Below are 72,089 nucleotides of genomic sequence, written 5' to 3' on the forward strand. Positions count from 1 at the left end.
CAAGGATGAGCGTCTGATACCATGTAAGATGAGAGAGAGAGGATGATTTACTGCACACCGATTCTCATTGACATACCATAGTATTTATACATGTACAAAGGGAAGGATAAGCTGCACTAACTGCCCTGATAGACCCGAGCTAGAAGGAGGGGAGTGGCGAGTGCTACAGCTAATCCCGCGCATGCGATAACAACCGGCGACATGGCTCGGTCATGGAGGAGATGCGCGCGCATGCATGCAGGCCGTTGGAGTACTGGTCACGCATGCATGCAGGTCGTGGAGATGCTGTTCAAGAGCTACTACTAGCGATAAAGCAAAGCATCTCCAAGCACAAAATAATTAAAGACAACCCTATGGCTCATGTCGGTTGATGTAGCTTCGACGTGCAAGTCGACATTTAACTATTACAACATGATGATCTCATACATCCAATATATCATATCATGTCTTCGCCATATCATATCACATGCATATCCTGCAAAAACAAGTTAGACATCCTCTAATTTGTTGCTGCAAATTGTACGTGGCTGCTATGGGTATCTAGTATGATCGCCTCTTACTTACGCAAAGCCACAACGATGATATTTAAATTTCTATTTAACCTTCTCCAAGGACCGCCTTGATCAAATCCGATTCAACTAAACTTGAAGAAACAGACACCCGCCAGTCATCTTTATGCAACAAGTTGCATGTTAGTCGATGAAACCGGTCTCTCGTAAGCGTACGAGTAATGTTGCACTACTGGAATTCCTATATTTGCCATCTGCCAAATCTTTGCCATCAGCCAGCAGACGGCGAAGAACCTCTTTACCGTGTGTTGGCAAAAAACAGACGGTAAAGAGGAGGCTGATGGAAAAATACATATTTGCCATCAGCCACCTCTTTGCCGTCTGTCAACAGACGGCAAAGGTAGGGATGGCAGACGTCAAAGCTATCCCACCCCACCCCTCCTCTCTCCCCATCCCACCCGGCCCCACCCACCCCTTTGCCGTCTGCCAGACTAGCTTTGCCGTCTTTGGCTAACGGCAAAGGGGATGGACCCCCCAAACGTTAACGGTCGCCGCGCGCCCCACCTCTCTCCTCTCTCCCACGCACTCTCTCTCACTGCTCTCCCCTCAGCACCGCCGCAGCCCCTCAGCACCGCCGCAACAGCCCCCGGCCCCCTGCGCCGCCGCCGCCCCACCGTCGCCACCGCCCCACCGCCGCCGACGACGACGCCACCCCCACCCCACCGCCGCCCTGCGCCCCCCCCCCCTGCGGCCCTCCTCCTCCTCCCTGCGCCCCTGCCGCCGCCGCCACCCCCACCCCACCTCCCCACCCCACCCCACCGCCGCCCTGCACCCTCCTCCACCGCCGCCCTCCTCCCCCAACGGCCCTCCTCCCCCTGGTAAGTTTCTGTTTCTTCTTTTTTTAATAGTTTTTGTTTAATTAGTTCTTACTTTTAGTTTAGTTTTAGTTTTAGTTTTAGTTTAGGTTTAGTTAGGTTAGTTTCAGTTTTAGTTTAGTTAGTTTCAGTTTTAGTTAGGTTAGTTTCAGATTTAGTTAGGTTAGTTTCAGTTTTAGTTAGGTTAGTTTCAGTTTTAGTTTAGTTTTAGTTTTAGTTTCAGTTTTAGTTTACGTTTAGTTAGTTTAGGTTTAGAAGAAGAAGAAGAAGGAGAAAGGAGATGAAGAAGAAGGAGAAAGGAGAAGAAAAAAATAAGAAGAAGAAGGAAAAGAAGAAGAAGGAAAAGGAAGGGAAGGAGGAGAACCAAGAAGAAGAAGAAGAAGAAAAATAGGAGAGGAAGAGAAGAATAAGAGGAAAAAGAAAATAAGAAGAAGAAGAAGAAGAAGAAGAAGAAGAAGAAGAGAAGAAGAAAACAAGAAGAAGGAGAAGAAGAATAAGAGGAAAACATAAAAAATAAAATAAGAAGAAGAAGAATAAGAAGAAGAATAAGAATAAGAAGAAGAAGAAGAAGAAGAGAAGAAGAAAACAAGAAGAAGGAGAAGAAGAATAAGAGGAAAAAAGAAAAAATAAAATAAGAAGAAGAAGAAGAAGAATAAATTAGTAGATTTAGTAGGTAGTTTCTGTTAGTTAATTAGTAGATTTAGTAGGTAGTTTAGTGGTAGATTAGTAGTTAATTAGTAGTTTTAGTGGTAGATTCTGTTAGTTAATTAGTAGATTTAGTAGAAGAAAAGAAGAAGAGAAGAAGAAGAGAAGAAGAGAAGAAATAGGCAAAATGGGCTAATTAACCCAACAATGACATAACCTGAAAAGTAGTATAGGTAACCTGGAAAGTCCTCTAGACCAAAAGGGCAACTTCTGGACCTGCTTAATAGAAAGAATAGGAAGAAGAAGAAGAGGAGGAGGAGGAGAAGAGGAGAAGAGGAGGAGGACAAGAAGAAGAAGAGGAGGAGGAGGAGGAGAAGACAAAAATAAGAAGGAGAAGAAGAAAAGAAGTAGTATAGGACAATGACATAACCCAGCTCATTAATATTATATACTTAGCTTGTTTTCCTCTAAAATGGGATAATTAGCCCATTTAGCTCAAAAAGACATAATTAGGTAATTTAGCTCCAACTTAATTAGGTAATTGTTGTACGAGCTCCGCCCCTGCATTCGTGGGTCAGTACAAATTTCATCTCCTCCCCGCCCCTTCATTTACTCTGGCTCGGTTTCCGGATGCAACTTTCTAGATTTAGGTAATTCAATTAATTTATCAGTATGCGTGACCAGTATGCTTCTCCCGTTCGAAAGGGCGACATCTATAAATATGCATGTCTTTGCATATTTATAACCGCCATCCTTTCGAATTGTCCAACATTATCCATGGACAGCCCGAGTATGTGTAGATTGGGTTCGTTTTCCCGTATGCTGTGCTCTGGATCCGATGCGGAATTTCGTCAGTGCCTCCCTGTTGTTCTCCGGATGCACATCCTCTCTGTTTATTGCGGAGACGTGTATCAGGAGAACAGCGGGGAGGTGCTGCCGAAATTTTGCGTTGGATCCGGAGCAGAGCATGGGAAAACGAACCCAATCTACACATACTCGGGTGGGATTAGGACCTATCTTTACCTATTAGCGTGTAGGTTGCCTGGACGTAATAAAAATGGCGAAAGATGAATATAAATGCTAAATTATATATAAATATATTTCTTCTGTCTTTAGTAGCTACGCAAGATGAGTGATCGTGCGTGGATGTATACCGGTCACCCTAGTCAGAAAGAGATGACGAAAGAATGGTTTTCAAAAACAAAGGAATTTGTGAAAGCCGCATTCGCAAATGGCCAGGAAAGAAACTATTGCCCCTGTCCTGGATGCGACAACTATAAAAAGACGACAGAGGCTGTAATGATTAAACACCTGCAGAGGAGGGGTTTTAAGCCTAATTATACGGTGTGGACATTTCATGGTGAGTCTATACAACGCACAAGAGCTGAGGTGGTCCGTCATCGCACGGACGAGCATGGTACTGGGATCGAAGACATGGTGCAAGACTTTGATGATGCTCGGGATTCAGAAGATGAGATGGAGGAATCTGCAAAGGCCTTTTATGAAATGTTGGAGTCTTCAAAACGTCCTCTCCATGAGCACACCGAGCTCTGTCAGCTGGATGCAATTGCACAAGTAATGGCTCTGAAGGCTCAGCTCAACTTGGGAAGAGAATGCTACGACGCGATGATGACACTATTTGGACGTTTCCTACCCAAAGGCCATGTCATGCCTGCAAACCTGTACCAGTCGGACAAAATACTTCGTGTACTTAAGATGCCCTATGAGAAGATAGATGCATGTGAGAAAGGATGTGTCTTATTTAGGAAGGAGTATGCACACTTGGACTATTGTCCCAATTGCGAGTCTTACAGGTATCTTGTGGTAGACAACGGTATGGGTGAGAAGAGGCAGACCAAAATCGCAGTTAGTGTTCTTCGGTATATGCCAATCGTACAAAGACTTCAACGTATTTTCATGGTCGAAGAGACAACCAGACAGATGACATGGCACAAATTGGGCAAAAGAACCGAATTAGATGCGGATGGGAATAAGATGATGGTACACACATCGGATGGGGAAGCGTGGAAACATTTCGATGGATTGCATCAGGATAAAGCGGAAGATCCAAGGAATCCTCGAGTCTGCGCCGCCACGGATGGTTTTAATCCCTTCGGCATGACGACAACCCAATACAGTTGTTGGCCTGTATTTGTCATTCCACTGAATCTCCCCCCCCCCCGGGCAGATTATGCAAAGAAAGAACATATTTCTGACGTTGATAATTCTAGGGCCCAATTATCCGGGGAAGAATATGAATGTGTACCTGCAACCGCTTAAGGATGAATTGGAAGAAGCTTGGGAAAATGGGGTCAAGACATACGATGCAGCTAGAAAAGAAAACTTCAAAATGCATGTGTGGTACATGTACTCTATGCATGACTTGCCAGCGTATGCGCTATTCTCTGGATGGTGTGTGCATGGAAGGTTCCCGTGCCCCCAATGCAAGGCAGCTCTTCAGTTTCATTGGTTGAAGGAGGGTCGGAAGTATTCTTGCTTTGACTTGCATAGACAGTTCCTGGATCCTGACCATCAGTTCAGAAAAGACAACAAGAACTTTACCAAAGGTAAAGTTGTCAAAAACTTGGCACCACATGCGTTCACAGGCCAACAGATCCTGGATCAGTTAAACGCCCTCGAGCCTGATCCAGAGCGTCTAGGGTATTTCAAGGGGTATAATTCAAAACATGCCTGGACTCACAAGCCATGCTTCTGGGATCTGCCTTACTTCAAAGACCTCCTTCTTCCACACAATATCGACATGATGCACACTGAAAAGAATATCAGAGAGGCTATTTTTGGTACATTGTTCGACATAGATGGGAAGACAAAGGATAATATTAAGGCTAGAGTCGATCAAGAGACACTATGTCATAGACCATTACAAAACATGCGAGAAGGCAAAGGAAAGCAAAAGTGGTCGAAGCCAAAGGCCTGGTTCAATCTTGGAAGGCCAGCTATGAGGGAAATTATCTTGTGGGTCAAAATGCACTTGATGTTCCCCGATGGGTATGCAGCGAATCTAAAGAGGGGAGCGAGTCTTGAAAAATTAAAAATCTTTGGTCTCAAGAGTCATGATTGGCACATATGGCTAGAGCGGGTAATGCCGGTGATGTTACGTGGCTTTATTCCTGAGGATGAATGGCTAGTACTGGCGGAGCTGAGCTATTTCTTCCGTGTTCTTTGTGCGAAAGAATTGTCGCCTGGCGTGGTAGAAGACATGGAGGAGTTTGCACCGAAGTTGTTGTGCAAGTTAGAGAAGATCTTTCCACTGGGCTTCTTTAATCCAATGCAGCATTTGATTTTACATCTACCGACCGAGGCAAGATTGGGTGGGCCCGTGCAAAATCATTGGTGCTTTGCAACTGAGAGGATGCAGAAGACCCTTCAAGCTAAATGTAAAAATAAGCGTAGAATTGAAGCATCGATGGCTGAGGCATTCATTACTGAGGAGGTGGCAAACTTTGTGACAGCACACTACGAAGCCAAAAATCATCATTTGCATAATCCCAAGCCTCGGCACAATGATGGAGACCCTAAAAAAGGTGGGTCCAACCTCAGCCTATTCAAAGGGAATCTCGCACCAGCCGGTGCTTCGAAACCAATAGTGTTGGATATCGAAGAATGGCGGAACATTTCGTTGTATATCTTCAACAACCAAACAGAAGTGCGGCCGTACATCGAGTGAGTTCTCGGCACATTTTCCCGTAACTTCTAATTCATTTGAACTGCTCTTATTCCCGGATATTTCAAACAGCCGTTACGTCGTCAAATTCTCGGATGGAGCGGTGATCGAAAATGATTCCGTCGAAGAGTATGAGCTTCTGTCAAAGACAGGAGGCGGCTATCCCGGTTTCATCTCTTGGTTCAAACAAACGGTAATTATCAATAATGGACCATTTCATTCTTGGTCTAACTTGCGGCTAATGCAACAACCGTTTCGTATTAAAATTGTAGGCTAATTCAGAGTCTATGGACGCCGAATTGAGACAAGTCGCTAATGGTTTTGACTATAAGGTCCGTTCATTTGAGAAATACAACATCAACGGGTATCTCTTTCGTACCTTTGGCAAAGAGCTATCTATGCCCGACAGGAAATCTACAAATTGTGGTGTCTCTGCTATCGGCGAAGGTGTTATCGAGTATTATGGAAGAGTTGAAGCAATTTATGAACTTCAATTCTATGGTGAAAACCCACCGAACGTCGTAGTCTTCAAATGTTATTGGTTCCAGCCGAAGGAGACTAGAAGGACTCATGAACATATAGGACTAGTCGAAATCAATCCAAACACCCATTTAGATGTTCCCGATGTCTATATTACGGCTCAACAGGCGACCCAAGTTTTCTACCTACCGTGGGCATGCCAAACGGATAAGAATCTGGAAGGTTGGTATGTTGTTTATGAAGTGCCGCCACATGTCAGACCACCTTTCCCAAATGAACAGGATTATGAACCTCACATTAACCCAGACACATATGATGGAGAATTCTTCCAAGAAACACGTCTTTCCAAGAAACGTTTCAAAAACCGCCGTGCTTCATCCAAGAACATGGAAGTAGACAGCGACAATGAATCCGACTCTAGCCCTGAGCCGGAACCAGAAGACCTGGAACTCGTAGAGGTTACTGATGCGGATGACCTGTCAATGCTTCAACGATTAAAGGAAGGCATTTCACAACTTCACGCCGTTGAACCCGATGAGCACGTCATTCATGAAGACATGCGTGATAGTGATGATGATGATGCATTTATTGATGATGATTATTAGTTTGTAAGATTCACAACTTAAATTATATATATTTTTAATATTTATTATTCATGTACATATTATTATTCATGTCAGTCATTCAATTTTTTTATGTTGTACTAATTTCTTTTAATCTTTATCATGGCAGGTGTTGAAAGATGGTGGGCGCGGGTCCAGATCGCTCGACGGGTTCTTCCCAGGCGCCCCGCACAAGGGGTGGTACTTCCATTCCACCCCTATCTCTCCGTAGAGCCTTGGCAGACAGTCTTTCGACACCAGCCGTGGGTTCTTCTTCGTCGGTGGCATTGCCCGCTGGGAGAGGTGCTGGTCGGGTAGGGAAGAAGGGGAAGGGTACAAGGAGAGGTGGTGGCCGCGGAAGATCCAGGAGGACTGTTGAGCCGTCCTCGCCACCACCACCAGCTCATTCTCCCGAGCATAGGACTAGTATGGTCGACCCGTTTGCGGAGGAGGCTACGGGGACTCCGATCCAGGAGCCTGGTGTTCACGGGCATTCTTCCCATGAGACTCCGGTCCAGGAGCAGCCTCGGGTCGAGGTGCACTCGGCCCAGGAGCAGCCGGAGGAGACTACGGTTCCGGAGGCTTCACCCGACGTGGAGAGGTCCGGATGGGAGCCTTGGCCGGATCGTACCGAGTTGCCGGATTGGACCGAGGGTCCGGGTGGCTCAGGGGGCGGGGATGGCGGGGATGAGCTTACGGATAGCGAGGGCGATGTGTAGGTGGACGGGGCCCCGGCTACCGTGTACAAGCATGGTAGTACACGTCTCCCGGTCGCCCCGGCTACCCGCGAGCCGAGGCCGGTGATTAAACCTGAAGGAGATAGGTAAGTACATTTACCCTTTTTTTAGCTTTTGCCTTCAAGTTTGTTCAAATATCTAATGCGCTGACCTTATCATACTGCAGGGGATGGGTACAACCTCTTGGAGTCTGCAGGCCGAACTCCGTCCTTGGTGTGCTTTGCCGGACAAATTTCCCGGGGTTTGTCACGTTGCCTGGTGAGGGTCAGGTTCCTACACTAGCATTTACCTGGGAGCACTACCAGGCTGCGCAGGCCCCGCCAGAGGAGATTATAGATGGTGTCTTGTGCCACACGAGGGCCGAGATGGTGATCAAGAGCTTTTGGGTAAATTATCCTTTTACATAATCTAAAATTAACAATATAGCTAATTATGGTACTAATCGGTGTTTTCACGTTTGATTGCAGACCTTCTATAGGTGTGAGGATGGATATGAGGAGGCGGCGGCCAGGGTTCTCGAGGTCGAGTGTAGGCGGTTACTACAGAACTTGCGCCACGAGGCTCGGCCGCAGGCTATTCGAGATTACTACGCCACGCGTGGTATTAAGAAGCAGAAGAAGGATTGCCGCGGAAAGTTTCTGAAGAAGGAGCAATACATGAAGGTAATTACCTATTCTTAAGTCCTTCTACGTAGTTTTCTTGATTTCATTCATAGGCGTAGCGCTGAAAATTCTTTCTAATAACTTACAGGTGCCCCCGAGATGGTGTGTGGATAAGATGGATTGTTGGGAGGCATTGGTTGATGAGTGATGCACAGGCAGCTGGCGAGCCGTCCACGATAATGTGAAGGATCGGCGTAGACAAATGGTTGGTGTGCCACACCATCAAGGCAGCGCCAACTTACTTCAGTTTGGACGAAACTGGGTATGTGATTTGCTTCATGATTCATGCAATTCATTCTTATGCTAATATTTTGTTCCTCTCTTTTAGGCGCATCACAATAAGACTGAGATGCCACACTTGTACGACCTTTATGGCATGACCCATACTACCTCGTACAAGAAGACGAAGGCATTCTCTGAGTTTGACCTGGATGATCCGAGTAACTTCACCAACATATCATCCCACCAGAAGCTTGTGGCATACAGGGACGCGGGGAAGGCTACGAAAGGGGATGACTTTAACCCTAGCCAGGAACCTTTGGATCTAGAGCTGGTGATGATATCTGGTGGCGGGAGGCCCCATGGCTCGATAGCCATTGGAGATGGGATAATACGTTGTCCACTCACTCTTCCGGAGATCAAGGCGCGCCAGTCGAGCAACTGTCCTGAGATAACGCGTCGTCCACGGCCAGTCGAACTTGCCATCGAGGTTAGTTGTACGGACTAAGAACACTTTCATCCATTTCATTATGTGTGTCACCATAGATCATTACTGTGGTAACGAGGAATGGTTTTTCAGGCTGCTCTTCAGAAAGAGAGAGCGGCAAACCAGGCTGCTCTTGAGAAAGAGAGATTGGCAAGCCAGGCTGCTCTTGATGAGAGGGACCAGGGCACGACACGATTGCTTGAGGAGGAGAGGGCCCGGAATGAGGCGGGTCAACGGGCCCTGTACGAGCTTTTTGTGGTATGTTTTTTTTCACATTAGCCAAATGATGTGTGTAATGTCTGTTTCAATACTAACTAATACGACCCACTCTTCAGGGTCTGTGCGAGAAGAGCGGTCAAGTCCCTCCGCCGATGCCCGTCTTCTCTTCGATTGGCACGGTGAGTTTCATTATAAACTAGTATTAATAATTGAGTGTCATCATGCTAACTGAGGCATTGTAAAATATCTTTTTTGCAGAATAACTCCCGAGCGGCATCGCACGACCCTTCTCCAGGGCAACCGTCTCCAAACGAAGCCAGCGCGAGCAACCGTGGTGTTTCTCCTCCTTGATGACCACTACGGTAAGTTTCTCCTCCAAACTTAGCTTGTTTTCCTCTAAAACGAGATAATTAGCCAATTTAGCTCCAAGAAGACATAATTAGGTAATTTAGCTCAAAAAAGACATAATTAGGTAATTTAGCTCAAAAAAGACATAAAGAGGAGGAGGAGGAGGAGGAGGAGGAGAAGGCCAAGGACCTTCTATCCTTCTCCTCCTCCTCCTTCTCCTCCTCCTCCTCCTTCCACTTGATTTCTTCTTCTTCTCCTCCTCCTCCTCTTTCTTCTCCTCTTTCATATTATCCTTGCTTTAATTAACCCAACAATGACATAATTAGCCCATTTAGCTCCAAAATACCATAATAAGCTCAAAATGGCACAAGAACCTTGGTTAGCTCATGAATATTATATACTTAGCTTGTTTTTCTCTAAAATGACATAATTAGCCCATTTAGCTCAAAAATGACATAATTAGGTAATTTAGCTCCAACAAGAGGAGAAGAGGAGAAGAAATAGGCAAAATGAAAAGAAAGAAGAAGAAGAAGAGATGAAGAAGAAGTGAAGAAGGAGGAGGCGGAGGAGGAGGAGGAGGAGGAGAAGACCAAGGACCTTCTATCCTTCTCCTCCTCCTCCTTCTCCTCCTCCTCCTACTTCTTCTTGATTTCTTCTTATTCTCCTCCTCCTCCTCTTTCTTCTCCTCTTTCATATTATCCTTGCTTTAATTAACCCAACAATGACATAATTAGCCCATTTAGCTCCAAAATACCATAATAAGCTCAAAATGGCATAAGAACCTTGGTTAGCTCATGAATATTATATACTTAGCTTGTTTTCCTCTAAAATGACATAATTGGAATATTTAGCTCAAAAAAGACATAATTAGGTAATTTAGCTCCAACAAGAGGAGAAGAGGAGAAGAAATAGGCAAAATGAAAAGAAAGAAGAAGAAGAGATGAAGAAGAAGAGAAGGAGGAGGAGGAGGAGAAGGCCAAGGACCTTCTATCCTTCTCCTCCTCCTCCTTCTCCTCCTCCTCCTCCTTCTTCTTCATTTCTTCTTCTTCTCCTCCTCCTCCTCTTTCTTCTCCTCTTTCATATTATCCTTGCTTTAATTAACCCAACAATGACATAATTAGCCCATTTAGCTCCAAAATACCATAATAAGCTCAAAATGGCATAAGAACCTTGGTTAGCTCATGAATATTATATACTTAGCTTGTTTTCCTATAAAATGACATAATTGGAATATTTAGCTCAAAAAAGACATAATTAGGTAATTTAGCTCCAACAAGAGGAGAAGAGGAGAAGAAATAGGCAAAATGAAAAGAAAGAAGAAGAAGAGATGAAGAAGAAGAGAAGGAGGAGGAGGAGGAGGAGGAGAAGGCCAAGGACCTTCTATCCTTCTCCTCCTCCTCCTTCTCCTCCTCCTCCTCCTTCTTCTTGATTTCTTCTTATTCTCCTCCTCCTCCTCTTTCTTCTCCTCTTTCATATTATCCTTGCTTTAATTAACCCAACAATGACATAATTAGCCCATTTAGCTCCAAAATACCATAATAAGCTCAAAATGGCATAAGAACCTTGGTTAGCTCATGAATATTATATACTTAGCTTGTTTTTCTCTAAAATGACATAATTAGCCCCTTTAGCTCAAAAAAGACATAATTAGGTAATTTAGCTCCAACAAGAGGAGAAGAGGAGAAGAAATAGGAAAATTGAAAAGAAAGAAGAAGAAGAGATGAAGAAGAAGAGAAGGAGGAGGAGGAACAGGAGGAGAAGGCCAAGGACCTTCTATCCTTCTACTCCTCCTCCTTCTCCTCCTCCTCCTCCTTCTTCTTGATTTCTTCTTCTTCTCCTCCTCCTCCTCTTTCTTCTCCTCTTTCATATTATCCTAGCTTTAATTAACCCAACAATGACATAATTAGCCCATTTAGCTCCAAAATACCATAATAAGCTCAAAATGGCACAAGAACCTTGGTTAGCTCATGAATATTATATACTTGGCTTGTTTTTCTCTAAAATGACATAATTAGCCCATTTAGCTCAAAAAAGACATAATTAGGTAATTTAGCTCCAACAAGAGGAGAAGAGGAGAAGAAATAGGCAAAATGAAAAGAAAGAAGAAGAAGAGATGAAGAAGAAGAGAAGAAGAAGGAGGAGGAGGAGGAGGAGGAGGAGGAGGAGAAGGCCAAGGACCTTCTATCCTTCTCCTCCTCCTCCTTCTCCTCCTCCTCCTCCTACTTCTTGATTTCTTCTTCTTCTCCTCCTCCTCCTCTTTCTTCTCCTCTTTCATATTATCCTTGCTTTAATTAACCCAACAATGACATAATTAGCCCATTTAGCTCCAAAATACCATAATAAGCTCAAAATGGCATAAGAACCTTGGTTAGCTCATGAATATTATATACTTAGCTTGTTTTCCTATAAAATGACATAATTGGAATATTTAGCTCAAAAAAGAGATAATTAGGTAATTTAGCTCCAACAAGAGGAGAAGAGGAGAAGAAATAGGCAAAATTAAAATAAATAAGAAGAAGAGATGAAGAAGAAGAGAAGAAGGAGGAGGAGGAGGAGGAGGAGGAGGAGGAGAAGGCCAAGGACCTTCTATCCTTCTCCTCCTCCTCCTTCTCCTCCTCCTCCTCCTTCTTCTTGATTTCTTCTTATTCTCCTCCTCCTCCTCTTTCTTCTCCTCTTTCATATTATCCTTGCTTTAATTAACCCAACAATGACATAATTAGCCCATTTAGCTCCAAAATACCATAATAAGCTCAAAATGGCATAAGAACCTTGGTTAGCTCATGAATATTATATACTTAGCTTGTTTTTCTCTAAAATGACATAATTAGCCCCTTTAGCTCAAAAAAGACATAATTAGGTAATTTAGCTCCAACAAGAGGAGAAGAGGAGAAGAAATAGGAAAATTGAAAAGAAAGAAGAAGAAGAGATGAAGAAGAAGAGAAGGAGGAGGAGGAACAGGAGGAGAAGGCCAAGGACCTTCTATCCTTCTACTCCTCCTCCTTCTCCTCCTCCTCCTCCTTATTCTTGATTTCTTCTTCTTCTTCTTCTCCTCCTCCTCCTCTTTATTCTCCTCTTTCATATTATCCTAGCTTTAATTAACCCAACAATGACATAATTAGCCCATTTAGCTCCAAAATACCATAATAAGCTCAAAATGGCACAAGAACCTTGGTTAGCTCATGAATATTATATACTTGGCTTGTTTTTCTCTAAAATGACATAATTAGCCCATTTAGCTCAAAAAAGACATAATTAGGTAATTTAGCTCCAACAAGAGGAGAAGAGGAGAAGAAATAGGCAAAATGAAAAGAAAGAAGAAGAAGAGATGAAGAAGAAGAGAAGAAGAAGGAGGAGGAGGAGGAGGAGGAGGAGGAGGAGAAGGCCAAGGACCTTCTATCCTTCTCCTCCTCCTCCTTCTCCTCCTCCTCCTCCTTCTTCTTGATTTCTTCTTCTTCTCCTCCTCCTCCTCTTTCTTCTCCTCTTTCATATTATCCTTGCTTTAATTAACCCAACAATGACATAATTAGCCCATTTAGCTCCAAAATACCATAATAAGCTCAAAATGGCATAAGAACCTTGGTTAGCTCATGAATATTATATACTTAGCTTGTTTTCCTCTAAAATGACATAATTGGAATATTTAGCTCAAAAAAGACATAATTAGGTAATTTAGCTCCAACAAGAGGAGAAGAGGAGAAGAAATAGGCAAAATAAAAAGAAAGAAGAAGAAGAGATGAAGAAGAAGAGAAGAAGGAGGAGGAGGAGGAGGAGGAGGAGGAGGAGAAGGCCAAGGACCTTCTATCCTTCTCCTCCTCCTCCTTCTCCTCCTTCTCCTCTTTCTTCTCCTCTTTCATATTATCCTTGCTTTAATTAACCCAACAATGACATAATTAGCCCATTTAGCTCCAAAATACCATAATAAGCTCAAAATGGCATAAGAACCTTGGTTAGCTCATGAATATTATATACTTAGCTTGTTTTTCTCTAAAATGACATAATTAGCCCATTTAGCTCAAAAAAGACATAATTAGGTAATTTAGCTCTAACAAGAGGAGAATAGGAGAAGAAATAGGCAAAATGAAAAGAAAGAAGAAGAAGAGATGAAGAAGAAGAGAAGAAGGAGGAGGAGGTGGAGGAGGAGGAGGAGAAGGCCAAGGACCTTCTATCCTTCTCGTCCTCCTCCTTCTCCTCCTCCTCCTCCTTCTTCTTGATTTCTTCTTATTCTCCTCCTTCTCCTCTTTCTTCTCCTCTTTAATATTATCCTTGCTTTAATTAACCCAACAATGACATAATTAGCCCATTTAGCTCCAAAATACCATAATAATCTCAAAATGGCACAAGAACCTTGGTTAGCTCATGAATATTATATACTTAGCTTGTTTTTCTCTAAAATGACATAATTAGCCCATTTAGCTCAAAAAAGACATAATTAGGTAATTTAGCTCCAACAAGAGGAGAAGAAATAGGGAAAATGAAAAGAAAGAAGAAGAAGAGATGAAGAAGAAGAGAAGAAGGAGGAGGAGGAGGAGGAGGAGAAGGCCAAGGACCTTCTATCCTTCTCCTCCTCCTCCTTCTTCTTGATTTCTTCTTCTTCTACTGCTCCTCCTCTTTCTTCTCCTCTTTCATATTATCCTTGCTTTAATTAACCCAACAATGACATAATTAGCCCATTTAGCTCCAAAATACCATAATAAGCTCAAAATGGCATAAGAACCTTGGTTAGCTCATGATTATTATATACTTAGCTTGTTTTCCTCTAAAATGACATAATTGGAATATTTAGCTCAAAAAGAAGGAGAAGGAAGAAGAAGAAGAAGAAGAAGAGAACAAGAATAGAAGGAGAAGGAGAAGAATAAGGAGGAGGAGGAGAATAAGAAGAAGGAGGAGGAGAAGAAGAGAAGAAGAAGGAGAAGAAGGAGGGCTCCTTCTCCTTCTCCTTCTTCTTCTCCTCCTTCTCCTTCTTCTTCTCTCCTTCTTCTCCTCCTTCTTCTCCTTCTTCTTCTCTTCTTTTTTCTTCTTCTCCTCCTCCTTCTCCTTCTCCTTCCCCTTCCCCTCCTTCTCCTCCTCCTTCTTGTTTTTCTTCTCCTTGTTCTCTTATTGCTTCTTCTCTTTCTTCCTCAATTTAGCTTATTTGTCATATATATGTTGTTGTTCTTCTTCTACTTACTTTCTTATTCCCATTTTGTAGATTGGATGTACTACATGCATGGAAGCTAACGTTGGAGTGCTTTAGTTTACGTTTTTATTTGAGTTGATGAACAATGTGTTGGTTCTTTGTATGTGTTGATGAACAATGTGTTGATGAACAATATATGTGCAACTATATGTATGTATATATGGATGAAACTTCGTATGTGTTGGTTCTTTTGATATATGGGATGTACGTTGATGAACAAATGGCATTGATGAGCTTTATATGTATATCATATATGTGTTGTGATCTATTTATGATATATGTGCTCTGAATTATATGTATATGTGATGTGAAATAGAAAAAATAAATAAAAATGGGACAATATAGGATCTTTGTCGTCTGCCAGCTGATGGCAAAGGCCTTTGCCATCAGCCAGCAGACGACAAAGGTGCCACGTGGCGCCCAGCTGTGCAACCTGGGCAGTAGCAGCTGGCCATATACTCTCTTTGCCGTCTGCCTGCTGGGTGGGCAGACGGCAAAGAAGAGGGCACAGATGAGGGGGCAGAAGACAAAAGTGGAGAGAGGGGAGAGGGGAGGACACGGCAGACGGGAAATATAGTCAAGGGGGCAGACGGCAAAGATGGAGGGGGGGAGGGGAGGGGAGGAGAAGGCGGACGGCAAAGCTTGACCGGGAGGCAGACGACAAAGATTGCCGAGGAGGCAGACGACAAAGGCTCCGTTAACCCCATAACGGAGGCAACGCCTCTCGGGTGCCGTCCCAAACTCTTTGCCGACTGCTCCTCAGGAAAGCTGACGGCAAAGAGCTTTGCCATCCGCTTTAGGGGGGCAGACGGCAAAGAAGGTCCTATGCCGTCGTAGGCTGACGCAGAAAATTTGCCGGCCGTGACAATCTTTGAAGTCTGTGGTACTGTCTTTGCCGTCCGAGTATTTGTCTTTGCCGTCTGTGATGGATGACGGCAAAGAAGGTGATTCCTGTAGTGTTGGTATGGGCCTCTTCAATCCAACAATACCGTCAAATCAACAAAAGACTAAGGAGGGCAGAAAATTGAACATCAACGCCCACAAACTCTTTTGTGTTCTACCCGAGATGTCATCTACGCATACACCTAGCTCATGATGTCAATGTTTGGGAATGTTGCATGGGAAACAAAAAATATCCTACGCGCACACAAGATCTATCCATGATGATGACCATCTACGAGAGGGGAGAGTGCATCTACATACCCTTGTAGATTGCTAAGCGGAAGCGTATATAACGCGGTTGATGTAGAGGAACATCGTCGTGATCAAAATTGCAGCCCATCTCGCGATCTCATCATGATCCGTCCCGCAATCCTATCACGATACATCCCGATCCAGTGCCGAATGGACGACACCTCCGCGTTCAGCACACGTGTTGCTCGGTGATGGTCTCCACCTTATTGATCCAGCAAGAGAGATGAAGAGGTAGCTGAATTCTCCCGCAGCATGATAGCGTGGCAGTGATAGTGGTGGAGCTACTCCGGCAGGGCTTCGTCATACCGTATTGAACCAGCTACGGGGGTGTCATGAAGTGGTGGAGGGAGAGAGGGTTGAGCCTTGGCTTGAGGTGCCAAAAGCCTCTCTCACCTCCACTATATAAAGTAGGGATGGGAGGGATGGCACCCTAGGGCAAGGCCCTAGGGTTCGGCCGAACCAAGAGGAGAGGGAGCAATCCTCCTCCAACACAACTTGGAAGGAGTCCTCCTTCCCAATTCGGTTTTAACCCACCCTTTGGTCCTTTTTCTCCTTTGGCCGAAATAGGCTTCCTTGGGCTGGTCACCATCCCATTAAGGGCTGGTGCACCACCTTTGGGCCTCTTTGGTTCTCTCCCGGGTGGGTGGCCCCTCCCGGTAGAACTCCGGAACCCATTCGTCACTACCGGTACTTTACCGGTAATGCCCGAAAACCTCCCACAAGACAAATGGATACTTCCTATATATCAATATTTGTCTCCGGACCATTCCGGAAACCCTCGTGACGTCTGCGATCTCATCCGGGACTCCGACCAACCTTCGGTTACCAACATCAATAATTCAACTATACCGAAATGTCACCGAACCTTAAGTGTGCAGACCCTGCGGGTTCGAGAACTATGTAGACATGACAGACACACTCTCCGGTCAATAACCAATAGCAGGACCTGGATGCCCATATTGTGTCCTACATATTCTACGAAGATCTTCATCGATTGAACCTCTATGTCAAGGATTTAGTTAATCACGTATGTTATTCCCTTTGTCCATCGGTATGTTACTTGCCGAAGATTCGCTCGTCGGTATCTCCATACCTAGTTCAATCTCGTTACCCGCAAGTCCCTTTACTCATTTCGTAATACAAGATCATGTGAATAACTCCTTAGTCACATTGCTTGCAAGGCTTATTGTGATGTTGTATTACCGTGTGGGCCCCAAGATACCTCTTCTTCACACGGGGTGACAAATCCCAGTCTTGATCCACGCCAACCCAACAGACACCTTCGGAGATTCCTGTGGAGAATCTTTATAGTCACCTAGTTACGTTGTGACGTTTGATACACACAAGGTATTCCTTCGGTGTCTCGGAGTGGCATGATCTCATCATAATAGGAACAGATACATTGACAAGCAAAAATCAGTAGCAATAAACTGTCACGATCATATGCTATGTTCATAGTTTGGGTCTTGTCCATCACATCATTCTCCTAATGATGTGATCCCGTTATCAAGTGAAACACTTGTCAATGCACAGGAAACCTTGACCATCTTTGATCAATGAACTAGTCAACTACAGGCTCACTAGGGACAGTGTGTTGTCTATGTATCCACACATGTATTTGAGTTTCCAATCAATACAATTCTAGCATGGATAATAAACGATTATCATGAACAAGGAAATATAATAATAACCAATTTATTATTGCCTCTAGGGCATATTTCCAACATTCGGCTGCTATAAAGTAAACTTTCATTAAGAAAGGTAAAAGTGAAACTATGAACTTCTGAAAGTAATTTCTAACCATGTGCTTCCCTTGTGAACTTTCTCACTTCCTCTAGTTCGGCCTTTGCAGCCTCGAGCTGTGTTCGGTGGATTTCAAAGTCTTCGGTTAAATTTTTTGTTTTCATCCCTCATGGCATGTACATCAACAAGGTTGTTTAGACCCTTAATTTGGTCGTCCTGACCAATTAAGGACCGGGGGCAATTAGATTGGGATTTGAATACGATTGTGAAAATCTAACATATACCTTAAGACTTGTTGACATGCGGTTGGAGACTCCCTCAAGTCATGCTCGGGAAACTCCCAGGTGCACATCCACCAAAATCAAAGTGTTAAACTCATGTTCAGAAAACTCAAGGTGGCGTACTGACTCTTTCTGGCGAACATGGTTCATCACGCTTTCAACTTCAGAACTAGTAACTAAAATCTCGACGGGATCCTCCGAAAGTTGGTTTGCAGAAGGGACCTCCGTATTACCTCCTGCTGTCGTAGGATGTGTTGGCTTGGGATGACCGCCCTCAACCCTCTAGACATATTCGTATGGAGGTGGTTGTGTTCGGTTCCTATAGAATTTGGCAATAGGTGTGAGTACCCGTCAATGGTCTAAAACAATGCCTAAATCATGAATGTAAATTCTTTACCTCTTCGCGGGAGACAGTCGAAGTAGTCCCCGTGGATTCTCCACATTTAGAGGCCCTATCATTGTTTGGCACGGGCTCGGCACGCACCATACTAGCAGGTGTTCGACGCGTGGAGCAATGACCTTTTGGGGTAGGTGTTGTTGTTGTAGGGGACGGACACCCTTTTCGTATGAAGCCATCTTTTTACCCCTAGTCGAAGAAGGATGTATTCTAGGGTAGTCGGCTATAAAGTTAACTCGAGAGCTGGCAATGCTCACTTGGAATAACAACCTGTCCTAAAAAATGATCGACGTATCAGGATCATCATGAAATTCAGGATCATCGTCCCGGGCATAGTTCTCCAGTTGAGGAGGAGAGCAGTTAACTTTCTCTATCCAGCATCTCCATTCTTGTTTGAAAAGTTTCAAGGATTCAATCAGCCAAAATCACTATAAAAGAAAAACTGAATTAGGAAAATAGGGTTATACTCGCCCATTCGATGGGTTTATGGTTTGAGTAGCCTTCCTTGGTGCTCGTTCTGATAAAGTCTTCCTTTTCTCCTTTGAAGAGGTCGGATAATATAGCACCTAGCGCTGTTGGGTTGGTTGGACCTTCCTGTTTGTACTGAGTGGCATCACTTGAGCCATTATATTTCCACACGGGATGAGATTTTGTTGAAGAGGTTGTACACATCATTTTATGGCCTCGGCCATCACATCAATAATGATAAGCTGGAAGTATTCCAACGGTCTCACCTTGGTCACCAATTGTCTCGCTTCTGAGTTGTCTTCATGGGAAAACTCTTCGGGCACCAGTTGAACCGCTTCTTTATGGGAGCGGTTGAAAATTCTGGTAGACCCCTCTAAACAGGATCGAATAGAGGAACATCCTCGATATAGAATCATTCTGAGTTCCACTCTTCGGAGGCTTCATTTGGATCCCTAAGGGTTATCCACGCCCTTCTATGCGACATACTTAGGCTTCGCCTACTTCACGAATTGTCCCTCCCTGATTCAGGGGACGAGACAGAAAAACTTCCTCCACCGATCAAAATGGGCTTCACAACCCAGAAACATCTCGCAAACAACAACAAAACCCGGGATGTGAAGAATGGACCCACGGGTGAGGTGGTGGATTTGAATCCCGTAAAACTCCAATAAACTCCTTAAAAGGGGCTGAACGGGGAAGCCTAAACCTCATGAGAGGAAGGAAAAAAACAGACCCTCTCCTCCTTGCGGGGGTAGATAATTCCTCTATGAAAGCTTCACTGTTTGCGGAAGTTAATCCGTAATGGGAAGGCACCAAATGTGAGCAAGGGAGATACCCTTGCACCTCTAGTTCATGCAGGTGAACACAAGAGGCGGAATAGCTTGCCCAGACACGTGGTAGAGGGCCATGAGGGCGTGAGGAGGAGTGTGGAGCACTCGCTGTGTCTCTGACTTTCTGGTGTTCTTCTCGACTGTTGGGGGGATAGGATGTGTTGCTGGAAGCGTGCGTGGATTAAGTAATAAGTAAATTTCCCCATTTTGCGTAAAGGAGTTTTTATGAAGAAAAAAAATTGGAACCGCCTATCTCTTATTAGCACATGGGAATCTAGGGGTATGATTAAGCCTATTGAAGAAACATTAAGTGTATGGGACCTGTGACATTTCGACAATCAAGAATGTGGCGCAAGCCGAACTAGAGTCAGTCGAACAAGGGGGATGAGAGGTGCTCGCCCCGCAAGCCGAAGACTTTGAACGTGTGAAGATGGTAGATGAAGACTGCGGCATTGCAGGCCGGTTCAGGGGCTACTGAGGGAGTTTGGGAATAAGGGGTCCTTGGGTCGATTGCCTATTTCTATGGGCCGGACTTCCGGGCCATCCAATTATCATTATTGGACTCCATATAAATAAAGTGATGTTGTATTCAAGATGGACTCTTCCGAAGACTTGGTGTGCACCCTACGGTCACCTAGTAATCGAAACGTTCCCTCCCTGATGTAACCGACGTTGTGTAAACATAACACCCCTAGTATCTATATAAACCGGATGGCTTTAGTTCATAGGACAAGTTAAGATCATCACTACTAGGGTTTAGACCACAACATACGATATCAAGGTAGACCAACTTTGTACTAGCTACTCCACCATCAATATAAACAAGAGCACGACGTCGGGTTTTACCTCCAACAAGAGGGCCCGAACCTGGGTAAATACCGTCTCCTTTCTCTCCTGTTACCGATCGATCCAAGATCCACAGTTTGGACCCGTACCCGAGATCTGCTGGTTTTGACACCGACACCCACATTAGAAGCTTTTGCCTGAACTTCCCTACTCTGGTAGCACCAAGCTTATTGCTGATAAAAGGTGGAACGTGACTGAGCTATATCGCGCTCTTCTTCTAGTGTGTCTAAGTCATCCTGCAGATCTAGCTTGGCTTCTTTTCCCTCATACATGCACACTCTAGGTGCATCATGAATGATATCCAATGACAATGAGATTCCTTGAGATAATGCACTAGGCGAGGTTTGATTCCGCTCATAATAAGAACGTTGGCCCGTTCAACCTGTCCATTGGTTTGTGGATGATATACGGAGGCATAATCGAGCTTGATGCCCAAGTTAGCGCACCAGTCCTTCACTTCCTAAGCTATGAAGTTGGATCCATTGTCTGTTATTATACTATGGGGGACACCATAATGGTGAACCACACCGGATATAAAATCGATCGTCGGTTTGGAATTGGGAGAATTTATCGGTTTGGCCTCAATCCACTTGGTGAATTTATCGACCATAACCAGTAAGTTTTCTTTTTCTTGGTCCCCGCTTTAAGTGGTCTAACCATGTCCAACCCCGAGACCACAAAAGGTAAGGTGATCGGTATCATCGAAGAGCCGTTGCGGGCATGTGGCTTTGATTTGCAAAAAGCTAACAACCAAAACAATGTTGAACGAGTGTGTGAGTGTGTGCGCGAGCCGTGGGCCAAAAGAAACAAGCTTAGAAAACCTTGCTTCTAGGGTCGGGCTGCTGTGTGATGGACACCCATACCTGCGTGTATTTCAGCCAAGAGTTGTTGACCCTGTTCTTTGGATATGCACCGCTAGAGGACTCCAGTGGTGCTTTTCTTTTATAGCTCCCCCTCATAGACTTTGTGGGCCTTGGATCGCTGAATAATTCGTCTTGCCTCAGTTTAGTCATCGGGGAACTCTTGGCGGAGAAGATAGGTGAGAAAAGTCTCAGTCCATGGCGCGATTACTGCCATGACTTCATGAGCCGAAGGCATTTCTTCAAGTGATGAGCCGCCAATGATTTGCTCATCTGGTTCAATTACACGAGGGGTGACATGTTCCTGGCCACTCGCTACAGTGTCATTGTCCTCGTGTTGCGATACCACGGATGGCTTGAAGAGCCGCTCCAAAAAGGTATTATTAGGAACACGGTCACTTTTGGCTCCCATGCGAGCAAGGACATCAGCAGCTTGATTGTTGTCTTTGGAGACATGGTGGAATTCGAGGCCTTAGAACCGTGCTAATATTTTAAGAACTACGTTCCTATATACCGCCATTTTTGGATATTTAATGTTAAATTAGCCGTTGATTTGGGAGATAGCTAGGTTACATTCTCCCCGTACCTGATACATTGTATGCCCATTGAAGTTGCCATCCGAAGTCCATGGAAAACAGCCTCGTATTCGACCGCGTTGTCAGAATTGGTTTACATGATCTATAGCACATATCGGATGTTGTCGCCCATGGAGGATGTAAGTATAACATGTCACGCCCAAGATGCGATCCTATCCTCAATTTGGCACGAGGGCCTCGTCAGGGATAGAAGCGCATCTCGTCGTTTCGCAAGAATGGATATCGTTACAAGTACATGTACTAAAAAGAAGAGATATATAGAATTGGCTTACACTCGCCACAAGCTACATCAGAGTCACATCAGTACAATACATAATCATCAAGATGAAGAGCAGGGTCCGACTACGAACGAAAACAAACGAGAAAAGAAGAACGACGTCCATCCTTGCTATCCCAGGCTGCCGGTCTGGAACCCATCCTAGATCGATGATGAAGAAGAAGAAGAAGAAGAAGCAACTCCAAATGAACAATCAACGCGCTCGCATCAAGTAACCTTTACCTGTACCTGCAACTGGTGTTGTAGTAATCTGTGAGCCACAGGGGACTCAGCAATCTCATTTCCAAAGGTATCAAGACTAGCAAAGCTTAATTGGTGAGGTAAGGTTAAGTGGTGAGGCTGCAGCAAGCGACTAAGCATAATATGAGGTGGCTAACTTACGAGTACAAGATTAAAGAGGGGATGATCTACGCATAGAGAACGTGAACTACTGATGATCAAATGAATGATCCTGTACACCTACCTACGTCAGACATAACCCCACTGTGTCCTCGATCGAAGAAGGAACTCACGAAAGAGACAGTCACGGTTACGCACACAGTTGGCATATTTTTATTAAGTCAACTTCAAGTTATCTAGAACCAGTGTTAAACAAAGTTTCCACATTGCCACATAACCACAGGCACGGCTTTCCGAAAAGAATTAACCCTGCAGGGGTGCTCCAACTAGTCCATCACAAATTACCACAAGCCGCATAGAAATCCTCGATCACGAAGCTCGCGATCTCGTCGGACTCCTTTGTGAAAAACCTCAACTCTGAGATTACCCAAAGCATCACCAGAATCCCGATGCACAAGATATCTCGTCAAAGGTAAAACTAATCCAGCAAGGCCACCCGGTGTATCTCGTTCTCAGAACACACCGTCTATGCATAGTGGACGGTAGCCAAACCTCGAGTTGTCCCGAGGTGGCACCGCCGACTACTAGGTGGGTGGACCAACACTCATAAGGAGCACTGGCCCGGGGGTTGATTAAATTTCCTCGGGTTAATTACTCCCTATGTGGTTCATTAGTTATTAGGAAATTGTAGTACCAAAGTTGGGCCTTGCCAGACCAGCTTTAATCTAAAACGAATTATCAAGGGGGTACCCATAACAACCCCGATCGTGTTAGGAGCCCTCAATTATGGAACATAACACCGGTAGCCTAAACTAAGGGGGCAAAGGTGGAACAAAACACCAGGCTAGAAAGGCCGAGCCTTCCACGTTTTACCAAGTATATAGGTCCATTAGATTAAATAGCATTTAATAGGGTGATATAACAAGGAACCCATGTTAACACATGGAAGCAACTGCACCTGCAACTAGCAACGCTAACACATGATTAAGCAAGCGGTAACATAGCCAATCAGTGGTTTGCTAGGTTGTGAACAGGTTGAAGGTTTTCATGGCAATGTTGGGAGGCTGATATTTAACATGTGGTAGGCAACGAGACATAATCGATCAAAGCGATAAAACTAGCATGGCAATGATAGTAATGGTATCTGGAGGAAATGGTCATCTTGCGTGAGATCCCGCTTGGAAGAAGAATGACTCCGTGAAGTAGACAAACCGACATAGTCGAACGGGTCATCACTTTCGGACACGCTTGCGGAATTCTATCGAGACGAAGCAAACCAGAAAAAAAAATAAACACACAATATTCAGCACACAATGCACAACACATATGATGCATGACAGCTGAAAATATGCAAGACACGGCATGTCAATTCACAACAACCAAATACTACACATTAAGTGAAGTTCAATATGCAACGAGTTGCATATTGACGAAACTCCACATATGAGTTATTTAGTTCTATCTCGATTAGGTACATGGCAATATTAAACGTGGTTAAACATGGAAAGAGGTGAAGCGTAATTAATCTACCTATCTAGGTATTTTAAATGAGGTCGGAAATGACATATAGCACCTCCGAAACGACCTCACATGTTAATTATAAATTCTGTCCAGATCTGAACTAACATGTTTAAATGTTTGTTAAACCTCAAAACCAATAGGTTCACATGATTCTACGTGTCGTTTCAAGCAATTTACACATAGAGAACATCTCCAACGGAGCTACGGATCAAAAGATACGAGCACCGCAAGATATGATGGCATGAATGCAATATGTGTGAAAATGGCATCCACAACATTTCAAAACACACAGCCAGCAAGATAATATGAATCTACACAAGATTCTATGCAACTTTCATGTAGGGCTCGACCAAAACGGAGCAATGGTTCAACAACTACGAGCTAAACAAGAAAACACTACAATCTGCCAAAATCAGCCACATGGCATTTTCTACACCCACAACTACGAGCTACACAAATCCTATATACTCAACCAACGCATGACACGATAGAGGTCAAGAAGCACTACAACATACAACTAACAACAACTAGCATGGAAGCATGAATCACTAGGAAAAGAAGTCACAAAATGGCTTCTCACACACAGTTTCAGACTTAGTGAAAATAGCACTTCATGAAAGTGCAGTTTTCGATCTGAAGGCATATTGACAGCAGAAAAACCATAAGCTACCGGACTCCAAATGGCATGCAAATTCACAGCATGCTAGAGAATCCTAAAGTCTACAACTAACTCCATTGGACCAACCTTAAAAGAGCTACAGATCACAAGATGAACTCGTGCAAAGACAGCAACAAAATATAACAGATTTCAGACTTAGAAATATTTCAGCATCTCTAAAACAACACTACTTTCTAGCAACTTGAGAGCAGGCAAACCACACCTAAACATGGATTTCTATTGCAACCAAAATTACCAGGGGCTAGACTAAACATCATAGGGAAAATCTCTAGTTGACAACTCCTTCAAATGAAGCACGGATTAAATCCTACGAAATAGAGAAGAGGGCAACATGGCAAAATATCGCCCGAACTAACTTTCTCAAAAGCTAAAACTAAATACACAGAAAAATACTATGGATTTTTCTACCCCGAAAACATATAAAACATGTGAGGTTGCAAAACAAAAATATCGCCACACGTATATGCGATATAATATCCTAAACACGGAAAATAAACTAGCTACGGAATTCTACACGCAAAAATACCAATGACTACTCTAAAACACATGGCAAAGGGGTTCCTAAAACATGAACATTTTATCTACGGCATTCGAGCAATCCGGAAACGCACGAGAAATAACTATGGAATAAAACATGATAGGACAACACGCGTTTCTAGGCATTCGACATGCTAAACTACGTCAAACAAATATGCAAGTTCTAAATTCGTAATCTACGCGAGACTCTACACAGAAACCATATCTAATTCATCGTGATCCGACTTATGGTTAATAAACTACGGGCGATTTAAATATCGTCTAATTCCTGAAATACAACTAATTCGAAAAAAATATACTAAACCCTATCGGGCCGAAACCTGAGGCGCATCACAACTAGATCTCGCTACGGGCGAAGAAAAGCACACCTTGGGGGGCCTCTTGGGCCGGCTCGGACTGGAAGGAGCCGGCTGGCTCGGGGATGTTGGCTTGGGTCGCGAGGCGGGCAAGCTGGCGAGCGGGACGCTGGCTCGGTGACGCTGGCAGTGGCCCACCCGGCCGGTCAACGCGCAAGCGGGCGAGGGCTCATGCCCTCCACGATCCTGCCTGGATCGGGAGGCCGACCGGCTGGAACCGGCGTAAGGGCAACTGCCGAGGACGGGAGGCGTGGATCTAGAGGGCGGGCGGCGCACCATGAGTGTGCGGGGCGGGGAGCCGAGCGATGGGAGGCGCGTCATGGCGGGGCAGCCAGCTCCGGCGATCTACTGCTAGCGGCAGGGCATGAAACAGATCTGGCGAGGTGGTGCGACGCTCCGGTGGGCTTCCGGCGAGCGGCGGCCAAAGGCGGGGCCGACAGGGTACGGGTGGCGGCGCGGGCACGAGGTGCTGCAGCCTCGGGAGGAAGAGAGCACGGGCACGGGAGGTGCGGGAACAATGGCATCGGGCTCCAAACGGGCTCGGACGGCCCCAACGCGTCGCGGGCCCGGCGGTTGGAGGTGGGAGGACACAGCAGGTGGGGCGGCTAGGGTTTCCGGGAATGCATGGATTTCAAGGAGAGAGGGGGTTGGCTGCCTAAAAATTAGGAGGGGGTCTATTTATAAACAAAGGGGGCTAGGTATAGCGAAATTCTGCCCCGGTTTCAATCGCACGGTCGGATTCGAATGATTCCGCACGTGGGAACGGGTACGTGGCCTTGTAGAGTGGTTAACCGGAGACGAGAGGGAAAACGGGAGGTTCGGCAACGTATTTTAAAAGACCGACAAATGTCCGACGATAGACCGCATACGGTGCCGCTACGGTCGACCGTTCGGGTACCGAACGGACTCCGATTGCGACGAAACTCGACAGGCGGCCTACCTATATTAAAACAAGACCGCACATCAAATCTCAACCCCAACACAGAAAGTTTTACACACACTTTTAAAACCATGATGTTGACGATGCCGTAGGCGCGTGCGTGTGTGATCGGGCTCACAACGGACAACGACGAGAACCGGCAACTAACAGCGGATACAAGTTTGAAAACTGGCGGCAACGGGATACCAATGCAATGCTGATGATGCGCAGGATGCGATGATGATGCGACAAATAAAAATAAACACACGACAAAAACGGAATAGAAGGGGGAATCTTCTGGGGCGTCGGTCTCAGGCTGTCACAACTTTCCTACACTATAAGAGGATCTCGCCCCGAGATCCAAGAATGAAAGGGGGAACAGGATGAGAAAGAGAAAGAGGTAAAACTTAATCGCTTCTTTGACAAACGAGTAAAACCAACGATCCTTGAAGGTTGCAATGCAAACAGGAATGATAAGAGAAACAAGGAAGAATTCACGGAAAATTTCGGCAGCACTTCGGTAGGAAAATGGGACAAAAAATTCGATAAGATGGGAGAATTAGACAATATTCATAACAAACAACTAAATAGAACAAGGGAACACCATGATCTTGATAGAACAACATGATTGACCCAAAGAGCAACATCGCAATGCCTCCGGAACAATAGAATAGGAACTAGCTCATGCGAAGAAGAGAAAGAAGAAAAGAATGACAACTACTATCTCAAATGAACTTGGCAAGCATTCTTGCAAGAAGAATTAAACGGAGTTTTTGGAAAAAACAACAACGAAAAGCACAACATAGTAGTGGGCTTATGGAAACCTTTTCAAACTAATGAAGTGACAACCTGCCACTAAAAAAAACAAGCATTGATTGGGAGAAGCAAGAGATGAACAATTTCTTAGACCAAGAGGATACATTGAAAACTTGGATTGCTGACAAGCACCATGATAGCAACAATCCATAGGAAAAGCTTTAGGTGAAATCCAAACCAAGATAGCTCAATGCAGAAATCATGGGTTGAAATATCTCATGATCATAGAATTGGTGGGTTTAATTATCTCATTCTTGAAAGGAAAACTCTTCGAGGCTCCTACACTAACAAGAATGCTATACTACCACCTCAAAGGATGAAGGAAGAACAAATGCACTGGAGATGCAAGAGAAAGAATACTTGAGGTACTCCAACAGAAATCTTGAAGAACACTTTGAGAACAATCACATCCTTGAAGAACCACCATGATGAGCCTCCGTATCAAAAGGATGATGCAAGATATGAAGGATGAAAGGATAATATTGAAGCCTTGCAAAGACTTCGATGAAGCTTCACGAAGAGATACTTGAGAAAACTTGGAACTCCGGAAAAGAAAAGATAAGAACACTTGAGAAAAAGGAATTGAAACCATTTGATGAAGTAAGAATAAGAATTATGTTATGCTTATCCTTCATCAAGTTTAATTGATGACAAGCAACGGATTTAGCATAGAACTTATTCTTCTTGAAAGAATCTTGGAGAGATAGAGAGAAAAGCACCACTTGAAGCATAATTGAAGGAAGCACCGGTAAGAATTCACAATTGAATGGGAACACCACGAATTAATGGAGATACATGCGAATGAAGAGATCATGAGCCACCTGAGAGAAACTAGAACAAGGCATCGGATAATCGAGAGACGAACGAAGAGACAACAATGGAGAAGAATTTGGGAATGAAAGCTGCAAGCTAAGAACGAACAAAATCTTCTGGATGATGGCCTTCGGAGGATCGAGAATGAAAAACAGTTCAGAAATGCACCGGATAGCAAGAAATGAATTACTCATGACTGGGAACAATTCAAGATAATGCCACCAAGCTGAAATGATGAATCTTCTAGATAATGAACCAAGATTTGAGAGAAACACCCCTTCTGTCATCAAAGCTGGAATGATGAGGAGAACACCACCAAGAATAACTAAGACACTCTGGAATAATAAAGAATGAAAGGTTGATCCAATATGAGAATTAATTCAAATAGATCTTGAAGAAGTAATATGACTGATGGAAATCATACTTACGTCATAGTTGAAAAGATTTAGAGATCTCCGGAAAATTAGAAGAGACATATAAGATCCTGGGAAAAACCTGTGGGTTATGGGGCGACTCAAAGAAACCACCGTTGAAAGGATTTCTTAGAAAGAGAGATATTGCACCGGTATAAGGAAAACTAGACGAGGTTGAGAACCTCGAAATAATGAAAGATCTGAAACAAGAAACCCTGAGACAACTTCAACGCTCCAGAAAGAATAGATATAAATGCCAACAGAAGACTAGATAAGAATTTCCAACACAAGAAAGAATTTAAAGTATGACAAGGATATGATGGACACGGATAACCGAATTAAATTCACCGGAAAAGATAACAAGATTGAATAAATATGAACACGAAGCTCGTGAGAATCTTCACAACGAATCACCGGATAGGACATGGAAGAAAAGATAGCGGAGGCACAAGAAAGAAAACCCTTGGATAAAAACTAATGACTGAAGAAAAGGGCGGGAGGGCGGGGAAAACAAAAGACAACTTGGAACAAATGAGATGAACTCCAAAAGAAATGAGAGATTGATCTTGCAAATCTTGGAGAAGATTGAATTTAGTTGAAGAGAAGCACACCGGTTGAATGGAATTGATACGATGACTCCGGTTGAAAAGGAATTGACATGACAATCTGATTTGAGCAAAAGGATTAGTACTCTCATAAAAATATGAGAACGCCACTTAGGAAAGATCTGAAGTCACCACTTGACATCGAAGCAACTTGAATTGCCATATTCCAACAAAAAAAGGATGCGGCTTGCAATTAGCCAGAACAAACTCATGAGCAAGATTTCGTCCGATATTTTCATGGAGACGATCGCATGGGCTCGATCTTACAGTAGCCATAAAGTGCAAGGCAGTGCACCCGACATACGAAGCGTCCTCGTATCTTAGCAAGCTACAAGGACTTTTAAGACACAACGTGAACCGTTGTAAGACGACCATCAACAAACGAATACACTAGATATCGAACCCCAACCTAACATCATGTATTTGTCGAAAGATTGTCCTATAAGTAACTAATTGAATTCCCACCTAAGAATTCCCGAAATTTCTGGTCATGCAATCTGGTACACGGATACAAAGGAGTAATATATCACTCAACTCCTATACTAACCCGTCCAATGTATCACATACGTCAACACACAACCAGAATCTCAGACCTTCATCTACTACAGACCCTCGTGATCACAACGATACATAGTATGGCAGTACTCCCGAACAATCTGCACCAGTACTGGGGACATCGGGGTTATCTCGCCACTACTAGTATTGAAGCAATTACGAACATCCTTCGTTCTGGGATACTAAGAAATCTGAATGATAACGACGTGCTCGAGAATCCCCTGGAGCTCAACTCCGTGGAAGAAATCAAGTCAGACAGGAGGCACCAAGACAGAACTCCGTCACATCGGCATCATATAGATTCCAAAAATATCCGCGTGATCCTAAAAAAATTCGAGTGAGAAGAGGAGTAGATTTAAATTATTATGTCAAGATTCCTCACCAGAGCATAGAAGAGGAGAAAAAGAATCCTACTCTCCGAACTATAACTAGACTGAAAGTAATTTTTCACTAGACTCGACTCGACCAAGTTCGATCAATCAAGGGGCTCCTAGGTCGGTACTGCTCTTATACCAACTTGTCATGCCCAAGATGCGATCCTATCCTCAATTTGGCACGAGGGCCTCGTCAGGGATAGAAGCGCGGCCCGTCATTTCGCAAGAATGGATATCGTTACAAGTACAGGTACTGAAAAGAAGAGATATATAGAATTGGCTTACACTCGCCACAAGCTACATCAGAGTCACATCAGTAGAATTAATAATCATCAAGATGAAGAGCAGGGTCTGACTACGGATGAAAACAAACGAGAAAAGAAGAACGACGTCCATCCTTGCTATCCCAGGCTGCTAGCCTGGAACCCCTCCTAGATCGATGAAGAAGAAGAAGAAGCAACTCCAAATGAACAATCAACGCGCTCGCGTCAAGTAACCTTTACCTGTACGTGCAACTAGTGTTGTAGTAATCTGTGAGCCACAGGGGACTCAGCAATCTCATTTCCAGAGGTATCAAGACTAGCAAAGCTTAATTGGTGAGGTAAGGTTAAGTGGTGAGGCTGCAGCAAGCGACTAAGCATAATATGAGGTGGCTAACTTAGGAGTACACAATTAAAGAGGGTGTGATCTACACATAGCAAACATGAACTACTGATGATCAAATGAATGATCAAGTACACCTACCAACGTCAAGCATAACCCCACCGTGTCCTCGATCGGAGAAGGACCTCACGAAAGAGACAGTCACGGTTACGCACACAGTTGGCATATTTTTATTAAGTCAACTTCAAGTTATCTAGAACCAGTGTTAAACAAAGTTTCCACGTTGCCACATAACCGCGGGCATGGCTTTCTGAAAGATTTAACCCTGTAGGGGGGCTCCAACTAGTCCATCACAAATTACCACAAGCCGCATAGAAATCCTTGATCACGAAGCTCGCGATCTCGTTGGACTCCTTATTGGAAAAACCTCAACTCTGAGATTACCCAAAGCATCACCAGAATCCCGATGCACAAGATATCTCGTCAAAGGTAAAACTAATCAAGCAAGGCCACCCGGAGTGTCGACGAACCTGATAGGTGCCGCGTATCTCATTCTCAGGACACACCGCCTATGCATAGTGGACGGTAGCCAAACGTCGAGTTGCCCCGAGGTGGCACCGCCGACTGCTAGGTGGGTGGACCAACACTCATGAGGAGCACTAGCCCGGGGGTTGATTAAACTTCCTCGGGTTAATTACTCCCTATGCGGTTCATTAGTTCTTAGGCAAATGTAGTACCAAAGTTGGGCCTTGCCAGACCATCTTTAATCTAAAACGAATTATCAAGGGGGTCCCCATAACAACCCCGATTGTGCTAGGAGCGCTCAATTATGGAACATAACACCAGTAGCCGAAACTAAGGGGGCAAAGGTGGAACAAAACACCAGGCTAGAAAGGCCGAGCCTTCCACGTTTTACCAAGTATATAGGTCCATTAAATTAAATAGCATTTAATAGGGTGATATAACAAGGAACCCATGTTAACACATGGAAGCAACTGCACCTACAACTAGCAACGCTCACACATGGTTAAGCAAGCGGTAACATAGCCAATCAGTGGTTTGCTTGGTTGTGAACAGGTTGAAGGTTTTCATGGCAATGTTGGGAGGCTGATACTTAACATGTGGTAGGCAACGAGACATAATCGATCGAAGCGATAAAACTAGCATGACAATGATAGTAATGGTATCTAGGGAAATGGTCATCTTGCCTGAGATCCCTCTTGGAAGAAGAATGACTCCGTGAAGCAGATGAACCGACGTAGTCGAAGGGGTCCTCACTTTCTGACACGCTTGCGGAACTCTATCGAGACGAAGCAAACCGGAAACAAAAATCAGCACACGATATTCAGCACACAACGCACAACACATATGATGCATGACAGCTGAAAATATGCAAGACACGACATGTGAGTTCACAACATCCAAATACTACACATTAAGTGAAGTTCAATATGCAACGAGTTACATGTTGACGAAACTCCACATACGAGTTATTTAGTTCTATCCCGATTAGGTACACGACAATATTAAATGTGGTTAAACATGGCAAGAGGTGAAGCGTAATTAATCTACCTATCTAGGTATTTTAAATGAGGTCGGAAATGACATATAGCACCTCCGAAACGACCTCACATGTTAATTAACAATTCTGTCCAGATCTGAACTAACATGTTTAAATGGTTGTTAAGCAGCAAAACAAATAGGTTCACGTGATTCTACGCATCGTTACAAGCAATTTATACGTAGAGAACAACTCCAACGGAGCTACGGATCAAAAGATATGAGCACCGCAAGATATGATGGCATGAATGCAATATGTGTGCAAATGGCATCCACAACATTTCAAAACACACAACCAGCAAGATAATATAAATCTACACGAGATTCTAGGTATCTTTCATGTAGGGCACGATCAAAACGGAGCAACGGTTCAACAACTACGAGCTAAACAAGAAAACACTACAATCTGCCAAAATCAGCCACATAGCATTTTCTACACCCAAGTTGACAACTCCTACAAATGAAGCGTGAATTAAATCCTACGAAATAGACAAGAGGGCAACATGGCAAAATATTGCCCGAACTAACCTACTCAAAAGCTAAAACTAAATACACTACCCCGAAAACATATAAAACATGTGGGGTTGCAAAACAAAAATATCGCCACACGCATATGCGATGTAATATCCTAAACATGGAAAATAAACTAGCTACAGAATACTACACGCAAAAATACCAATGACTACTCTAAAACACATGGAAAAGGGGTTCCTAAAACATGAACATTTTATCTACGACATTCGAGCAATCAGGACACGCACGAGAAATAACTACGGAATAAAACATGATAGGACAGCACGCGTTTCTAGGCATTCGGCACGCTAAACTATGTCAAACAAATATGCAAGTTATAAATTCGTAATCTACGCGAAATATCACAAAGAAACCATATCTAATTCATCGCGATACGACTTATGGTTAATAAACTACGGGCGATTTAAATATCTCTAATTCCTGAAATACAACTAATTCGAAAAAAATCTAATAAACCCTATCGGGCCGAAACCTGTGGCGCATCACAACTAGATCTCGCTACGGGCGAAGAAAAGCTCACCTTGGGGGGCCCCTTGAGCCTGCTCGGACTAGAAGGAGCAGGCCGGCTCGGGGCTGTTGGCTTGGGCCGCGAGGCAGGCCAGCTGGCGAGCGGGACGCTGGCTCGGTGACGGTGGCGGCGGCCCACCCGGCCGGTCAACGCGCAAGCGGGCGAGGGCTCGTGCCCTCCATGATCTCGCGTGGATCGGGAGGCCGGCCGGCTGCAACCGGCAATGGGGCAACTGCCGGGGATGGGAGACGCAGATCTCGAGGGCGGATGGCGCACCAACGAGGGCGCGGGGGCGCAGAGGCGCGGTATCCGGCGCGGGGCAGGGAGCCGAGCGACGGGAGGGGCGTCATGGCGGGGCTGCCAGCTCCGGCGAGCTGCTGCTGGTGGCGGGGCATGGACACGGATCTGGCGAGGTGGTGCGGCGCTCCGGTGGGATTCCGGCGAGTGGCGGCCGAAGGCGGGGCCGATGGGGAATGGGTGGCGGCGCGGGCACGAGGTGCTGCAGCCTCGGGAGGGACAGCGCACGGGCACGGGAGCTGCGGGAAGAATGGCCTCAGGCTCCAAACAGGATCGGACGGGCCCAACGCGGGCTTCGGAGGCCCGACGGCTGGAGGTGGGAGGACAGAGCAGGTGGGGGCGGCTAGGGTTTCGGGGAATCCACGGATTTCAAGGAGAGAGGGTGTTGGCTGCCTAAAAATTAGGAGGGGTCTATTTATAGACAAAGGGGGGGCTAGGTTTAGCGAAATTTCGCCCCGGTTTCAACCGCGTGGTTGGATTCGAACGATTCCGCGCGCAGGAACGGGTACATGGCTGTGTAGAGTGGTTAACCGGAGACGAGAGGGAAAACGGGTGGCTCGACAACGTATTTTAAAACATCGACAAACGTCCGATGATAGACCAAATACAGTGCCACTACGGTCGACCGTTCGATTGCGACAAACTCCGATTGCGACGAAACTCGACAGGCGGCCTAGCTATATTAAAATAAGACCGCACGTCAAATCTCAACCGCAACAGAGAAAGTTTTACACACACTTTTAAAACCAGGATTTTGACGATGCCGCGGGCGCGTGCGTGTGTGGTCGGGCTCACAACGGACAACGACGAGAACCGACAACTAACAACGGATGCAAGTTTGAAAACTGGCGGCAACGGGATGCCGATGCAATGCTGATGATGTGCATAATGCGATGATGTTTCGATAAATAAAAATAAACACACGACCAAAATGGAATAGAAGGGGGAATCTTCTGGGGCGTCGGTCTCGGGCTTTCACATAACACCAGCCCCCAGTCCGACAAGTGTCTAGGAGCCGTTGAAGTACATTGTCCAATGGGAATATGTAATGTACTCTTTAGCGAGTTCGACCTCTTGATACGTCTCCATCGTATCTACTTTTCCAAACTCTTTTGCCCTTGTTTTGGACTCCAATTTGCATGATTTGAATGGAACTAACCCGGACTGACGCTGTTTTCAGCAGAATTGCCATGGTGTTGTTTTTGTGCAGAAATGAAAGTTCTCGGAACGTCTTGAAAATTTACGGAGAATATTTCTGGAAAATATGAAAAATACCTGCGCAAAGATCCACTAGAGGGGACGGGCCAGTGGGCCACAAGCCCTGTAGCCGCAGCCTCCCCCCTGGCCGCGGCTACAAGGCTTGTGGGGCCCGCGTGGCTCTGCCGCCCCCAATTCCAGCGCTATTTATTCCCTTTCGTCCCGGAAAAACTCATGAGAGAAGAGTTCATTTCGTTTCACGATCCAGAGGCACCGCCACATCCCGTTCTTGCCCTGGAGGGCAGATCTGGAGTCCGTTTTGGGCTCCGGATCAAGGAGATCGTCGCCATCGTCATCATCAACCTTCTTCCCTCTCCAATTCCATGAAGCTCTTCATCGTTCGTGAGTAATCTATTCGTAGGCTCGCTGGGCGGTGATGAGTAGGATTATATCTATCATGTAATCGAGTTAGTTTTGACGGGGATTGATCACTAGTATCCACTATGTTCTGAGATTGATGTTGCTACTACTTCGCCATGCTTAATGCTTGTCACTAGGGCCCGAGTGCCATGAATTCAGATCTAAAATTATTATGTTGTCACCAATATATGTGTGTTTTAGATCCGGTCTTGCAAGTTGTAGTTACCGACTATGTGTTATGATCTGGCAACCCCGGAGTGACAATAACCGGAACCACTCCCTGTGATGACCATAGTTTGAGGAGTTCATGTGTTCACCATGTTCTAATGCGTTGGTCCGGTTCTTTATTAAAAGGAGAACCTGAATATCCTGTAGTATCCATTTGGACCCCACTGCCACGGGAGGGATGGACAATAGATGTCATGCAAGTTCTTTTCCCTAAGCACGTATGACTACACACGGAATGCATGCCTACATCACATTGATGAACGGGATCTAGCCACATATCTCTCCGTGTTATAAGTGTTGCATGATGAATGTCATCCAACAAATCACCGATCCATTGCCTACGAGTTTGTCCCACTGCTATTGTTACTTGCTGCTACTGTTACTTGCTTTGTCCTGCTGCTGCTGCCACTACTGTTGCTACTACTGTTACTTGCTATTGCTGTTACTTGCTATTGTTGCTACTTGCTACTGCTGTCACTAATGTTGTTCCTTGCCACTGCTGTTACTCGTTACCCTGTTGCTACCTGCTATAATGCTTTTCTGGCGCCATTCATACTTCAGCTAGGAATAATCTGTCGTCAACAGATTCTTTCCTAGCACCGTTGCTATCATACTATCTTTGCTGCTAATATCCTGCTTGCAGATACTAATCTTTCAGGTGCGGTTGAGCCGACAACTCAACTGCTAATACTGGAGAATATCCTTTCAGTGCCATCATGTCGAACCAACAAATAAGGGTTGAATACTCTACCCTCAAAAACTGCCGTGATCCCACACGCTGGTGGGCCATTGCAAGACAATTGCTAATTGTTGAGTAAGTGGAAGCGTCTCTTTTCTGGCGCCGTTCCCGGGGAGGGATAGCTATATTCTTTGAGTCACTTGAGATTTATATCTGCTGACCACTATGAAGAATCTGAAAGATCCAAGAACCGAAGTCTTGCCCTCAACTACGAGGGGAGGTAAGGAACTGCCATCTAGCTCTGCACTTGATTCACCTTCAGTTATGAGTAAGTTTGCGACACCACCTCCTGCTAGAAATCTTGATATGTCGCCTATGCTTGATGATACTATGCCTGATACTGCTAGAGATACTATGCCTGATACTGCTAGAGATGCTATGCCTGATACTGCTATCCATGATGCTATGCTTGGTACTGCTTTGCCTGATGATGCTAGAGATGCTATTTTGCCTGATGATGCTATGCTTGATACTGCTAGAGATACTACTTTGCCTGATATGCCACTAGGGGTATTCCTTGATGCTCATATTGCTAGAGTTACTACCAATGCTCGTGATGCTTCTAAAATTGCCGATACTATTGAGATAGAACCTCCTTTTGCTCCTGCTAGATCTAGCTCTCCGAGATATGAATTGCCTGATATACCTGAGGGTTATGTTATGGAGGGAGAGATAGCTGAGGATTTTCTTGCGTGTAAGGATGCCTATGACGCTGAGAAATTACTTCTCAAGTGGAAGGAAAAAATCTCTGAAAGCTAGAATGAAATATGACCCGAAGTTTGCCACTTCACCTATATTTATCATCGATGAGGATTATGAATTCTCTGTCGACCCTAAGATAATCTCTCTAGTCGAATCTGATCCTTTCCATGGTTATGAGTCTGAGACGGTCGTAGCCCATCTTACCAAACTACACGATATAGCCACCTTCTTCACTAGTGAGGAGAAGATCTGCTATTACTATATCCTTAAGATGTTTCCTTTCTCTCTAAAGGATGACGCTAAAGCCTAGTTCACTTCTCTTGCTCCTAGATGTGTGAGTAGTCCCCAGGATATGGTCTATTACTTATGTGAGAATTATTTCCCTGTCCATAAGAAGCAAGCTTCCTTGCAGGAAATATACAACTTTTCTCAACTCAAAGAAGAGAGTCTCCCACAATCTTGGGGGAGGCTAATCCAGCTAAAGAATGCTTTGCCTGATCACCCTCTTAAGAAGAACGAGATACTTGATATCTTCTATGACGAACTTACCGATGCTTCTAGAGACCACCTAGATAGTTGTGCCGGTTGTGTTTTTAGGGAACGAACTATAGAACAAGCTGAGATCCTACTGAATAACATCTTGATCAACGATAATGCTTGGACTATTCCCGAACCACCTCCTATGCCAACTCCTAAGAAAAGAGGTATTCTATTCCTCAATCCCGAAGATATGCAAGAAGCCAAGAAATCTATGCAAGAGAAAGGCATTAGATCTGAAGAAGTCAAAAATCTACCTCCTATCGAAGAGATCCATCGCCTCGATAACCCGATACAAGTAGTAGAGGTGAATTCTCTGCGTAGATTCAATGAGAGTGATATTCCTTTTGACAAACCTGCTAGCCTATGCTTTGATGAATTTGACAACTTTCTTGCCAAACAACAGAGTTTCAATGATTATGTCAGCAGACAATTGGAACAAAGTACTCATATGCTTAGTCATTTAAGTGCTTGTGTAAAAAGAAATGTCAATGATCTGAATCTTCTGAGTAAACATGCCTCTATGATTACTACTCAGGTAGAACAAGTACTTAAAGCTCAGAATGACTTGCTCAATGAATTAAATGACAACTCTGTCAGAGTCATTACTAGAGGAGGCAAAATGACTCAGGAACCTTTATATCCTGAAGGCCATCCTAAGAGAATTGATCAAGATTCTCAAGGAATTAATGCTATTACACCTAGTCATCCTAAGAATAAGAAGAAGGATGATAGAAATCTACCTGTCAGTTCACCAAATACTGTCACACCTGAAGAACCAAATGATATTTCTACGTCTGATGCAGAAACACAATCTGGTGATGAACATGAACCTGGTGACAATATGGACAGCGATGTTCATAATAATGCTCAACCTAGGAATGATAAGGATGTGGAGATTGAACCTATGATTAATCCTGATAACCCACAACCTAAGAGATACGATAAGAATGACTTCACTGCTAGGAAGCATGGTAAAGAAAGGGAGCCATGGGTTCAGAGACCCATGCCCTTTCCTCCTAAGCCATCCAAGAAAAAGGATGATGAGGATTTTGAGCGCTTTATTGAAATGTTGAGACCCGTCTTTCTGCAGATGCGGTTAATTGATATGCTCAAAATGTCTCCATATGCCAAGTACATGAAAGATATCGTGACCAATAAACGGAAGATGCCAGATCTTGAGATCTCCACCATGCTTGCCAATTACACTTTCAAAGGTGGAACTCCTAAGAAACTTGGTGATCCCGGAGTGCCCACTATACCTTGCTCCATTAAAGGAAACTATGTAAGAACTGCCTTATGTGACCTTGGAGCCGGTGTTAGTGTTATGCCTCTCTCTCTCTTTATCGTAGACTTGAGCTGGATAAGTTGACACCCACTGAAATCTCTCTGCAAATGGCCGACAAATCAACTGCTTTACCTGTCGGCATTTGCGAGGATGTGCCTGTTGTGGTTGCTAACGTACTATCTTAACAGACTTTGTTATCCTAGATATTCCTGAGGATGATGCCATGGCAATCATTCTTGGAAGACCATTCTTAAACACCGCAAGGGCTATTATAGATTTCAGCAAAGGCAATGTCACCTTCCATGTCAACGGTAATGATCATACAGTGCACTTTCCGAAGAAATGATATCAAGTACATTGCATCAATGCTATCGAAAAAACTTCATCGATTCTTATTGGGAGCTTTGAATGCCCTATTCCTCGTGTTAAGATGAAGTATGATTTGCTTGTTGGGGAGATTCATATCCCCATTGAGGTGACTTAGTGGCTATTCTACAATTCTTCGTTTCCTTTTGCGATTTGAAAAAGTTTTGTCCTGAGGATTTGATCAACCCCATTGACGGATTTCTTTCGATGACCATGAAATGGATGAATCAAAGAGTCACATACCTCTGTTTTAAGCTTTCACTTTCTGTTGCTTAGAAGGAAAATGATATATTTATTTAGTTTTTCCTGTTTTCTATTTTAGCGTCCCGGAGAAAAGTACCCCGAAAATAAAAGTTCTCCGATGGTCCTGAAAATCAAATATGATTTTTTCTGGATTTTTTTAAAAAATACTAGGACTGAGAGTTGGCCTGGGGGGCACACCAGTGGGCCACAAGCCCTGTAGCCGCGGCCTCCCCCCTAGCCGCGGCTACCAAGCTTGTGGGGCCCACAGGGACCCCCTCCACTCATTCCATCTCCCATCCTCTTCTTCTACCTCGAGAAAAAATCATTTCGCAGCTCAAACCCGTGTTCTTGCTCATTTGGCTGTGATTTTCGATCTCCTTGCTCAAAGCATCATTCTCCAACCATTTTGGGGAAATTACTCCTTGGTAATTAACTCCTCCATTGGTCCAATTAGTTTCTACTCTAGTGCTTTATCCTTCGCGTATTCTTGCTACCTTGGTGACCCTGTTCTTGAGCTTGAAATGTTGATTTTAGCTGGTCCCAAGTAGTTTTAGCGTGTGATACGGTCTCTAGGCACTAGGAGTAGTTTCTACGAGTTGGGTTAATCCTTACTCACTTTTCTTTCGAAGTCTCTAAAAATTTCAAAAAATTTCAGAGATAGAAAACGGAAAAGATCAGGAGGTTCTTGAGAGGCTCGTCGAGCCGTGACCCCAAGGATGATGGGAGTGAGAAGAAGCCCAAGTATCCGGTTCCTCGAGTCGCGGAAGTTTGAGCATGCGAGTGGCCAAGCAACGTGTTCTTACGCGCCGCTGGAATTTATGAGGACTTTTATTACTTGGTGGAGAAAGCAGGTCTTACCGCGTTCGTTGAAGATAAGTGTTCACAATACCTCCTCCTCACTAATATCTTCGTACAATGCTTTAACTTCTATCCGAGGAAGAATCCTCCTATGGTTGAGTTTAAACTTTATGATGTCCCTCAGCGCATATCACTCCAAGATTTTTGCAATGTTTGCAAATTAACTTACATTGGGATATTCATGAACCTCGTCCACGGGACTTGGAAGCTTTTATCGACACAATTGTTGTAGGAGAGGAGAGAGGAGTGTCTTATGCTAGAGCTGCTAGCATTCAATTCCACGTGCTTCGGTACTTCTCATTATTTGTGGGAAAATGTTTGATTTGCCGTGGAAAAGCTGGGTCACTTAGTTCCCCAGATCTTGCGGTATTGCGCGAAGCCCTTTATAATGATAAAACCTATAGCTTGGGCGCTATAGTAGCTCAACGGTTGAACCTGAACCGTTCTAAAGGTGTTGTCTATGGAGGTACCTATGCTACCTGTCTTGCCAGACACTTTGAGATACCCATTAGACTGGAGGAGGAAGAAGAGATGCTTCTTCCTGAGAGATATCTAGATTACGATAGCATGGTTCGCCATGACTTGCTTGATAGAGATATAGGTGGAAGGATGATTTATAACCTGGTATTTAGTCAGGGTACTCATGAGACTATTATTTTGCCTGCTCCTTCTTTGTTCAATCTTCATGCAGGCAGGTAAATTATTATGCCCTCGGACATCTATGCATATTGGGGCTTGGCCCAACCACAGGTGCCCGTGCCCGAGCCGCCAGTCGAGTACCAGACGCCAGTTTATAAGTGGGAGCCAGAGGAGCTCACACAACAGTGCCATCCTCAGTCCACTCCAGAGTACCCAGGAGTTGGTTATTTCCCTCCTTGGGAGTAGACCAAGCTAGGCCAAAAGCCTAAGCTTGGGGGAGTATGTATTCTCACCGAGTTTACATTCTTGCTTATGCTTTCACTTTGTTAGCCGATATTCACACTTTGCCACTGTATCATCCATGCTAGTTTTATTTTGTTTTTCTCGTTTTCTTTTCGTGTGTCTTCCTAGTTTGAGAAAACCCAAAAATATTTTCTTTTCTTCTTTTGCTTGTTGGGAGCTTTCCTGTGTAGATAGTTTTCTTTTTCTTTGGGTCGAGGTAGAAGACCATGGTTACAATGTTTAGTGGCACTCGCATGCATACCTATTCATTTGTTAAAGAGCCATATTACTGTGTCTTCCCCTTTGTGTTTGCGTGCAGATTCAGCTTAGTCCAATGCACGAGCACTCTTATTATTGTTCACATCTTTAGATCGTGCAAGTGAAACGCAATAATGATGATATATGATGAAGTGAGTCAGACTGGAAAAGCTGGTATGAACTCTATCTATTTTGTTTTTGTAAATATGACTAACTTGTCATCCCAGATTCAGCTTGTTGAGAGAGAACCATGTTTGCAATGACAACTTAGAGATTATAGTTTCTGATGCCATGCTTAATTAGCTAGGAGCTTATAATGGTTTGTCTTGAATGCCAACATAGATTTTGAGATGACTATGATGTAGTATGATAGGATGGTATTCTCCTTTGAATGATTCAAGTGACTTGACTTGGTGCATGTTCATGCATGTAGTTCAAATAAAATCAACATAGCCTCTATGATGTTCGTGTTCATGGTGATTTATATCCTGCTCATGCTTGCACTCAATGTTAGTCAAACTCATTGCATCTTGATGACTTTTGTCGCTCTCTAGTTGGTCGCTTCCCAGTCTTTTGCTAGCCCTCACTTGTACTAAGCGGAATACTGCTTGTGCATTCACTTCCATAAACCCAAAAGTTTTTCCATGAGAGTCCACCATACCTACCTCTTTGTGGTATCTACCTGTCATTCCAAGTAAATTTGCATGTGCCATTCTCTAAACCTTCAAGAAATAATATGTTTTGCTTGCCCAAACCGCTCATGTGGTGAGAGGGGGCTATTGGTATCTTCCATGTTAGGCGTGTTATCCTCGACATGTGTTTATTCACTGTCATTCACGAGAAAGGGGCCGGTAATTGGAATGCCCAGTTCCACGCTTAAATCAAAAACATAACTGTAAAACAAGACTCCCCCTGGATTGATGTTAGTATCGACGGTACCCGAGGATTCGACTTTCCGTGGAGTGTGATTGATTGGTGGTGGGGGAGTTAAAACTTTACTTTTCTGTTTGGGAACCGCCTATAGCATGAGTAGCATGGAGGATATTGAGAACTCTTGGTCATTGCGTTGACAATGAAAGCATGCCACCAAAAATTATTATCTCTGTTTTCAAAGCTTGAGCTCTGGCACCTCTGCAAATCAATGCTTCCCTCTGCGAAGGGCATGTCTACTTATTTTCCTGTTGAGTCGTCCTCTTCTTATATAGGCACCAATTAGAGAGCACCTCTGTCATTTTTATGCTCTGCTTTTGATTGATATTGAGTATGCCTATGACTGGATCTTCGTTTCTATGAATTACAATGTTTAGTCAGCCCTTGATCTTTGAAAGTGCTCTACATTTATGTTTTGCGGTCTCACAAAGAGCTAGCGAGATACCACCTATTCATATTGCTTCATGCTTGTTTTGATTGAATTGTTGGTATCTGAAACTCATTATTATTTGCTCGCTAGCTGATTATGCCATTGATATTAGTTTACCGTGAGACCTATGTGTCACTTGCTTATGTGTTAACTTGTGATCTTGCTGAAATTCTGGTTATGAGTTAGACATAGTTGCAACAACAAGATCAAATAGATTTTGTCAAAGTTTTTCTTTCTCTTTCAGTTTGTCAACTGAGTTGCTTGAGGACAAGCAAGGTTTTAAGCTTGGGGGAGTTGGTACGTCTCCATAGTATCTACTTTTCCAAACTCTTTTGCCCTTGTTTTGGACTCTAATTTGCATGGTTTGAATGGAACTAACCCGGACTGACGCTGTTTTCAGCAGAATTGCCATGGTGTTGTTTTTGTGCAGAAATGAAAGTTCTCGGAACGTCCTGAAAATTTATGGAGAATATTTCTGGAAAATATGAAAAATACCTACACAAAGATCCACCAGAGGGGACGGGCTAGTGGGCCACAAGACCTGTAGCCGCGGCCTCCCCCTGCCACGGCTACCAGGCTTGTGGGGCCCACGTGGCTCTGTCGCCCCCAATTCCAGCGCTATTTATTCCCTTTCGTCCCAGAAAAAATCAGGAGAGAAGAGTTCATTGCGTTTCACGATCAAGAGGCGCTGCGACATCCCGTTCTTGCCGTGGAGGGCAAACCTGGAGTCCGTTTTGGGCTACGGATCAAGGAGATCATCGCCATCGTCATCATCAACCTTCTTCCCTCTCCAATTCCATGAAGCTCTTCATTGTTCGTGAGTAATCTATTCGTAGGCTCGCTGGGCGGTGATGAGTAGGATTATATCTATCATGTAATCGAGTTAGTTTTGACGGGGATTGATCCCTAGTATCCACTATGTTCTGAGATTGATGTTGCTACTACTTTGCCATGCTTAATGCTTGTCACTAGGGCCCGAGTGCCATGAATTCAGATCTGAAATTATTATGTTGTCACCAATATATGTGTGTTTTAGATCCGATCTTGCAAGTTGTAGTTACCTACTATGTGTTATGATCCGGCAACCCCGGAGTGACAATAACCGGAACAACTCCCGGTGATGACCATAGTTTGAGGAGTTCATGTGTTCACCAAATGCTAATGCGTTGGTCCGGTTCTTTATTAAAAGGAGAACTTTAATATCCCGTAGTATCCATTTGGACCCTGCTACCACGGGAGGGATGGACAATAGATGTCATGCAAGTTCTTTTCCCTAAGCACGTATGAATACACACGGAATGCATGCCTACATCACATTGACGAACGGGAGCTAGGCACATATCTCTCCGTGTTATAATTGTTGCATGATGAATGTCATCCAACAAATCACCGATCCATTGCCTACGAGTTTGTCCCACTCCTATTGTTACTTGCTGCTACTGTTACTTGCTTTGTTCTGCTGCTGCTGCCACTACTATTGCTACTACTGTTACTTGTTGTTGCTGTTACTTGCTACTGTTGCTACTTGCTACTGCTGTCACTACTGTTGTTCCTTGCCACTGATGTTACTCGTTACCCTGCTGCTACTTGCTACAATACTTTTCTGGCACCATTGATACTTCAGTTAGGAATAATCTGCCGTCAACAGATACTTTCCTAGCACGGTTGCTATCATACTACCTTTGCTGCTTATATCCTGCTTGCAGATACTAATCTTTCAGGTGTGGTTGAGCCGACAACTCAACTGCTAATACTGGAGAATATCCTTTCACTGCCATCGTCTCGAACCAAAAATTTGGGTTGAATACTCTACTCTCGAAAACTGCCGCGATCACACACGCTGGTGGGCCATTGCAAGACAATTGCTAATTGTTGAGCAACTGGAAGCACCTCCATACAATGGGCGAGAAATTTAGCCAACACCTAAGATTCAATAGCTCGGCATGGCTTGTACACGACTTCAAAAGGTAAGAGCTCAATGGCCCATTTGGCTATGCAGCCCACGGCGCCGCTCTTGTTGATTATATCTTTTAGGGGTACTTCGGATGCTACCGTAACTGAACACTCTTGAAAGTAGTGTCGAAGCTTGCGAGATGCCATAAAATTTGTATAAGCTATCTTCTCGTACTGCGTATACCGAGATTTGCATGTGGTAAGTACTTCGGACACATAGTAGACTGGCTTCTGCACCCGCAGATTATGGCATTCCACCTCTCGTTCAACCACGAGAATTGTGCTGCCACTTGGTTGGTGGCCGAGATGTACAACAGCATTTGTTCCCTGTAGTAGGTGTTGTCAGTATGGGGTTACTAGCTAATAGTGTTTTAATTTCTTCCAATGTGTTTGTTGCCTCATCGGTCCACTCGAAGTTTTTGGTCCATCTGAGCAGTCTGTATAGCGGTAGTGCCTTCTTGCCAAGGCGGGAGATGAAGCGGCTTAAAGACGCCATGGAGCCTGCCAGTGTTCGCAAGTGCTTCAACTCCTTTTGGATCACCAGCTAGGATAGAGCTCGGATTTTAGCAGGATTGCCCTTTATTCCTCTATGGAAGATGATGAATTCGAGCAGTTTACTCATAGGAACTCCGGATCCACACTTGTCTGAATTGAGCCGTCTGTCGTACTCCTGAAGATTATCGAAGTTTGTCGGAGGCCATCCACCAGGATACTGACGTGCTAGGTTTTAATCACCACGTCGTCCATGTATGCCTCGACTCTTTTGTCGATTTATTTTTCTAGGCATGTCTGAATAATACGTTGATATGTGGCGCCTGCATTTTTTAACCTGAAGGGCATTGTATTGAAGTAGAATGGCCCGTACGGGTGACGAAGGTAGTAGCGGCTTGGTCTGACTCCTTCATTTTGATTTGATGGTATCCAGAGTAGGCATCAAGTAAGCACACTCAATCGTATCCGTCAGTGGCGTCAATGATCTGGTCTATGTGATTTAAGGGAAAGGGATCGTTACGGCAGGCCTTGTTTAGGTCTTTGAAATTGACACACAGCCGTCGGAATTTATCCTTCTTTGGTACCATGACCAAATTTGCCAACTGCTCAGGGTGTTTGATACCTCGAATGAATCTGGCTTCAAGTAATTTTACTAGTTCGGTACCCATGGCTTGACACTTAGGTTCGAAAAATCTATGTAACTCCTGTTTGACTGGTTTGAAGCCTGAAGTTATGTTCAGGCTATGCTTGGCCAGTCTTCATGGGATTCCTGGCATCTCTAAGGGGTGTCACGCGAATATGTCCTAGTTTTCACGCAAAAATATGTGCAATGCTTCACCAACCCCAGGGTCCAGCTGGGCTCCAATGGACGTTGTTTTGTTAGGTTCCATTGGATGTACGTGAAATTTAACTATTTTTTGTTGGTTTAAAGGATGTGGACTTAGGACTCTTGCTGAGGATCACTTCATCCTTATCTACTGTCGAGCAGAGTGCAGTTAAGTCTTTCGCCGCAAGGGCTTCGGATAGTGCCTCGAGAGCAAGCGATGTTATTTTGTTTTCGGCCCAAAGAGATCTATCCAGGTCACTTGACAGTGTAATGACACCGTTGGGCCCTTCCATCTTGAGTTTCATGTACCCATAATGCAGTATGGCCTGAAATCTTGTGAAGGCCTCACGCCCCAAAAGAGCGTGATAACTTCTGCGAAAGTGTACAATATGTAAGACAATTTTTTTAGACTTTTAGTTCTCAGGAGTACCGAATACCACGTCGAGAGAAACTCTTCCTCGGCATCGCTTCTCTCTTCCGGGGATGATCATCAAAGGGTTGTGTGGATTTGTTCAATGCGAGATCTTTCGAACTACATTTTATCCAAGGTATCCTCGTAAATGAGGTTTAAGTCGTTGCCGCTGTCCATTAGTACCTTGTGGGGCCTAAAGCCATCTATAATGGGGTTGAGGACCAAAGCAGCACGTGTTCGGCTGGAATGAATTCTTGGCTGGTCTTCCTCGCCGAAAGTTATGGGTGTATTTATCCATGAGTTCGTCACTGCCACCTAGAATACAAGGTCGAGTTCTCGAAGAGCTCCCTTCCTCTGATTGTTTGAGGAGAACATCTCATAGATAGTTAATTCTTTGATGTTGTTATCCGGAGGTGTTGGTAAACACATGTTGGATGATGAGACCCCGAGGATAGCCTCTCCACTTTTTCTACTTGCCTAATGACCCAGGATGCTCGAATGCTATGGGTCGAGCAAGTAATCGGCAATGTGGACTGTATGGGGCATGGACTGTCCAATAGTTTATCAAGGATAATTATGGATCCACCGAGGGGTTTATTCTTTTTCTCGGCGGGCCCGTGTTCGATCGACCGACATTGGGGTATTCTCTTCCTCCGAGCTCCTGTGGGTTGCTTTGTGTAGATTGACTCTGTTTGCATTTCTTTAGTCTAACGGGTGCTTTCTATTGTGCAATACTTGCTTATCAATGTAGATAGCTCGACGAAGCTATCGATTTGACGGTGGGCGAGTGCGTTTAAGATTCCTTCATTATGGCAGTTATAGCAAAAATGATTCTATGATTTCCTGGCCACTTCAATCCGTATCTGGTTTTTGGCTAGGAGCAATCTAGCCCACAAGTGTTGGACTGCCTCCCCTTGTTGTTGTTTAACGCGTCATAGGTCCCGTATATCAGACCTCTCTAAATTACTGAGAGAGTGTCGAGCGTGGGAGATGGGTGGGGAAAAAATTTCATCGTCCAAGGATGTGAACCCTTATTTTTGTCGGTTGTGTCTAATACCGTCGGGGAGTCCGGTGCGCTGGGTTCAGGATCAGTATTCTCAGTCGGATATTACAGCACGGAATCTAAGTCGCACTTCGAATCGAGTTCGTGGCAGAGCTTGTATTTCGTATTAGAGGGACCATCCGGATTGTTGGAGATCCGAACATAGACCATCAAAAGTTCTGGTGGTTGGGTAGGCAAACCTTTAGCCGGGTCCTCGGGGGTGGCAACCAAATGTGTGATGGGTGGGACATAAATTTCCCTATCGTCGGGTTTAAGCCCTATCTGATCGTAGACCGAGGGTTGGTCATTCGTTATCCCCATGGCCTCGATATGGCCGAGCATCTCATTTAGCATTGCGATGTCTGCCGAGTCCATGTTTTTAGAGTACATGGGGTCAACCCGCAATGTCGTGGTTCCAAGGGCGCTTAAAGTTGCATCAGGGCAGTGCTCATCTGAAGATGAATCCGATATGTCGACTCGTTCGGGCTCTTGGGCCGAACCAGGGTGGAGGAAGCCTTGAGGGTGTAGTCCACCATCTCCGGCGTCATGGAATCGGGGCTTGAGTAGGGGGAGTCAAAAGTTTTGTCAGAATAAGATCTCCCCGGAGTCGGTGACGAACTCTAGGTTCCCAAACCTGATCTCCTGATCGGGAGCAAGGTTTCCAACCCCACCAAGGTGGCCGGCCCGATCAGCATGCAACATGACACTGCCAAACATGAAGATCTATTTGGGGATGAAACCACCCCCATTACAGATATCGTCATTGATGATTGGGCAAGCCATCGATCCCTTCGCGATCACACAGCAGAACTCTCAATGAAAGCACCAACGTCGGCGTCAAAACCGGTGAATCTCGAGTAGGGGGTCCTGAATTATGGATCTTTGATCAATGGGTAACAGGGGACAAGGGAGACGATATTTACCCAAGTTTGGGCCCTCTTGAAGGAGGTAAAACCCTACATTATGATCTTGTTTATATTTATGGTGGAGTATCGAATACAGAGTTGATCTACCTCGAGATCATATGTTGTGGTCTAAAACCCTAGGAGTAATGATCTTAACATGCCATACGGACTAAAGCCCTTTGGTTTATATAGATACCAGGGGTATGTTACACAATGTCGGTTACACCAAGGAGAAAACATGTTGATTATCATGTTGCCTTGGAGCGTACGCCAATTCTTCGGAAGAGTTTGTTCTGGACATAGCATCATCTTGTAACTCGGGCTCTAATGATAATTATATGATGGCCCATGAGTCCGGCCCATGAAAACAGGTCAGCGGCCCGAGGACCCCTTACTCCCGGACTCCCTCAGCTATAGCACCATTGACCGTAGCCTCCATACTGCCCGCGCAGCCATGGGAGGACTCCCACCTGTTAGAACAAATCCGAGGCTCTCCCTTGATCTCCCGATGACCAAGCAATCACACGAGCACGACACTGAGATTTGTTAATGAGTTTCACTAACATGGATACATCCCCGGGGCCTGACTACGGGCGCTCCTCCCCGTGACACCGTCACAATACCACACCCAGGTCGCCCGGGCGCCGGCACACGCCACCGGTCCCCCCGCGTATGTGTGATATTATGTTGGCATAGGTTACATCATGTGTATACCCCCGCTATATGTGAGAGGTCAAGGATACAAGTTTCCTATTAGTACACGACTCCATATCCTATCTAGACATGATACTACTTAGATTCCAACTGTAACCTACCTTGTAGACAATATTCGACACAGCTCTAACAAACTCCACCTTGGCGAATATTCTCTAGCTCCTTGAATTCATTCATGAGTCAAACTTCCATGTACATTGGAATTGAGCTTATCTCATGAGAACCGTTACTACACCAAAGACTCCATGTGACTCCACCTACAACTTGTAGTCCCTTCTTTTCTTGACCACAGTCAACACTCGAGCAAAATTAAATTCCACTTTACTCTAGTTTGTTCTCCCAACTTCCAGAGTATCCAACACCATCACACACTCATCACTGACCTACGTGAAAGTGAACAACTCACATATTGGGTGTCACACATAAGAGTTACCTGAACTCAACATCACCGCTCTTCCTTGACTGCATGTTTGAAACCTAAAGGAATTTAACCGTCGCCCTCTATCACCCTGAGTCAAACTCGCACTTACCTCACCCTTTTCCTGGATAGTCTCTGGCATGTCCCACAGCTATAGCTCTCTGCATCCTTCTATACTTGTCATCCACACTTTGCATGTGCACTAAACACACCACATAATATGCGGCCATGTACTCTCTCCGCTTTTGACAATTTCAGACTTTCCGTCACATTCTCAGATTCCCCATAGTCAACTCCCGTCCATCAACCGACATCGATAGACCCAGTCACCAACTTGAATCTGGTACTCGTTAACACTGCATCAGCACCTCCGCATACTTTTTATGACCACATGTCTCACCATTTGTGCCTTGGTCTGTCACTGTGTCCCGTTCTTACCACACTCCTCGCCGCCATCACCACGTCGAGCCTATACTGTCATGGTCAAGTTTCTAGAGTCGCGAACCCACACCACTCAACCCCCACTACAAAGAATCGCCGATCATCCCCGATCTATGTCGAGTATCACGACTCCATCAAACCACTCGTACCCAGCCCAATCCACATGTATCTCGCTATCTCACTGAAATAGGCTTCGGATCTTTGTTAACTTATGTCGTAGACCCTCCATCAGCACAGAGTGAAGTCTTCCGCTAGACTACAGCTCCACCTTCAAAATGACTCCATGATGGTTGTATATGCCACCCCGCGCCTTGTCGAATTCAATCTCTCATGTGTACACTAGTTTGAATCAACCCTGCGCCATTGTCTTGTTGAAGCCGCACAAGCCCTTGCGCCTGCACCATGTGTTTCCATGACCCAGAAGTCGGTCACCATCAACATCACGCTCCTATGTCATCGTTGTTGAAATCATCGTCGTCTTCTACTTTGACCGACATCCCCACTGATGCATCAGGCTGTCCACTCCGACCCAGGCGATATTATCTGACTACAACCATGCTCCACACCTTGTGTTGTGTCTGTCCCGTAATCTCTGTGCATTTCTTTAACACCCTATGTATGTTGATCATGCCACAGCACACTCTAGATTTCTTCTTCTCTAAGCCTTATATGCATGTCTGCATCCTCGCCGCGCACGTCCATCTTCATCAACTTGGCATTTCGCTATAAAAATCAATCAAACCTTCACAGCAACAGATTACATCCTTGATGCAATACTTGAGAAAACATGTAGCCATCTGACCCAAAAATAACCATGGATCCACCCGCCAACTCATGTTGCCCTTATATGAACATGGGGCGTCGCGACTCAACACCTTCATGCTGCCATCACATACAACCCATGTAGAAAGAAAAGAAAGTCAAAATAACATCCTTTGTAGCCTCTTTCGTGTAGTTACTGTAGACTTGATTTACTTTGTTTCCTGCTCCTCATCGATGCACACATCATGGTGTTCTGTGACGCCTTTTTCCTTTAAAAAATCTCGCATGCAGCAGCTCCCCACATAGAACTAGGCCTGCAAGCTGCTTGGAATGCCGACCCTCTACCTCGGGCCTCGAAGCACCCAGCCGCTTATTGGGTTGTGTGCCACCCAACCGCGGCAAAATTTCATGTTCTGACCCTTTGGAAGAAGTTTTTCGAGACCAGAGCTGATTCAAAAAAAATGGGATCTGACCCTTTTGCTACTATCAGCAGACTTGGCGCAAGGATTACATAGGATACCGCCATGTACTCCGGCAGTAGGCTAACGGCAGCACCCACCTAATTAATGGCCAAGGTGTTGACCTGGCACACACCCTACTGCCAGGGGTAGCGGTGGTAAGATATGATAACCTACCGACATGGCCTCCATTTGTAAGTCTGTGCATTTGCAGTTCTACGCACTGACCCCTCGAATCGCATAATTTTCTCGGTATGGTTCTGCATCCTACCGCTAGGTCGTGCGGCGGTAGGCTGTGATATCCTATGGTCAGGACCTCCGACGGTAGGGTCTGATCATAGTTCATTTTTTGCACAAAAGTTGTTTTTTTTGTCTTCAATTTTTTTGCCACAACAATATTATAGATTAACAAACATAAAATATGTAGAGAAACACAATACAACATGTATCACACCTCGATATGATTAATAGTTCAACTAAGAAACATAGCACATATCAAAATAGTAACAAATAATTCACATAGCAAATAGTTAAATAAATACCAAATAGTTTCACGAGGCCAACATAAAAAAGTTTAACTAGTTCAACGGCAGCAACTTCACTTGCTCCTTCCCCTCTTGGAGGTACGGTCCTCGTTGTTCTTTTAACGGGTCTCATCCACCTTCTTCTTGTGCAGATGAGGACGCAGTTTCTGAAACGGGAATGGACTTGCCCAATCCTTCTTAGGATGCTTCACCCTCTTCTTGTCCTGAGTGGTCTGAGTTGGTGCAGGTCCATCATCATCGTCTTACTCCTCCTCCTCATTGCTCTGTTCCTGTTCTTCCTCATGTTCTTCTTCTGCTCACTCCTTGTCGTCTTCTTCATCTTCACCTTCTTCCTCGGCATCCTCCTCCTTGTACTCCTCCTCGTCCTCTCCAACCACCCTAGATGACAAGGCAACATGGCTCGATGAAGCGATATGCATGTGGCTTGCAGGAGCATAACCATCAGTAGAGGTAGCGCATCCAAGGAGGTCCAACAGGTTGACGAAATTCTGCAATTAGAATGAAGCAAGACCATGATATGGATCAAATCAAGTTTATTGTTACAAACAAAAATGAACACAAGAAAGAATATCATTATAGGAGTCTCAATTTTACCTTCACAGTTCCGCTCAACTTCTTCTCACTTTCTCGGGTCTGGGGACAGAACTTAGCGCATCCAAGCCTTCAAAAATGCTCTTGTTGAGCTCCGAAGACTACAAAAGAATAAATGAGTCACAATCACTAGAGTAGATATCATCCAACCGTTAGTTGAAAGCACATGAACACAACTTGCTATTTTGTTCATGAGGGGTGCATACTCCCTAAATCCGCCTTGTAGCTCTCTGATGCTATCATGGTAGGCTTCATTCTCGGAGTCGTCATCGTATAGTTCTTCGGCATATGTTATCGTCCACTGGGGATTTAGGCACAGACGATGCTTGATTCCATCGTTGTACCATCGCATGTGATGCTCGTAGTCATCCCAGTCGATAACTTTCCTATCTGCATCTTTGCGAGTTTTCCACTCGTTCCATTCCCGCACATATTGGGCATGTGTCTCTCCATAGTCTATGATCGACTGATTCTTCTGCCTCCTCATCCTGTAAGGTGATGACCCACAAGTATAAGGGGTCAATTGTAGCCTTTTCGATAAGTAAGAGTGCCGAACCCAACGAGGAGCAGAAGGGAATGACAAGTGGTTTTTAGCAAGGTAATGTCTGCAAGTGCTAAAATTGTAAGTAGCAGAGTAGTTTGATAGGAAGATAATTTGTAACGAGCAAGTAATGATGGTGGTAACAAAAGTGCAGCAAGGTAGCCCAATCCTTTTGTGGGGACCCCGACTAGTAAGTCAAGATCGTCGTGCCGAGTGATCCCAAGGATCAATGCTCATTGAACACAGATACTGAATAATAGAGTCTTACATCCAAATTCTGAATATTACATCAAATGACCGAAGGGTCAGGTTCACAAGCAGGGCCTAAGGCCAATTAAAACGGGTACAACGGGTAGCGAAAACTCATAAGGGCTAAGCGGGTGCCCATGCCATCAAGCCTACACCGACATGCATTCTGACTTGGAAGCGTCCTAGATCGCAGGTCCGTCTCCGAAGACGTACTTAGCGCCAAACTCCGGTCCTTCCATGTCTGGTCAATAATATAACCAGTGGCAAGCCAATGAGTACTTTGAATGTACTCGCAAACAGCCCATGATATGAACAATGAAAGTGAAGGATAACAATATCATGCATCTTTGGTGAAATGCAACTTGGTGGGATGATCATGTACATGCATCAAGTTAAAGAATTACTCTTGAAGAACAGGTTATAGATATCAACATATCTGTTGAGGGCTGAACCGTCCGGGTTCACCCTATATGCCAAGTCACCGAACTTGGTCATATCATCAATATATCAGTTGAGGGCTGAACCATCCGGGTTCACCCTATATGCCAAGTCACCGAACTTGGTCATATTATTACGTTCATAACAACATCTTTTTAACACCACACGCACTCACTCACGCACACTTGGTTTATGCGGAAACACTAGACGTAGTTTAAGCAGGATTACCCAACTGTCCTTGACCATGGACACGGCTATTCGGATAGTTTGACACTCTGCAGAGATTGCACGATGTACCCACGAGAACCGGGAAACTTCCGTGGCATCCACGACTCGCGCTATATCACATATACCCGAGGTAAGTACCCGATCATTATCTTTCCCTTGACGATACTAGACAAAGAGGTCCACTTGATTGGTACCCATCCCACATGTTGTATGTCTTACGAGCACCGACTCTGGACAGTATCAACCATGCGAGGACCAACGGTGTGCCAGGAACTCATAAAAATGGCATAGTCGCCCTTCCTGGCACGACCCCATCATGAGAGTGACAACAATCACTCCCGCCACTAGTAATGTGGTTCTTTGCTAGTACCGACCAGAGTAATCAACAAGGCCCCGTCCCATAAAGGGGTAATGTGGTCGCACAGGTGAGGTTGGGACGGTCGACACATCATAAATCTAATCCCATTTCCGAAACCATACTCACACAAAACACCAGTGCACCACTTCACCAAAAGTAGCCACCCATCTCATCATCACCCTCGGGCATTAGTGGCACCCGACGGGGTTTTCATAAACCTTTGATTTAACTCATCATCATGCTCATGCAATGGTTCTCTAACTCTACTAGTCAACATGGTAGTAGCATGATCATCATAGATGGTAGGATCAAGCTCATCATGCTTGTGCTCCGAGGAGCCATATGTATAACATCACCATCATGCAAGTGCTTCGAAGAAGCCTTCGGTACCATCACACCGGTGATGAACCGGCGCTATGATCACATGCAACGGAAAAGTACTTGCTATTCTAGCATGCATCAATTCATATGCTTAAGTCATGGTCAAAGGGCTGCTTGCCTTGGTCAGCTAGGTATCCGGGGTCTTCGAGGTCTTCCGCTCTGAATCCTTCGTCACTCGGTAATTCTATTGTTGAGAATAGAATAAATAAGAAATAGCTCACACAAAAACAGATCACAAATCACTTTTAAAAATTTTGCAAAACTTGGTTAAATTCAGGTTGTTAATTTGAAAAATATATTCTCTTAGTTTTTACTAGCTAAGCATTTTTAATAATTACTAAACAGGGGCAAACTATTGCTTTTAATGCCTTTATATTATTATAAATAAGATTCTGTTTTTGAAAAATGTCAACAATGGCAGAATCAAATACTACTCATTTTTAGAAAAATATCAGTGGAAGAATTATATTTTTGCACTGGATAGTTATTTTTACAAAAATCATTTTAGTCTCTGATATAAAAATAAAAGAAAAAGGCCAAAGCCTGGCCTGGGAAGCAGGCCGGCCCAGCCAGCCAGGAGGCTGCCAGGTCCGCGCGTGCGCCAGGTTTGAAACTCACGGGCGGGCCCGTAGCTCCGCGGCTGTGGCTGCGCACATGGGTTGCTCCAGGACGCCGATAGGTGGAGCCCACCTGTCGGGTTCTTCCCCTACCTCCGGCCAGGGAGGAGGAGATGAACTGCGGCGAGGCTACCGTCGTCCTTGGGCCTAGCTAAGGGCAGGAACGGGTTCAGCGTGCCTCTGCCTACCTGCAGGTGGTCGGGACAGCGCCGGAGAGGCTCGGAGTCGCCGGTGGCGAGGTGGCCGTGGTGGAGGGGTTACTGGACGTGGTTGAACTGGTAGCTAGGGGCACGGAATCGCTTGGGGCAGTTGGGGGAAAGGTTCCTGGTGTCGAGGGGAGTGCTCTGGTGGGTCGATTGTCACAGGAGCCGGCGTGTAGCCGGAGATCGACCGGAGCTCCGAGGCGGAGGGGCCTCGGTCGATCTCGAGCACCAGGGCTCTGCAAGCTCAATTGGGTGGCTAGGGAGGAGCTAGTGGTTGCACAAAGGCTGCTGGAGGGGTGCTGAGGTGTCGGGGAGGCCTATTTATAGGCTCGCGATGGTGAGCCGACTTGGTGCGCCGATGACTCACCGTGGCGCGCGTGCATGCACAGTGAGGAGCTGGCTGCGAAACCACGGTCTCCGGACGTGGTTTGGGACGCTCTGAAGCATCTGTCGTAGAGGGAGAAGGTGTGGGATCGAGCTGCAGCGTCTGTGCATGCTCGGCCGAGTCGGGTGTGCGCGGGCACGCGTCGCCCGAGCTCTAGCACGGGAGAGGAGGGTCCATGGGGACTGCTTTACACAGAGGGGTTGTCGGGGGAGGTCTTGGACACTTCGGGGGAGGTTGGAACCGGCCGGGAGCGTTGTCCCTTCTCGGTGGCTCCCTGTAGCGCGTCCAGACCGCAGTTTTGGCATGCCACGGCATGTTGGCACACTCTGGGGAACTTTAGACGTGTTCCTCATAACCTGGGTGTTGCTGGGAGTGTTTCTAGCCGTTGTGTGCTAGTGAGAGCACTGGCTGGTCAAGGGGGACAGGTTTCACTAGTGTTGTCAGCCCTGATCTGTGGCACAAATTGGGGTTCTTGTCACTTGTGCTTTGAACTAGGGAGGGGCCAGTTGACTGGGTGTTTAGGTTGATCTAAGGGACTAATACACCAAGTTTGAGGCTTTGCCATTGGGTAAAACAGTGGCTAGGTGGGTTTTTACCTTCCTGTCAAAAGGTGTTCGACAGTGGTTTGGGGTGCTTCCACTCCACCACTGGAACTGCAACTTAATAGGTTTGGTCTTGGGGTTAAAGTAGGGGTTTTCACCAATTTTGAGCTCCATTGAACAAGTTTAGCTTTGTAAACTTGAAAATGCATCAAAGAGGCCAGATCTGTCCCCTCCAAAGGGAGCGTGACTAAACAGAGTCTTGCAAATCTCATTTTTGGTGTGGAGTCCCCATTTGATGTTCCAAACACCCCTGCAGAGTTTCAACCCCATTGGACAAACTTTGCTATGTAGAGTTGTTCCAACTCTATACTGGACAGAGAGGGTTTTAGGCTCATTTGGTGACCTTCCCGACCTTGGATCAAGGTGAGATTTTATGTGGGCACCAAATATGGCTTGGGGAGGCTCCTGTAATTTAATGGGATTTTATTGAGAATATTTCCATTGAAAATATCTAAAAAGGTTAAAACAGATAGGAATGGTTTTCAGGGTTGTATTCAAATAATTATAATATAAAATAGGGTTGAAAATCTTATATATGGAAAATATATGTCCTTCTGAGTTTCCATGATTTTTCTCAGAATTTTCTAAGGCAGAGAAGCATTTTTCCTTGTGGGAATATCATTCTTGGCCTTAGAAACAGACATGTATTTAAAATAGAAAAATAATGTTTTAAATCATTAATTAGTGTTTTTGTTAAATAATAATAGTATTTGAGTTCAGATCACCACCTTTGGTTGGGAGTGCTACTAGGCATCATGACCTAGTAGTGTAACCCAAGCAAGGTAGAGGTGATCTGGTGTCAAAGAAAAAGAAGTTCTGGAAATTCATTTAAAAAAATTATCATGGGTTTTGGATCAACAAGAAAACAAGCATACATTCATACAAGGCATTCATAGCATTCACAACATCATTATAAAAAGTTTTAACAAGGTCTGATTTTTACAACTTAAAACATTGGTGGTGAAAAACAGGGTGTGACACATTTTAAGGCAAAAGACAAGCCAAAACGGTCTCTTATTATAAGCAAAGTGTTCTTGAGGGTACACGGGAATTTCATCTAGTCACTTTCATCATGTTGGCTTAATTCGTTCGCTACTTTGATAATTTGGTATGTCGGTGGACCGGTGCTTAGGTGTTGTTCTTACTTGAACAAACCTCCTACTTATGATTAATCCTCTCGCAAGCATCCGCAACTGCGAGAAAAGTATTAAGAATAAATTCTAAAGATAGCATTAAACTTTTGGATCCAATCGGTCCCTTACGGAATAGCGCATAAACTAGGGTCTAAGCTTATATCACTCTCGCAACCCATCATCTAATAACTACTCCACATTGCATTCCCTTAGGCCCAAATATGGTGAAGTGTCATGTAGTCGATGTTCACATGACACCACTAAGGCAATCACAACATACATATGATTACTTGCAACATGATTTCTCTCGTGACCTCAAGAACAAAAATAACTACTCACAAATGATAACCATGCTCATGATCAGAGGGCTATTAAATATCATAATGGATCTGAACATATAATCTTCCACCAAATAAACCATATAGTAATCAACTACAAGATGTAATCAACACTACTAGTCACCCACAAGCACCAATCTATAGTTCCGGTACAAAGATTGAACACAAGAGATGAACTAGGGTTTGAGAGGAGTTGGTCCTGTTGAAGATGTTGATGAAGATAGCCCTCCCCAGGATGGGGGAGTTGTTGATGATGATGATGACGATGATTTCCTCCTCTTGGGGGGGGGGAGTTCCCCCGGCGGAATCGCTCCACCGGAGGGCAAAAGTGCTCCTGCACAAGTTCCACCTCGAGACGATGGCGCTTCGTCCTAAAAGTCCTCTCCTCCATTTTTTTTCCAGGTAAAAATGACTTATAAACCAAAAGAGGGGCACCGAAGGTGGGCCTGGGTGAGCACAACCCACCGGGGCGCGCCTGGGCTCCCTGGCTCGCCCAGGTGGGCTGTGTCTACCTAGTGGGCCCCCTCTGGTACTTATTTGCTCCAATATTCCTCAAATATTCCATAAAAATTCTCCTAAAGTTTCAGCTCATTTGGAGTTGTGCAGAATAGGTAGCGTGACGTAGCTTTTTCAGGTCCAGATTTTCAGCTACCAGAATTCTCCCCCTTTGTGTATACCTTGCATATTATGAGAGAAAAGGCATTATAATTACTCCAAAAAGCATTATTATACAATAAAAACATAAATAATAGTAGGAAAACATGATGCAAAATGGACGTATCAACTCCCCCAAGCTTAGACCTCGCTTGTCCTCATGCGAAAACCGAAATCGAGAAACATGTCCACATGCTTAGAGAGAGAGGTGTCGATAAAACCAAAAATACAAACATAGCAGCATCATGTAAGTTATTATAACAGCAACAAACTTTAACATATAACTTTTATCATAGGCTTCTCATCAACAAGTGACAATTCATCACAACATCGAAGTATAAAGCATAAACTCTATTGGAAACCAACACACTATGTTCTCAGTCAACTTTGCAACTACAATTCATCATCTTTCCAGGAAGGGTCACATATCGGAGCCTTTAGGTAAGTCCACATACTCAACCATCATTTAGTCTTCTATGATTGCTAACACTCACCGCGTACACATGAGCAAAACGTTTCAACCGGACACATAGAAAGATAGGGGCTTATAGTTTCGCCTCCCAACAAATTCACCTCAAGGGTGATGTCAACAATAATAACTCATGCTACCCATATTCAACTGGATATATGTGCCTAGATATTTCCTCACCACATGATGCTTGCCAAAGGAGAAAATAAAAAGGAATAGAAATAAAAACTTTGACTCTTGCATGAAAGAAAATACATAAAAGTAAAAGATAGGCCCTTCGCAGAGGGAAGCAGAGGTTGCCATGCGCTTTTTGTTTGTATGCTCAACCCCTTAGTGCAAGAGAACATCATGTTATATTTCCCCTTGTGATGGCAACCTTTATTATGCAGTCTATCGCTTTTATTATTCACCATCACAAGTGCGCACAACGCTCAATTTTCCCTTACACTAAGAAGGTATTTGGCAACAGAAATGGTTAGGGTAATGTTAACGTAATCAGATCCCAGCATTTAAGGGGGTGTAATGTCTTTTTCCAATTATGTTTGGTACAAGTTCAGGGAAGGAATTGATTATCTGCTCGCTGGCCACCATCAGGTCTTCCTTGGCTTGGAGAGCTGGAGATCGTGGGCTCCCTGCATGCAGGCGGAGAATCCTCGGCGACTTCTCCGCCGCCGCTGCCGGGAATGCAACCTGGCGTGGGATGTTTTTGTCGGACTTAAATGGCCTCTGTTGCCTCGGTCCAGCCGCCCAGGATCTTGCGCACCACCGCTGCTCGGATCTCAAACGCCGTCGGCCATCACCTGAATCAAGTGTCGCCGGGCATTCGGATCTTGCGCTCCACCAATCGGATCTCAAATGTCGTAGGCCATCCTCGGGCATGTGCGCTGCCGGCCGCCCGACGGCCTTCCCGATCACAAGCGTCGCACGCTGCTCCAATCTCCACATGGAACTCTTCTCATTTGTCAGGGAGTGATGGATCAAAGGGGAGAAGGGAGGCACTGGCATCGGACTTGACGGGGGTTGGGGAGGTGACAACGTACAAGGAAAAGGGAATCGTGCGGGGAGGAGGTCGCTCGGGTGAAGGAGGAACCGCAACCTTTTACCAATGGGGGTGGGCGGTATCAGTTGATAACTGAGTTGGACCCGTTTACGGAGGAAAGCGTTTACCGTGTGAAGTTATCAAACACAGTAACGTTTTCTCTTTATAGCGTAAACAGGTGACGGGCAAAAATGTTTGAAACAAACACCTCCTAAATGATCATACACTTTAGAAGCATTTTTTATTGCCATTTTTGCACCGATGACAACTTACTTGAAGGATATTACTCAATCCTAAGGTAGGTATGGTGGACTCTGAAACAAGATCTGGTTTTAAGGGTTTTGGATGCACAAGTAGTACCTCTACTTAGTGTGGAGTTTTTGGCTAGAAAAGATAGGGGCAGGCACCACATGTTGAAGGATCCATGACAATATAACTTCTATTTCAATCTGAACAAACATAATTCATTGCATTGTCTTGCTTCTTCAACATCAACAACTTTGGCATATAATATTTTGTTGGGTGCTCACAATCACAAAATATTTCGTGGATAGAGTATTTGCATATGAATCTTCTCTTCCCTTATTAATTCTTTCATGGGTTGCATCATTGACCAATGTTATGTTTGTCAGACTATAATAAAATTTTCTACTTATACTTTTCCTTGTGTAATCTCATCACTTACCATAAGATTAGCATATGATCTTTTTCATTTATTTCCTTTCTTTTTATTGAAACAAGAAAGTAAAGAAGGCAAAACTCAAACTAAACTTTATTATATATCTCGCACATGATTGCATAGATTGATCACTAAGCAAACTCTTGGAAAGAAAGGATCGAACTAAACTTTTATTCATCTAAAGCAAAAGATAACCATGGATCAAACTAAGAAAAGTAAAGGCAAAAGATAGTGGGGATGATACGATATCGGAGCACCTCCCCCAAGCTTAGCGAAAGCCAAGGGGAGTGCCCATAGCCGATACTCAATTTTCTTTTGGTGATGAAGAAGGAGGTGGTGGTGATGAAGTAGAAGCAATCTTGTCCTCCAGTTTCCATGGCAGAGTCTCACCATCATAAGAGGAAGAGTGAGTCTCTCGGATCCTGCAACTGGCAGCCAAACTCATACCTTTAAATTTACCTCATATTCAAAGACTTGGCTTTGAAGTTCGTGGATTTGGCTATGGAGGAAGTTGATTTGCTCATTGAGAGAGAAGAAGATGTCCTTCATGGAATTGCCATCCACCTTGAGATCACGGGTGTAGTCCGCGATCATGAGGTGATTGGCATTGAGCCCACGTTCCACCATTACCTTGCACCGGAAGACTTCCTACTCCATAGCTTCAAGCCTGGCCTCCACGGATCCAGTCCACCTGGGTACTTGCACATCGCGGATGTGCAGCAACCCATCGCACATCTGGATAGCTTGAGGGTGTTGCATCACTTTCCGCAGATATGGGTTGATGTTGAAGAACATGTCCTTGGAGGAGCTTGAAGTGACCACGATGGATTGGATCTGACATAAAACGGCAAGAAAATAAAAACAGGAGATTTCTCCGTGATACGGAGGTCAACAGGTTTGCGGGGTATATAAAGATTTTTTATCTTGGGGAACAAGGAGAAGGGAAAAACGGAATCCGAAAAGTACCGGAGGTGGGCACAACCCACCGGGGCGCGCTTGGCAAGCGAGGTGTGCCCTGGTGTATCGTGCCCACCAGGGTCACTTTCCTGGAAGTTTCTTATTTTCCTAATTTTTTAAATATTCCAAAACTAACAAAAAAATATTTTTGTGGATTTTTCGGAGTCCATTCACTTACCGTATCACGTACCTCCCTTTTTCACGGTTCTAGAGTGTTCCGGAAGGTTTCTTTTATGTGTTCTTCCGGTGTCATAGTTTGGATAATATTGCTTTCAATATTAATGGACGTACCTGAGATATAGTGTTTTATTCGTTACCCATTGACAACCTTTGGGTTAGTACCTTTGGCATTATTTATTTTGATAGCTCCAATCGATAGACCTCCTCGATAACATAGGGTCCTTCCCATTTGGAGAGGAGTTTTCCTACAAAGAATCTGAAACGAGAGTTGTACAGAAGAACATATTATCCAACTTTGAACTCGCGCTTTTGGATTCTTTTGTCATGCCATCTTTTAACCTTTTCTTTAAATAACTTTGCATTTTCATAAGCTTGGGTTCTCCATTCATCTAATGAGCTAATATCAAATAACTTCTTTTCACCAGCAAGTTTGAAATCATAGTTGAGTTCTTTGATTGCCCAACATGCTTTATGGTCTAACTCAAGAGGCAAATGACAAGCTTTTCCATAAAACATTTTATAAGGAGACATACCCATAGGATTTTTATATGTTGTTCTATAAGCCCAAAGTGCATCATATAATTTCTTAGACCAGTTCTTCCCGGACCTATTGACAGTCTTTTGTAAGATTAGTTTTATTTATCTATTGCTAAATTCAACTTGACCACTAGACTGAGGATGATAAGGTGAAGCAATTCTATGGTTAACATCATACTTAGCAAGCATTTTACAAAAAGCACCATGAATAACGTGTGAACCACCATCATTCATTAAATATCTAGGGACTCCAAACCGTGGGAAAATAACTTCCTTAAGCATTTTAATAGAGGTGTTGTGATCAGCACTACTAGTTGGAATAGCTTCTACCCACTTAGTAACATAATCAACAGCAACCAAAATATGTGTATACCCATTAGAGGAAGGAAAAGGTCCCATGAAATCAAATCCCCAAACATCAAATGGTTCAACAACAAGTGAATAATTCATAGGCATTTCTTGACGCTTACCGATATTACCTATTATTTGACATTCATCACAAGATGAGACAAACTTACGGGCATCCTTGAAGAGAGTAGGCCAATAAAAACCAGATTGCAATACCTTATGAGCGGTTCTGTCTCCCGCGTGATTCCCTCCATAAGCTTTGGAGTGGCATTTTTGTAGGGTTTGTTCATGTTCATGCTCAGGTACACAACGTCTAATAATACCATCTACTCCTTCTTTATAAAGATGTGGGTCATCCCAAAAGTAATGTCTTAAATCATAGAAGAATTTTTTTTTGTGGGTATGTGAAACTGAGTGGTATGCATTTAGCAACAATATAATTAGCATAATCAGCATACCAAGGTATACTATTAGAAACATTTATTGCAACTAATTGTTCATGAGGAAAGCTATCATTAATAGGTTGTGGGTCATCAAGAATATTTTCAAGCCTAGACAAGTTATCAGTTACGGGGTTCTCTGCTCCTTTCCTATGAGTGATATGCAAATCAAATTCTGTTAACACAAGAACCCGCCTAATGAGTCGAGGTTTAGCATCTTTATTTTCCACAAGATATTTAATAGAAGCATGATCGGTGTGAACAATAACTTTAGAATCAACAATGTAAGATCTGAATTTATCACAAGCAAACACTACTGCTAAGAATTCATTTTCAGTAGTAGCATAATTTCGTTGAGCATTGTCCAGAGTTTTACTAGCATAATGGATAAGATTCAATTTCTTATCAACTCTTTGTCCTAGAACAGCACCAACACCATAATCACTAGCATCACACATAATCTCAAAAGGCAAGTTCCAATTAGGTGGTTGAACAACAGGTGCAGTAATTAAGGCTTTCTTTAGTGTTTTGAAGGCTTCCATACAATCATCATCAAACACAAAAGGAATATCCTTCTGCAAAAGATTTGTAAAAGGCCTAGAAATTTTAGAGAAGTCTTTGATAAACCTCCTATAGAAACCAACATGACCAAGGAAACTACGAATACCTTTGATATCTTTAGGACATGGCATTTTCTCAATTGAATCAACCTTGGCTTTGTCCACCTCAATGCCTCTTCCAGAAATTTTATCGCCCAAAACAATACCTTCGTTAAACATAAAGTGGCACTTCTCCCAATTCAATACAAGATTTGTTTGTTCACATCTCTGCACAACTAGATCAAGATTTCTTAAAAATCATCAAAAGACTTCCCATAAACAGCAAATTCATCCATGAAAACCTCAACAATCTTTTCAGAGAAATCAGAGAATATATAAGTCATACATCTTTGAAAGTTAGAAGGTGCATTACATAAACCAAAAGGCATACGTCTATAAGCATAAGTTCCAAAAGGACAAGTAAAAGTGGTCTTTTCTTGATCAGGTTGTGAAACAGGTATTTTTGAAAAAACAGAATATCCATCAAGAAAGCAAAAAATGTGTGTGCTTAGATAGTCTTTCTAACATTTGATCAATAAAAGGCAAAGGGTAATGATCTTTTCTAGTTGCTTTGTTTAAATTTCCAAAATCAACTACCATTCTATAGCATGTGACAATTATTTGTGGAATAAGTTCATTCTTATCATTAGGAACAATAGTAATACCTCCCTTCTTAGGGACACAATGAACAGGACTTACCCATCTACTATCAGTTATGAGATAGATTATACCTGCTTCCAGAAGTTTCAATAGTTTCGTTCTTACCACTTCTTTCATCTTTGGATTTAACCGATGTTGGTGATCAACAATGGGTTTAGCATCAGGTTCCATATTAATCTTGTGCTGACATAGAGTGGGTCTAATGCCCTTAAGATCATCAAGAGTATATCCAATAGCAGCTCGGTGCTTCCTTAGAACTTTCAATAATCTTTCTTCTTCATGTTCTGAAAGGTTAGCCCTAATAATAATAGGATATATCTTTTTTTCATGAACATAAGAATATTTCAAAGTGTCTGGCAATAGTTTTAATTCAAACATAGGATCACCTTTGGGTGGAGGGGGGCCTCCTAGAGTTTCAATAGGAAAATTGTGTTTAAGTAGAAGTTGTTGTTCGAAAAATATTCTATCTATTTCATTTCTTTCATGCATATGCAAATCATTTTCATGGTCTAGCAAATATTGTTCTAAAGGATCAGTAGGAGGTACACCAATAGAAGAAAGACCAATAATTTCATCCTTACTAGGCAAATCTTTCTTATGTGGTTGTCTACTAAACATGGAGAAGTTAAATTCATGAGATTCATCACCAAAGCTAACACCGGTAGTTTGTTTCTTACAATCTATTTTGGCATTGACAGTGTACAACAAAGGTCTACCAAAGATAATGGGACAAAATTGATCTTGTCAGGAGTTAAGAAGAAGAAAATCAGTAGGGTATTTTATCTTCCAACACAAGACTTCAACATCTCTGAGAATCCCAATTGGTGATATAGTATCTCTATTGGCAAGTTTAATAGTAACATCTATGTCTTCTATTTCAGCAGGTGCTATTTCATTCTTAATTTTTTTCATATAAGGAAAAAAGGAATAGCACTCACACTAGCACCTAGGTCACATAACCCATGATAACAGTGATCTCCTATCTTAACTGAAACAGCAGGCATGCCAACAACTGGTCTATGTTTATCTTTTTATCTGGTTTGGCGATTCTAGAAGCTTCATCACAAAAGTAAATAATATGCACATCGATATTATCGACCAAGAGATCTTTAATCATAGCAACACTAGGTTCAACTATGATTTGTTCAGCTGGTTTGGGTGTTCTAACATAACTTTTCTTAACCATAGTTGAAGCTTTAGTATGTTCCTTCATCCTAACAGGGAAAGGTGGTTTTTCAATATAACCAGTGGGAACAACTTGATCAAAGTTGTAAATGATAGTTTCTTCTTAAGCTTTTACCGGTTCTTTAATTTCTTCTTTAATAGGTGGGTGATATTAAAACCACTTCTCCTTAGGAAGATCGACATGAGTAGCAAAAAATTCACAAAAAGAAACTATTATTGCAGAGTCAAGTCCATATTTAGTGCTAAACTTTTGAAAAGCATCGGTATTCATAAAAGATTTAACACAATCAAACTTAGGTTCAATACCTGACTCTTTACCTTCGTCGAGTTCCCAATCTTTAGAGTTGCGTTTAATTCTTTCTAAAAGATCCCACTAGAATTCAATAGTCTTTTTATAAAAGAACCAGTACAACAAGTGTCGACCATCGATTGATCATTACGAGAAAGCCAAGCATAAAAATTCTGAATGATAATTTCTCTTGAGAGATCATTATTGGGGCATGAATATAACATTGACTTAAGCCTCCCCCAAGCTAGAGCGATACTTTCTCCTTCACGGGGTCAAAAATTATATATATAATTCTGATCACAATGAACTAGATGCATAGTATAAATTTTTTGATGGAATTCCAATTTTAATCGATTCCAGTTCGAAGATCAAATATCGTCGCATAGCCTATACTATGACATCCCGGGATTATGGTTCAATAATCACTGTAATTAAGCTACAGTGATCCCACGCTAATGATGCCACGTCACCGTGATTTATATCGTTGATCTCGTGTTAGTCGAAACCGAGTGAAATTCAAAATTTAAAAATAAGTCGAATGAGAAAAGTTTTCGAATGTTAAAATAAAAATGCCGGATGAGTTACAAAGATTCCCTAATAATTTATAAAGTTGAAATGGACTTTTTTGAAATTATTTAGAACCCCTATATAATTAAAACAGAAACTATAAAAAATTAAAATAAATAACTAATAGAGAAAAAGAAAGAAAAAAACCCAAAAACCCGCTCCCCCTCGTCGGCCCACCTGGGCATGGGTCCATTCGGCCACCTAAAGGGGTTGGCCCAGCCTCACCGCTACTAGGCCATGCTACCTCCACCGACACCCCAAGACGCCACCAACCACGCTGCCTCAACCGACACCCAACGACGCCACCAACCCCGCTCCTCACCCCCAACTACCCCCGTCGCCCCACTCTCCCCTCCACTCTCGCTCCCGATTCGGATCTGCATCGGGGTAGAGCACTCCCGTCGCCAGCCCTCCTCGCCATTCCCTGCGTGCTCGCCACTGCCAGACCCCGTCGCCCAGCCGGCACTGCGCCACCGGCCGCCATCACCGCGCCAGGCCTCCCCTCACCGGCTCCACTCCGTCGTTCCCCCATCGCCACAGCCGCCCCACCGCGCCTCCGTTGCCCCGTGCCAGGACCGCCCACCTCCGCCTCCGGTTCCCCTCCTCACCACCACCATGACCCTCTACGACGGAGCTCCTCCGCCGCCGTCCCTTCCCCGCACCACGTCGGCCACACCTCCTCGTGCTGCGTGCACCCGTGCAACGGTGGTGAGCCCACGGGCTCCTCCCTCCCCTTTCCTCTCCCCCTCTAGCTCTGGCGACCACCACCGCGCCCTACCGCACACGCCCGCATTCGCCGCCCCCCAGTCGTGCCCCGGCTCGCTCGGTCACCGTGTTTGCCTCCCACAGCACTCGCATCCCACCCTGCGTGCCCCCCGATGCCTGCGCTGCTGTCGTCGCACGCTCATGCCGCCCCCATACCCCCAGCTCGCCCCGCCGCCGATGGCGGCCGCCGACGCTGCCTCTCCGGCCATGGGTTGTGCCTCGTCGCCTCCCCCCCTCCGGTCGTTGATTCTCTAGCGTTGCTCCGATCGGCCCTCTCTATGGTAGTGGGGATTAACACCCCCCCCCCTCTAACACACCCTTGACCCAATGACAGCGGGGCCACCCCCCTCAAAACATAATAATATAAAACATATTTAAATAAATCAGTGTATATATTTGTTTTAATAAAATAGTAACAATAATAATAATAATAAAGTAAATCAATAATTAGTTATATTATTTAATTAATTAGTGAATTAATTAAATAGGTAATATGTATTATTAACATGTTTATGAGTATTAGAATAATTAGTAATCTCTTAATATAGTTAAATAATTATCCTAACAGAGTATGACACGTGGGTCCCCCACTAAATTAATATGATTAATTAATAATTAACCATAATTAAAAATTGTGTCTATGACACATGGCACCCACTAGTCAGTTTGACCAATCAACTGTTGATGTCAACATGACATCATGTTGATGTCATAATAGCATTTAATAACTAATTAAATCTGTTTTTAATTCCTAAATATTAATAAAACTTTAAAAATTGATATAAAATAAACCGTAACTCAGATGAAAATATTCCCAACATGAAAATTGATTAGCAGAACGAGCCGAACCAGGATACGCCATCTGTTCATCTATCACGCGTCCCTAACATAGCAAACATGGAACTTTTCCATCATTTTTCATCTGTCTGGTAGTAGCCACAGATGCGGGAAATATCATCTGATATTCTCCCGACCCGTCTATGATGGATAGCACTACGTTAGCTCATGCCTAGCCTGCATATTGCCATGCCATGCTTAGTGTTGCACCTGTTGCTGTTATTTATTGTTTCTTCCCCCCTCTTCTTATCGGTAGACCCCGAGACTAACGCTGCTGCCGGGTACATCTACCCTCCTGACGACCAGCCCTTTGCCGCAGAGCAACAAGGCAAGCAAACCCCCTTGATCATCCCTATATCGCCTATTCTTTCTCAATCATGCTTGCATTAGAATTTTGCTACTGTTGTAGTTAGCTCCTATATCTGATGCATTGCCTAATTTTGTTGAACTGCTAGTTTCAGTATTGTATCTTTAAAATTGTTTAGTATAGGTGGAGCAGTCATCCCTCTGACCACTTGGTCCCATTGCCCCGCTTTAATGTTATGTCTCGATCCCTGATCAACGAGCCAGATCCGACACAGCACTTACACCCCCCTAAGTTGTGGGGCGCTACAGAGCTACTATCGGGTACTGCTACGGCAACAGACAACAGAGCCAGAGATTGGCATGTTGACGGAGACTAGGCTTGCGTTGGTTTTTCCCTTGAAGAGGAAAGGGTGGTGCAGCACAGGAGCAGTAAGTATTTCCCTCAGTTTGAGAACCAAGGTATCAATCCAGTAGGAGAATCGCGTCAAGTCCAGAGTACATGTGCAAACACAAAAGAGCTTGCACCCAACGCTATAAAGGGGTTGTCAATCCCTTCAAGATTGATTGCAAAGTGAGATCTGAAGGCGGAAAGTGCAACGAAGTAAAAGAGTAAGGCTGAAAATATGGTGTGGAGTAGACCCGGGGTCCATAGTGTTCACAAGAGGCTTCTCTCAAAATAGCAAATATTACGGTGGGTGAACAAATTACTGTCGAGCAATTGAGAGAACCGCGCAAAGTCATGACGATATCTAAGGCAATAATCATACATATAGGCATCACAACCGAGACAAGTAGACCGATACTTTCTACATCTACTACTATTACTCCACAAATCGACCGCTATCAGCATGCATATGGTGTATTGAGTTCATGACTAACAGAGTAACGCCTTAAGCAAGATGACATGATGTAGAGGGATAATCTCAAACCAATGATGAAAACCCCATATTTTTACCCTTGATGGAAACAACATGATGCATGCCTCGCTACCCCTTCTGTCACTGGGTGAGGTCACCGCACGGTATGAACCCAAAACCAAGCACTTCTCCCATTGCAAAAATCATAGATAAAGCTAGCCAAACAAAACCCACAACTCGAAGAGAATTACAAGGATATGAAATCATTCATATAAGAGATCAAAAGAAACTCAAATAAGATTCATAGATAATCTGATCATAAATCCACAATTCATCGGATCACGACAAACACACCGCAAAAGAAGATTACATCGGATAGATCTCCATGAAGATCATGGAGTACTTTGTATTGAAGATCCAAGAGAGAGAAGAAGCCATCTAGCTACTAGCTATGGACCCGTAGGTCTATGGTGAACTACTCACGCATCATCGGAGAGGTCATGGTGTTGATGAAGAAACCCTCCGTATCTGAATCCCCCCTCCGGCAGGGCACCAGAACGTTCCCCAGATGGGATCTTGCGGAGACACAAGCCTGCGGCGGTGCAAAAGTACTTCCAATGATCTCTTGATTTTTCTGGAATTTTTGGGAATATATAGGCAAAAGACCTAGGGCAGAGGTGGCCCAGGGAGCCCACAAGCCTGGGAGGCGCGGGGCCCCCTGGCCGCGGCTAGGGGGCTTGTGGGGTCCCTGGTGGCCCCCTGCCTTGGTTCTCAAGTTCCCCGATCTTCTGTTTCGGAAAAATCTTTTTGGAAGTTTCGTTCCGTTTGGACTCCGTTTAAAATCCTCCTCTAAAAAGGGTCAAAATCACGGAAAAAACAGGAACTGGCACTTGGCACTAAGTTAATAAGTTAGTCCCAAAAAATATATAAAAGGCATACAAAACATCCAAAGTTTGACAAGATAATAGCATGAAACCATCAAAAATTATAGATACGTTGGAGACGTATCAAGCATCCCCAAGCTTAACTCCTGCTCATCCTCGAGTAGGGAAGTGATAAAGATTGAATTTTTGATGTGGAATGCTACCTTTCATAGTTGTCCTTTGTAACTTCTTTCATGTGACATGAATGTTCAAATCCGTAAGATTCAAAACAATAGTTTGCTATTAACCTGAAAACAATAATACTTCAAGAAAACTAGCAAGGTAATCATGAACTTTCGAAATAACAAGGCCAAAGAAAGTTATCCCTACAAAATCATATAGTTTGGCTATGCTCCATCATCCTCACACAACTAATTTAAATCATGCACAACCCCGGTAATGGCCAAGTAATTGTTTTCGCACTCTTACTTTCTCAAATCTTTTTCAACTATCACACAATACATGAGCGTGAGCCATGGATATAGCACTATAGGTGGAATAGAGTGTGGTGATGGTTGTGAGACAAAAAAGGAGGAGATGGTCACATTGACTCGGCGTATCAAAGGGCTATGGAGATGCCCATTAATAGATATCAATGTGAATGAGTAGGGATTGCCATACAAAGGATGCACTAGAGCTATAAGTATGTGAAAGCTCAAAAGGAGAACTAGTGGGTGTGCATCCAACTTGCTTGCTCACGAAGACCTATGGCAGTTTTGAGGAAGCCCATCATTGGAATATACAAGCCAAGTTATATAATAAAGATTCCCACTAGCATATGGTGGTGACGAAACGAGAAGCTCTCAATCATGAAGAACATGGTCCTATTATTAAGCACAAGTGTGGAAAAAGATAGTAGCATTGTCCCTTCTCTCTTTTTCTCTCTTTTTTTATTTTTTATTTGGGCTCTTGGGCCTCTCTTTTTTATCTTTTTTTTATTTGCGCTCTTTGGCCTCTCTCTCTGTTTTTTCCTCACATGGGACAATGCTTTAATAATGATGATCATCACACTTTTATTTACTCACAGCTCAAAGCTCAGAACGATGATGACTCTATAGGAAATGCCTCCGGCAGTGTACCGGGATGTGCAACGATCTAGCTTGGCGTATGACGTTGAAACATCTCGCTAGCTATCTTAAGATCATGCAATGGCAATATAAGAGTGACGGCACAAGTCATGCGATTGAACGGTGGGAGTTGCATGGCAATATATCTCGGAATGGCTATGAAAATGCCATAGTAGGTAGGTATGGTGGCTGTTTTGAGGAAGGCATATAGTGGGTTTGTGTACCGGCGAAAGTTGCGTGCACTAGAGAGGCTAGCAATGGTGGAAGGTGAAAGTGCATCTATACCATGGACTCACATTAGTCATGAAGAACTCACATACTTGTTGCGAAAGTTTTTATTAGTAATCGAAACAAAGTGCTAAACGCATACTCCTAGGGGAAGGGTTGGTAGGTGTTAACCATCGCGCGATCCCGACCTCAACACAAAGGATGACAATCAATAGATCAATTATGCTCCGACTTCCTAACATAGCGGTTCACCATACGTGCATGCTACGGGAATCACTAACTTCAACACAAGTATTTCTAGATTCACAACACCCTACTAACATAACTCTTAATATTACCAAATCCATGTCTCAAAACTAACTGAGAGGAATCAAGACTTCTCTTTCTACTCAATGCACATGAAGATGGAGGTTTCTTTATCCTCTTTGGGTACCTATCACCTTTGGGACTACTTTCATAGCATAAGCCAACTACCAAGTCACGCACCGCCGTGCTCTAAAAGATCTAACTGAAGCACATAGAGCAAAATTATCTAGCTCAAAAGATATAAGTGAAGCACGATGAGCATTCTAGCAAAATCACGATGAGTGCATGTCTCTCTCTAAAGGTGTGCAGCAAGGATGATTGTGACACAACAAAAAGAAAAGACTCATAAGATAAAAGACGCTCCAAGCAAAACACATATCATGTGGTGAATAAAAATATAGCTCCAAGTAATGTTATCGATGGATTGAAGACGAAAGAGGGGATGCCTTCCCGGGGCATCCCCAAGCTTAGGCTTTTTGGTGT

This window comes from Hordeum vulgare, chromosome 5H (genome assembly GCF_904849725.1).
Source record: "Hordeum vulgare subsp. vulgare chromosome 5H, MorexV3_pseudomolecules_assembly, whole genome shotgun sequence".
Classification (NCBI taxonomy): domain Eukaryota; kingdom Viridiplantae; phylum Streptophyta; class Magnoliopsida; order Poales; family Poaceae; genus Hordeum; species Hordeum vulgare.